General features: G+C 38.6%; 3 protein-coding genes across 3 annotated transcripts; 2 read left to right on the top strand and 1 right to left on the bottom strand.

Moving 5' to 3' along the window:
- Positions 1 to 16,603: 16,603 nt before the first annotated feature.
- On the bottom strand, positions 16,604 to 19,959 carry LOC121248543 (UDP-glycosyltransferase 82A1). Its single transcript, XM_041147026.1, has 2 exons — positions 19,230 to 19,959; positions 16,604 to 17,595 (listed from the first exon to the last, which is right to left on the bottom strand). The coding sequence occupies exons 1-2, from the start codon at positions 19,699 to 19,701 to the stop codon at positions 16,703 to 16,705; spliced, it is 1,365 nt and encodes a 454-aa protein (XP_041002960.1). The 5' UTR covers positions 19,702 to 19,959; the 3' UTR covers positions 16,604 to 16,702.
- A 16,978-nt stretch (positions 19,960 to 36,937) lies between these two features.
- LOC121249825 (twinkle homolog protein, chloroplastic/mitochondrial) lies at positions 36,938 to 65,853 on the top strand. The gene is given in 23 exon segments (XM_041148632.1): positions 36,938 to 37,254; positions 37,645 to 37,821; positions 37,824 to 37,877; positions 38,158 to 38,291; positions 42,995 to 43,050; positions 43,128 to 43,185; positions 43,292 to 43,402; positions 45,573 to 45,656; positions 46,459 to 46,539; positions 47,106 to 47,171; positions 47,256 to 47,372; positions 49,263 to 49,310; positions 49,401 to 49,486; positions 49,582 to 49,642; positions 50,141 to 50,323; positions 51,281 to 51,412; positions 59,916 to 59,977; positions 60,696 to 60,779; positions 61,443 to 61,574; positions 63,793 to 63,889; positions 63,999 to 64,133; positions 64,227 to 64,294; positions 65,440 to 65,853. Coding segments are annotated over 23 exon segments (2,247 nt in total). The 5' UTR covers positions 36,938 to 37,082; the 3' UTR covers positions 65,489 to 65,853.
- A 578-nt stretch (positions 65,854 to 66,431) lies between these two features.
- On the top strand, positions 66,432 to 67,720 carry LOC121249826 (cysteine-rich and transmembrane domain-containing protein WIH2-like). Its single transcript, XM_041148633.1, has 3 exons — positions 66,432 to 66,666; positions 67,195 to 67,333; positions 67,468 to 67,720. The coding sequence occupies exons 1-3, from the start codon at positions 66,642 to 66,644 to the stop codon at positions 67,511 to 67,513; spliced, it is 210 nt and encodes a 69-aa protein (XP_041004567.1). The 5' UTR covers positions 66,432 to 66,641; the 3' UTR covers positions 67,514 to 67,720.
- Positions 67,721 to 72,089: the final 4,369 nt, after the last annotated feature.

Genomic DNA, 72,089 nt, shown 5'->3' with positions numbered 1-72,089 from the left:
CTTCAAGCAACCTTCTTTACTTCCTTGGCACACCCCTTTCCCTACGAGCTGAGCTCGTTTGCAACCTTTTCCTCCTTCGAGGACACTCACCAGGAGGAGACTGCTACTGCGTCTGCTCGAGACGACTCGCCGACCGGGCTACGAATGGCCAAGCTTCCTTCTTTCAAAAATCCGGTCTTCGACGGGAGTGGAGACGAGGAAGACGTTGCCTTCCCTGGATCTGGGCCTCGTGAGGGGGTGCGGAGCTCTTCACCTGCCTCCGGTTCAGGGGGCAGCGAGTCTAGCCCTGTATCATGCCCCTCCAAAACCTACGCGGAGACGAACGTTCCCTGGGATGAGGCGGGCGACTCCATGCATGAGCCGGGATTGCGAGAGGCAGAGCCTGGTCCCTTTGAAACTGGAAGCCCCGAGGAAGGACCTTGCGAGTCTTCCCTTTGAGACGAATAATGATGGAGCGTTGGGGGTGATAATGCCAAGGACCCAGTTCCCGAAGCTTCCCCTGCCTCGGTTTGGATCATGCTGGAGGTTGCTCCCTCAGTCATCGATCTCAGAGATGACGAGGAGTCCCCGGTTTCGACTCTAGTGGCGCCCGAGCCTTGCGATGAGACTTGGGAATCTCTTCCCAATTTTTCTTGGCAATTAGTGACTGCCGGCCCCTCATCCACTTCGGGAGCGGAAGGCTTTTTGACTCTGCCCTCAGGTCTGGATCAAGCCTGGGCCGAGGCTACCGAGCTAGTCAGCCGCATAGTGAGGTCCTTATTCGCCCAGGTATGCTTGTTCTTTGCAAACTTGCTTCATTCCTGGCTACAGTTTATGATGTCTTGTGACTGAGTCCCTTTTTTTTGTGTTTCCTGTCTTCGTAGGCCGCGGACCAACTTGCTGGCTCTATCGGGAGCGAGCTGGGGGAGCTAGAAAAGGCCAACCTGGGGCTCGGTTCCTTGGGTTGCTTCGGTTACTTTATGCTGAAGCAGGTGACCCGGCGGATAAAAGAGCTAAAAATAGAGCGGAGCGATTTGCTTAAGGAGATAATGCTCCTTAAAGACTAGAACTTGGACCTGGAGTTCACTGTCGAAAGGCAGAAGGACAAAAAGAGGAGGTTGAAAGGCCTCATTCACGAGGCTGAGCTGGAACTGTCTCGCGCGGCTTCGAAGAAAAAGGGACTCGAGGAGGAGGCCCGCCTCTCCTCTGAGTGCGCCCTAATCACCCGGGAAGCTGAGCTGAGCGCTTCCTAGGCTCAACTGGGGTCGGTCCGTGAATAGCTGTTGAAGACCTAAGAGGAGACAGAATCCCTCCAGAATGAGGTAGAAGAGTTTTGCCAAGCTCGGGCCTTAGCAGTCGAGCAGTGTTCGAGGTTGCTGTTCAAGACCTTTAGGCATTCTCATGAGCCCGACACTTGAGAGATCAGTTTTGAAGGGCGACGGCTTGAGTCAGCGAGCTAGCGCAGTCCAGGATCTAGAAGAATCTCGACCTTCCGTCGTGCGACCGGGAGATTGCCAACTTGAAGTCTCAGCTGGGGGACGTCGACCGGTTCGCCAAAGAGATCCGGTCCCAGATTGTGAATACTAATGCCATTCGTGACGCCGCCTAGTCCTACGGTTACAACGACGGCTTGAAGAGAATGCAGTAACATCTGCTACAGCATCCCGAGCTGGACCTGCACACCTTATCCTTGGCGTCTCTCCCTCCCGGTCCTGAGGAGTAGGCCTTCATTAGGAATTTCGGGAAGCCCGGGGGTCCCTCAGCCCCTCCATCTTAGCGATTAGGCTTTCCGAGCGCCTCTTGTAATAGTTACATATGTACCTTTTTTTTTTTTTTTTTTTTTTTTTTTTTTTTTTACGGACACAACCCTTGTACTCTGTATATTTTGATAATAAAATTTTGATAATACAAAATACTTTGTGATCCCTTTCTCTTATACTTTTTCCGAATTTCCTTTTTCCTTGTAAGGACTTGACTTAGCTAGGGCGGGGTCTAGTTCCTAGTCCTAGGACACGGAAGGTACCCTGCAGCTTTACTGAGACAAAGGACCAGTCTTCTTGCGAGTATAGGGACTCAGCTTAGTTGGGGAGGGGTCCGGTTACGAATCCTAGGACTCAAAAGGTACCCCGTAGCTTTACCGAGTCAAGGGACTCATCTTCTTACGAGTGTTAGAACTTGACTTATTATCAAGTCAAAGGACCCGTCTTCTTGCGAGTGTAAGGACTCGTCTTTTTATCGAGTCAAGGGACCCATCTTCTTGCGAGTGTAATGACTCGGCTTAGTAAGGGCGGGGTCCGATTCCGAGTCCTGGGACTCGGAAGGTACCTCGCAGCTTTACCGAGTCAAGGGACCCGTCTTCTTGCGAGTGTAAGGACTCGGCTTAGTCAGGGCGGGGTTCGGTTTCGAGTCCTGAGACTCAGAAGGTACCCTACAGCTTTACCGAGTTAAGGGACCCGTCTTCTTGCGAGTGTTAGTACTCGTCTTTTTTGTTTGTACAATAGGAGTTTTGCGAAAGGAACATTTCATCATTCTCATTCATTAGCAATTGCCCGTACATGTTGCCACATATGGGGCGCGGTAAAGTCTCTATACATAGAACTTTTTCAAGTGTTCAGAGTTCCAGGGGTGAGGCAAGTCGCATCCTTCGCTGTCTTTGAGGCGGTAGGAACTAGGTCGGTTACTTGTCATGTCTACGTAAGGCCCTCCCATCGCGCTCCCAACTTCCCTTCTTCTGGGGTGGTTACTCCCGCCTCTCGTAACACCATGTCACCTACTTTAAAGGACCGTGGCCTGACCCGTTTGTTGAAATATTGCTCTGCCTTTCGTTAGTTGTTTGCCGTCCGAATAATCGCTTCCTCCCTTCTCTCTTCTAGGATATCCAAGTTCTCTGCTATCCTTTCATTGTTCGTGACTGGGTCGAAATGCTGGACACGGAAGGTGGGCATCCCGACCTCTATAGGAATCACATCTTCACTCCCGTAAGTGAGAGCAAAGGGTGTTTCGCCGGTGGGGGTTCAGACAGTGGTTCGATATGCCCAAAGCACGCTCGGGAGCACTTCAGCCCATGCTCCTTTGTGTACCCCGATCCTTTTCTTGAGGGTGGAGAGGAGAGTCTTGTTGGTTGCCTCGACCTGTCTGTTGGCCTGGGGGTGACCTGGCGAGGAGTATTTTACCTTAATCTTGAGTTCTGCACACTACTCCCGATAGTGTGCGCAATCGAACTGTTTCTCATTATCCGAGATAAAGCTCTGTGGTATGCCAAATCGACAGACTACTGAATTCCACAAGAACTTCATTATGGCCTGAGAGGTGATGCTTGTGAGTGCTTCCACCTCCACCCATTTGGTGAAGTAGTTGACCGCGACCATAACAAATCTGCCCCCCTCTTGCCACTGGGAAGGGGCCGATCAGGTCCAGACCCCATTGGGCGAGGGGCCACGGGGTTGTGATTGAGGTCAATTCCTCCGCCATACAGTGTGGGACCGGTCCATGCTCTTGGCATTTTTTGCATTTTCTGGCGAATTCCTCAACATCTTTGAGGGCACAAGGCCAGTAATATCCGGCTTAGGTCACTCTTGCAACTAGCGTTCTTCCTCCCGAATGGCTACCATAAATGCCTTCGTGGATTTCGGCCAACACATACTGGGCTTCGTCAGGCAAGATGCACCTAAGGAGCAGCTCGGAGAAACCCCTTTTGTACAATACTCCTTTGAGCAGTATGAATCGGGCTGCTCGGTTCTTGACCTTCCGTGCTTCCTCTGGGTTGCCGGACAGTTGTCTTTCTTGCAAGAATCTTCGGATGTCCGTTGCCCATTCCGGGGGGGGGGGGGGGGCTGGGGTCGTAACAGATACTTCTTTCCCAATGGATGGAGCTTCGACCGTCCTGGTCACGGTGTGCTCCTGCAGTTGGAGTTCCTCCTGCCCAGACGCATCCCTGGCCAGACGGTCTGCTTCCTGATTCTCTGTTCTTGGAACCTCCCGGAGGTTAAAGTAGCAAAAATAATCCCGCTCGTTACAGACAACTAGAGGTATTCCTTCAACCTTTCCCCCTTGGTTGCGAACTACCCTAGGACCTGGTTGACCACGACTTGGGAATCAGCTCTAACTTCTATCTCTTCGGCCCTAAGTAGCCGTGCAACCGTCATTCCGGTCAAGAATGTCTCATATTTGGCTTCATTATTTGTTACCTTGAAGGTCAGCTTGATCGCATAACTGTGTTCCTTTCCCTGCTCGGTGACGATGTGCACTCATGCTCCCCCTCCAGCCCGGTAGGATGAGCCATCAACGTAGACCTGCCAGGGTTTTCCTCATGGAGCGACAGAGACTTCTTCTGGGAAGTTGGTGCACTTGACAACAAAATCCGCCAATATCTGCCCTTTGGTTGCGACCCTGGGTTGGTACTCTATGTCGAACTTGCTAAGCTCGATTGCCCACTTGGCTAGTCGTCCCGACGTGTCTGGTTTTTAGAATACCTATTTGAGGGGGTGGTCGGTAAGTACTTTGATCGGGTGTGCTTGGAAATAAGGCCTTAATCTTCGGGCTGCAACAATAAGGCAGAATACCAGCATTTCCGTTCGGGGATATCTCACTTTTGCGCCTCAGAAGGCTTTGCTCATGTAGTACACGGGACGCTGCCCTCCTTCTGTTTCCCGAACCAATGCTGCCGATGCTGGGTATGGCAACACCGCCAAGTACACTGTCAAGGTCTCTCCTGGTCTTGTCTGACTTAGTAGCGGTGGGTGGCTGACATATGACTTCAGCTTGGTGAATGCTTCCTCGCACGCCTCATCCCATTTCTGCGCCTTCCTCAGTACCTTGAAGAAGGGTAAGCATTGATCGGTGGATCAGGTGATGAACCGGTTCAGGGCCTCCACCCTTCCGGCTAACTTCTGGACTTCATGGACATTACGTGGTGAAGGCATTGTCATCACCGCTTATATTTTTTCGGGATTCACTTCAATCCCTCTTTCTGAGACCATGTATCCCAAAAATTTACTTGTCTCCACCCCAAACGAGCACTTCAGCGGGCTAAGCTTCATCCAGTATTGTCGGAGGATGGAGAATGCTTCTCGCAGAACGGCCAAATGCTTCTCGGTTTCTTTGCTCTTTACCAGCAGGTCGTCTATGTATACTTCCACATTGCGGCCAATTTGTTGTTTAAACATTCAGTTGACTAGCCGTTGGTAGGTGGCCCCTCGTTTTTTAGTCTAAAGGGCATTGCCCGGTAACAGTAGAGCCCTAGGTCGGTGATAAACGTTGTTTTCTCTTCGTCGTTTGGGTTCATCCTGATCTGATTGTATCCAAAATACGCATCCATAAAGCTGAGGAGTGGATGTCCTGCCGTCGAATCCACTATCAGATCGATGCGTAGTAAATGGAAGTTATCTTTTAGGCAGGTCTTGTTTAGGTCGGTGAAGTCTACACACATTCGCCACTTGCCATTAGGCTTTTTCACCAGAACCACATTCGACAGCCATTCCGGGTATTGGACTTCCCGGATAAACCCCACAGCGAGGAGTTGGTCCACTTCTTTTGCTATTGCCCTGTATTTCTCAGTGCTGAAGCTGCGGCGTTTCTGTTTCACTCTCCAGACCATCGAGTTAACACAGAGTCGGTGCTCGATGATGGAGTTGTCAATCCCGTGCATGTCCTCATGGCTCCAAGCAAACACATCTCGATGTTCGACCAGGAGAGATATTAATGCTGCCTTTATACCTGGGCCCATCCTAGTGCCGATTCGGACTTGCCGCCCGGGCTCCTGTTGGTCTACTACTACAAGTTCGAGTGGTTCGTTGGGCGCGGCTTGTCTGAGGGCCTGCTCGTCATGGATTTCCCCGTCCCACTTGGTCAGGACCAGGGGTAACCTAGGCGTGGGGGCCTCATTTGGTGCTTCTATGGCTGCTACGACTCGCTCCTCATGTCTTATCTCCTTGTCGAAGCATTCCCGGGCTAGGACCTGTTCACCGCGAATTTCGCCGACCCTTGAGTAGATGGGGAACTTCACCTTTAGGTGAAAGGTCGACGTCACCGCCTTCAAACTGTTCAAGGTCGGACACCCCAGTATGGCATTGTATGAGGACGGGGCCTTTACAACCAGGAAATCGGTCATGGCGGTGGCGGTCCTGGGTGCCATTCCTGCCAGGATTGAGAGGGTAATGACACCCGCTGGGTGAACGACATCTCTCGTGAAATCCTTGAGTGGCATCGGCGCCGGGCACAACCGATCTGGATCGATGCCCATCTTGATGAAAGCGTCCCAAAACAGGATGTCGGCCGAACTGCCGTTGTCTATCAGGATTCTCCAAGTTCGGAAGTTCACAATCTGCATCGTCACCACCAATGCATCATCGTGCGGGTGGAGAATGCCTTCTGCATCTCTTTCGTCGAAGGTTATCGCGACACTTCCGGTACGTCGTTGTGGTCTGCTTACTCCCTTTACCGCATTGAAGACTTCCTTGTAACGTGTCTTCCAGGCATGCGCCCTTTGGGCAGACGAGGTGACTCCTCCGTTCCCCCCTATGATAGTGCTTATTTCTCTAAGCGGCCTGTCCTCCACGGTAGGGCTTCTTCTCCGGCCATCCCTCACATCCTGTCTTCTCGGGACTTCCCCCTGCCGGAAGCTTGGGCGCCTTTCTTTAGATCGGTTCCTTCCATTCCCCAGCCAACGCGCCCGGTTCTTCTGCTCTTCTTCTTTAATCTTCTTTAGGGTGTAGCAGTCGCGCGTGCTATGTCAGTTGTTCATGTGATACTCACAAAACGGGAGGCCCTCCACCCCACGGGGGCGTTCTCCCTGCTGTTCCACTCGAGCGTTTCCCTCTACTGCCAAGTTCGTGTGGGCGCGGTCCTCGCCTCTCTCCTCCACGGTTATCACGGTTGAGATGCTGCGCCAGTGCCTTTATCCCGGCTCGTTCCATCTCAGCCCATCGAGGGGCCGCCAATGCCTCCAAAGTATCTTCCGCATTAATAAACTCATCTGCCCTGTTCATAAATTCTCTCAATGGGGGTCTTCCGTGCTATCTCGGTCATGAATGGATTCAGCGGCCAGATACCCCCAGCAGTGCTGCTAATGTGATCTTCTAGTCCTGGTCATCAGTGGTCATGCGTTCCCGATTGAACCACGAGAGGTACGACTTCAGATTCTCGCCGTCTTGTTGCTTGACCGTTAGGAGGTAGGCCGCGGGGCGTCTCCTCTTGCGGCTAGCTAGAAACTGTGTCATGAAAAGGTGTGCAAGCTCCTCAAAGCTTCCTATCGTTCCTGACGTCAGCCCCCCGAACCAGTTTCGGGCCGCTCCCTTCAGTGTTAGGGGGAAGGCCCGGCAGGCAACCTCTCTCGGGAAGCTGTGTAAAGTCATATGGGCCTTGAAAGTGTTCAAGTGCTCCAGTGGATCTTTGGACCTGTCATAGGCTTCCATCTGGGGAACTTTGAATTTGGGAGGAAGGGGTATAGCCAAGATTTCTTCACTGTAAGGGAGGTCAGAGCTGATTAGCAGCTGGTCTACCGTTGAAGGGGTGTCCATCTTCTTTTCCATTTCCGCACATTTATCTCCCAACTCTCGAATTTTGAGGTGCATTTCGCGCCTTTCTTCTTCCTCCGCATTGTCCACCGGGATTCTTCGCGAACCCTCTTGCTCGTTGCCACTCGGCTCTGCACCTCCCGCCAGCTCCTCATTCGCAAACTTGAGGGCTGCGTTTTCATGGCGAAGCGTTCCGGCCTCCTTAGTCAGCTTCTTGATGGTCTCCTCCATGCTTGCAAGTTGTGCTTCCATTGTTTCTTCCTCGCGGTCTTCCCTTATCATAGCTTGGGACCGCATCACTGCCGGCATGCGAAGTACACATTGTTATGAAAAACTTATCCCACAGACGGTGCCACTGTTGATGTCATGTTTCGCAACCCGAACAGTTCCACAAGCCCAAGCTTCCGGGTACCTGCAACTAAGAAGAAGATGAGGCTCTCGTGGCCTCCGAGATCGCTATGATGCCTAAGTTAGTGATTGTTCTGTGGAGAAGGGAAAATACAATGCAGAATAAGAATTGCACAAATTGAATCGAGGTTCTCCCGTAAGAAGGTTACCCCCTATTTATACCTGAGCCGGGCCCCCCAGTCGTGGGAGATCCTGGCGTGTCAGATGCCAGGCTTGCCACCACTCATTCGTTGTCGCCTTAGTGGGGCTAGTCTATGGCCTTGCGAGGGATCACACCGTGTCTACTGTCCTATGTCTGTGTGGCCACCACCTCTCTGTCATGCCAGGAGATGTCAGATTTTGGGCGAGCCGTCCTTGGCTTGTGGGACGCTCCACTGTGTGCCGAATTTCCTAACATTGATATGGGTTGGCTCGTGCCTAGGATTTGATACCCTGGGGTCGGGGTATGACGATGCGTTGCTCGCCGAGCCCTGTAACTCGATTTTGCAGACCCCAATCCTCCTGAACCCTGAATGGACAAGTCCGGATAGGCCGGATGGACAGGCCCCGATAGACCGGTCCCGTGCTTACTCGACTTCCCAACGCTCTCGCCCTGGGTCTTCGGCCCCCTACTTGGGCCCAGAGTTCGCGTTTTAGCCTTCCTAGGCCTGGGCCCTTCAGGAATGGCTCTCAGCTTTCTTAGGCATGGGCCCTACGGGAGCGGGCTTTCCCTCACACTAATGTCCTTTGATATGTTAGTAGAGGTCAATATACGTGGGTTTTAGAAAAATCGAAAAAAAAAAATGATGTCCAGAAGAAAAATTATAAAAGAAATTAAAAAAACTGATAATATGGCATGGCCTAGTACGATAGATCTCAGTAGTGAAAAATAAAAATAAACTAAAAAAAGTAAGAAAAACATGAAAATTGAAAAATGCATTTTTTTCCTAAATAAAAATTTGAAGCATAAATGGAATATGAATAGCTTTTTTCAATTAAACAATCAAAAATAAGAAAAAGTAAAACATAAAAAATAATTCTTTATTATATAAATTAATTTTCTAATTCTTATATTTTTTTTATTTAGTTTGAGAACATTTTCTAAAAATTATTAGTTTAGAAATGTTTTTCTATGAGAACAAATTTTTATCTAAAAAATAATATTTTGAATTTAATAGATATCTTTCCTTTCTTGAGAATCTAAATATTAATTTTGTTATTTAAAGGAAAAAAATTGAGATATATTACAATTTATTAGTACTAGTTGGGTGATTACTGAAATTGATAGTTTTGGCTCTATTTGTTATTTGTAACTCAAGTGCTAGTAATTTAAGGAGTTTGTGTATTTCCTTTTAAAAACTAATGATTTCAAAATCAAATTGATTATATAAACAATGTGCTCACGCTCTCTAAATCTACAGTGCTCGTGGATAGAATCCTGAATCACTCACTAAAGTTGATGTTGAGCTGAATTGAGTTGAGTTGAGTTCTTTATGAATAGTAGTGAGTTGAGATAGTGAAGTGAGTTTTGTGAGGTTCATAAGATGAATTTAAATATATTTAGATGTTAAGATGAGTTTAGATGTATTTATGAGAAGTTGAAAAATGTTATAGATCCCATCATTAAAAACCACTGTTCACCTGACATTCTCTTGCGCGCCAAACCTGTAAAGAAAAAAAACCGTCGTACAAGCTGCACTTGCAACCATGAAAAAATGTACATGTGGTTACACTTGCAGCCATCATTTTCAATGCAAATAGTGAGTTACATTTTGTGTGGTCCAACTGATGAAAAAGAAAAGAAAAAGTAAGATGTGTGTTTGTCAATTGTGGGGTCTAGATAAGTTATAAATTGAACTGCACTCATTTGTGGGTAAAATTGTGTTTGGATGTTTAAGGTAGCTTAAAAATAAGCTGAGCTGAGCTGCTCCCTGCATCCAAACAAGGCTTTAGAGTCATCAATTATTGAGTTGTTTCAAGATTTCAACGATATATAAGAACTATTACTACAAATTGTACTACTACACTTTTGATCATGAAATATTGATTAATGGTAGAATTTTGTAAATTGCATGAAAGTAATATACACCAAATTTAGGAGTTGAAGAGTTTTATAAAACATTTTTGATGAAAAGATAAATGTGAATGAAAGATTCCACTGAATTGAATTGGATCCAAATGAAAGAACTAGAAAACCTATGATGTAGAGCTGAATGAGCCTTAACCCTAAACCTTATTTCTTTCCCTTTTTTTTTTTTTTTAATGATAGGGAACATCCACTCCACTACAGAGCCTTTAGGACTCACCTTGCATGGAACCTAAACACTCAAAAAGATTAGCACAACAACCCACCGTCATGACCTCCCACTTAAATCACAGTTTGATCCCAGAAGAAACCGAACCTATGACATGGGATATATGCACACAAATTTGCCCTTATCATTTTGGCTACCCACAGGTGGGTAACCCTAAACCTTATTCTAATGGCAAATCTCGTTTTTTAAGTTTGATAAGCTGCTAATCAATTACCATACACTCAACCCAACAATAAAAATAAAGTCAAAAAATTGAAAGATAATCCTAATAATATAGGTGTATATTCCTTTTCTAATTTGGACATCATTCCATTGTGAGAATAGATGAATGGTTGGATTAACCAATTAATTAGTTGCAGATAGATCATTGCCTGCCTCGCGTAGTATGAATAACTGGTAATAACTATTCATACTCTCGGTTACTGATGGTAATAACAATAACATTCAATATTGTTATTGATGGTTTCTCTGAACAAAAAATCATGAATACCATGAGTAAAATGTCTCTTGTTGTGGCAAATGCTTACGTAAATAACAATATTAGGCAATCTGATATTGTTAAGATTTTAACACAAGGATTTTTCGGTGTTTTAAGAAACTGGTGGGATAAACATCTCACCAATGATGCTAAGGAAACCATTCAGGATATTGTTAAGTGTAATGATGAAGGGTTACCTATTTTTTATGAATCCATTGGATCTGCCCAATCTGATGGAGTAAATACTTTGATTTATACAATTTTAAAGCATTTTATCGGTACACTATCTGATATAACTAGTCGCATCAGCGACCAGTTAAATAATCTTATATGTCACCGATGTCTGATTATAGATGGTACCAAGATGTTTTTATTTCTAAAATAATGCTTTGTGATGACAGTCAGAAGTCTTACTAGAAGGAAAAATTCATTTATGGATTACCTCGCCTGTTCGCTTACAAAGTGAAGGATGAACTTACTATTGCTGGGTCTCTAAATTACGATGCATACACCTATGGTGATATTTGTGCAGTAATTAAGAAACTTGGTATTAGTATGTGCAATGATCAAAGATGCTTCGAGAGCAGATGAGAAATAGTAAGAAATCCAAATACGAAATGGGAACATTTTGTGAACAATTTGGACTTCCTGTTGTAACTCCATCTAGAAGGAAGCACAAGTTTTCTAAACCTCATGTGGTATCAGGAGAAAACCCCATGAAGAATTTTATAAGAAAACTTATAAAAAACCATTTTCTAAGTCATTTTTCAAGAAAAAGAAAAATAAAGATTTTTTTCAAGGAAAATGTTTTATTTGCGGCAATCCAAGACACTTTGCAGATAAATGTCCTACGAAAGCCAAAAAAGATAAGAAATTAAAGAAAAAGTTTAATCAGTTGGATATTGATAACAATGATAAAGAAGAACTATTTCAACTCTTAGAAATAGCTTCGTCTTCATCATCTGATATTCTTGAGTTTAGTTCTAGTGATTCAGAGTATCACTCAGAAACTGGATCACCTGATCCTACTGGTCCTAAACTAGGTTGCAATTGTAATGATACTTGTTGCCAGACAAAGGGTAAGACACTTCATGTCTTAACTAAATCTAAAGAATAAGAAAACCTATTGCTAACCTTGATTTCTCAAATTACAAATCCTGAGGTTAAAGAAGAATATATTCTTAAACTCAAGAAGACTATGGTTTGCCAAGAACCAGAACCTTTTAAGTAAAGGATTAGCTTTCAAGAAACTTTGGAAAGATTTCAAAAAAAAAAAAAACCCAAGAAAATTTCTACTAATGATTTACAACACGAAATTAATCTTGTTAAAAAAGAAATCGTTGAACTTAGATCTGAGGTTAATAACCTTAAGTTTGAAAATGAGATTTTATAACAAGAATTTTTAGTATTTAAAATCGATAAATAACTTGATCAGGATATTCCTTCTGACAAGGAGCAAACAAACGATTCTAGTTCAAGCCAACATGAGTTAGCTGCTGATAATCAGATTTGTTTGATCCATCATATCATTCCTCCAAAATGGTTTTTCAGCGTCACCATTGTGGTTGCCCATGATTTTCAATTTTCTGTTGTTGCTATGATTGATTCCGGATCAGACCTGAATTGCATTCAGGAAGGATTCATTCCCAGCAAATATTTTGAAAAATCTTATGAGAAATTATTTTCGGCAAATGGATCTCAGATGAAAATTACATATGAGCTTAACAACGCTCATGTATGTCAAAATAATGTTTGCTTTAAAATTCCCTCTGTTTTAGTTAGAAATATGTCTAACAAAGTGATTTTAGGCATTCTATTTATCTCTACTTTATATCCATTTTTGACTGAAAAAGATGGTATTACTACCGACCATTTTGGTCAAAAGGTCAAATTTAAATTTGCATCTCATCAAGAGATTGATCAAGATAAATGTTTGAAATCTTTACTTTTTGCAAAAGAAAAGCATCTAAATTTTCTCCAACAGAAAATCAGATATAAAAAGATTTCTGAACAATTATCTTCGCCAATTTTGATTTCAAAAATTGATAATTTTAACAAGCGTTTTGTTTTTTATGTTTGTTCTGATTTACCAAACGCTTTTTGGCATATGAAGAAACACATCGGTTCTCTTTCCTATGTCAAAAATTTTGATGAAAGCACTATTTCTTCTAAAGCCAGACTTTAGAATTCTGCAAAAAGGAAATTGCAGATCTTAAAGATAAGGGTATAATTAGAGATAGTAAGTCCTCTTGGTCTTGTCCAGCTTTTTATGTCTGGAAAAATGCTAAACTAGAAAGAGGTACCCCTCGTCTAGTTATTAATTACAAACCCTTGAACAAAGTCTTACAGTGGATTAGGTACCCTATTCCCAATAAAAATGACTTAATTCATAGATTAAGTGATGTTGTGGTCTTTTCCAAATTTGACCTCAAATCTGGTTTTTGGCAAATCCAGATAGCAGAGTCAGATCGGTATAAGACAGCCTTTGTAACCCCCCTTGGTCATTTCGAATGGAATGTGATGTCATTCGGTCTCAAAAATGCCCATAGTGAGTTTCAAAATATCATGAACGATATTTTCAACTCGTTCATTGCTTTTACCATCGTCTACATAGATGATGTTCTTATTTTTTCTAAATCTATTGATGAATACTGGAAACACTTGAATTCGTTTCTAGACATCATTAGAATCAATGGTCTTGTCGTTTCTGCGAAAAAGATCAAACTGTTCCAAACCAAGATCAGATTCCTTAGTTATGATATTTCTGAAGGTAAAATCAGGCCCATCCAGAGAGCCATTGATTTCGCTGACAAATTCCCTGATGTTATCACTAACAAAAAACAATTGCAAAGATTCCTAGGATCTTTGAATTATATTGCTGATTTCTACAAGGATACGAGTAAACAATGTCGTCCTTTGTTCAAACGATTTCTTTCTAATCCTCCTCCTTGGATAGAAATCCATACAAATTTGGTAAGGAAAATCAAAGCACATGTGAAAACTCTTCCGTGCCTTGGTATTCCTACCTCTGATTCATTTAAAATTGTTGAAACAGATGCCTCTAACATTGGTTATGGTGGCATTCTGAAACAATCTGTTTCACCAGGTTCTTCTGAACAAATTGTTCGTTTCCATTCTGGAACCTGGAATCATGCACAAGAAAAATATAGTACTATTAAAAAAGAAATTTTATCTATAGTACTATGTATTTCTAAATTTCAATCTGATTTGTTAAACAAAAAATTTATATTTCGAATTGATTGCATGAGTGCTAAATTTGTTTTAGAACAAGATGTTGAAAACATTGCATCAAAACAAATTTTTGCACGATGGCAAGGTATTTTAAGTGTTTTTTATTTTGATATTGAATATATAAAAGGCACTAATAATTCTATCCCTGATTTTCTTACCAAAGAGTTCTTGTAGATACCTAACCATAAGCGTGAGCAAGAAAAAAGGAAAAGAGAAACAGAGAGTGAACCCCCCACCTCCAATACCCAGTATAAAATTCATCAAGAATGAGTCTGGATCCACCCCTGTGCCCAGTGCCTCTTCAACAGCACTGGATATTGCCAATAGGTTTACATCTCTTGGTTAAATTGTGCAACCGGTGACTTTTACGTCTACGGTTTCTACATCTTTTGATCCATATGGGAAAGCAGTGGCATCAAAAGATCCTATTTTGATTACTCTTCAGTTTTTCCTCCAAAAAGGAAAATCTGAATATATGAAGAAGCCATTTATAACCTATCTGTTTCATATAGAACCTAAACGTTCTAACCTAACATATCCGTTTAAAATAACATCTTCTTATTTTTCCCATAATTTCCACTGGATACTCGAAGATTTATCTAAAAATCTCCAGTACTATTCCAATATTTTGATTCTCACAAACTCTCTTGTCATAAAGCCTATTTATGATAAGAATGATTCCACCAAATTAATTTATCACAGTGCTTACATCCTCCGAGTCATCACAGAAGCTGAATGGGAAACTAACTCATGGACTCCCAAAAGACTCCTAGAATCTGCATTGTGTTACAATTATTTTGATTATATAACTGCCTGTAGACGTTTCATATTTTTCCAGGTACCTGATATGAGCCATTCATGGTTCATCAATTTTGATACAAGATTCAAAGGAACTTTCTCTTATTGGTTTCTCCAATGGTGGGACCAATTTGGTTTAATTCCAGATAATCTTCCTGAGCAGCTCGCCAGAGCTTTTACATTTTACCGACAAGTTGTTGGTACAAAATTAAACCGGCATTTAGTCATGTTTCCTTATGAGCTCCATTTTTGCAAGAACTACAAACTACCGTAGATCTTCAAATAGACTTATGAGAAAAATGTTAATATAATTGACCGAGCCTACTTCACAAAGTGGTGGGATAGGTTTGGATATGCTGAAAAGGTGATTAACCAGATGATTAAAGATTTCCCTCAAGTCGCCCCTGATCTGCAAGACAAGAAGAAATTTCCAGCAATCAAACCTGGTTTATCTATTCCTGAATATCCCCTAATGATTCAGGCCTCTAATTCACCAACTGCTTCAGCAAGAGGAAAAGCCACTAGCTCATCCTCAAAGAAATCTTCTAAGTCTACCAAAGATAATATTCTCAACAGACTTGATAAAAAATATTTAGTAAAATTGCTTGAGCAACAACTGTCTAAGTCTGCGAGTAATAATTTTGAAGACGATAAGAATTCAGAAGCATTCTTAGAGGTTTCATACAGTAACATATTTGGTCATGACTCTGAAGACATTTCAAAGTTGGAAAATGATTGACTACTACTTGAGTTCAAATAAGACCGACTGTAGTCCTCTTTGAGATATTTGTCACTTTGTGCCTAAAGTAGCCACCCTCAGAGACAGCTGGAAGACACAGAGACGACCGAATACTATTTTGTCATCTTATGCCTAAAAGCAGCCGCCCTAAAAAACAGCTGGAAGACATGATGATGACACCACCTGTGCCCATGCTTAAACAGTTCCTACTGTTCACTCACGGATTAATTTACTGTTTTACTTTAATGATTGTAAACAGGAACTCATTGTGCTATAAAAGGAGAACCTCACCTTTGTGCTAAGGCAGAACTCATACTCGAGAGAAAACTAATCCTCTCCCTCTAAACTTGAGTCTCCTTATTTACCCTGATTTCTGTAAGTGCAAATCTGCACTATCCTGTGCCTATAATTACTTTAAGCTTGTTAATTTTAACAAAACTTATATGTTTATTACAATTATCTTTGCATATTCATACATGCATATGGCCGGTTTAACCTACTGTTTATTTTGTACTTACATAATTTAATTATTGTGCAATTTACTGTGATCTTCCATTCCCTTCCTTCTCTTCTTCTTCTGTCAGCTTCGGCTTTTCCTTCTTTCCGCTGTTTTGGTATATATATATATATATATATCTATATATAGCTAGCTATTAATTAATCAAGGGTTAACTATATTCTTCAAATATTCACAATTAAAATAATACAATTCATATATATATATATATATATATATATTATCTGGTAACTCGTGTTAATTTTTTAGTCGTAGCATAGTAATTAGTATCTAACTAGTTCCAATGAAGAGCACATTAATTAAAAATTAGAACTTTATCGATAGCTCGTTATTATAATATATGCATGGTGATTGATATATGTTGATTCCATATAATATTTGCCAACATTTGATTCCAAGTCCGAAAGTTATTTTATTAATTTTCACTAAATCCGAGCAATGGTACTGATCTCTTAATTATTAAATAATAACCCATGAAAATTAGCTATTATAAGTACTTCAAATCATCATGTACATGAGATTTATAAAAGAAATGATATATAGTTACAATCGTGAGTATGCAAGCGCCGTACAATCACTTTGAAAAGAGTGAATAATACGAGTCCACATGAAAAAAAACTAATTTGTTAATAGTAGATCTCATCCTTTTTGAAAACGACTGCAAGGTATTTGTGCACTCCACGACTTTATGTAGCATTACTGGGTTTATAAATAGGAGTCTGATCATGATGTTATACTCTTGAGATCATCGATGAAGGCTTTAAGATTAGACAATACTCTTGAATTAGCCTCCTCTCCCATTGTTCTCTCGTATAGCCTTCTCAACCTGTTTTTCCATATCTCACTGTCCTGATCCATCACTCTTCTCAAGCCTTCTGCTACATCTTTTTGTCCAAACCCATTGAGTTTCACCCCAATTCCCCATACCTCAACATTGTATTTACAGTTTACGAACTGGTCTCCTGCAACTGGATAGCAAAGAAGGCGCTGCTGGCATTGGATAGCCTCCATTGTTGAGTTCCACCCACAGTGTGTGAGGTAACACCCCACAGCCTTGTGCTGTAATACTTCCATTTGCGGTGCCCATGAAACCACCTTGCCTTGCATGGCCACCCTCTGTAGATACCCTACTGGTAACCCTTCACGCCATGCACACCCTAGCACCCATATGAATGGCCGCCCTGATTCCTCCAACGCCAGTGCTAGATTGTTCACTTTTCCTTCTCCAACGGGGCTAACCCAGCTTCCAAAAGAGATGTATACAACAGAGTCTGGTTTTTGCTTGTCCAGCCAATCCAGACAGCTCTTGTCTTCTTCCCAGAAGCTAGGATTCTTGGAAACTGCATGCTTGCTCAATGGCCCAATGGGGAAAACGAGTGGGGAATGATAATCTTGAGAGTTCTTGACCAACTGGGTTTGTTTTCCATCGATCATGTATTCATCAGGAAAGGAATTCACCAGGAGCCATCTTAGAGTCTTTGATCTGTCCAAGGTTCTTGTCCAGAACTTGAATCTTGCTTTCCTTGCTGCAAGACTTCCAACCAGCCATGGCACATCTTCGGTAGACAGCATTGGTTGATCAGGTAAGCAAGTTGTGCCTAGAAGTTGGGGAATTCCTGCCAGAATATTAAAATAATCTTCATGTGACGAATCATGCACAAAGAACTTTTTCTTAAAAAACACACTTCTTATCTTTAACCAAAAGTACAAAAAGACAAGCATACGTAATTAATTAGATCTAAAAAATTCCCATTAAATAATAATTATATAAAGATATAGAAAGAATCAAGGCATGCATGCGCAACTATAAGTTTGACTGAGTTTTGTTGAGAAGAAAATTAGATCAGTAGAAACTAGAAATTATAAAGTAATAGAGGAATAAAATTATTAATTAGATACGCCTCTATGTAGACGTATCTATGTATATATTTTTTTTTATAAGAAGGCATTTAATGGATTTTTTAAAATTCTGAAAATCAAATAATGCAGTTGATTCGCTGAGTATAATATGTTTATAAACGTGGAGAGGATTAAATGAAAGAGAAAGTCAAGTACTGGATCGCAGAAAATATTAATTAATACAAAGGGACCATTATTATTTATTTCCAAACCTAGATCCGCCCATGGAAATATACTGTAAAACCACCTAAGTACCGTAGGGAATTAAAATCATCGGAATACTTTACCACTCGTTTGGTTATACAAATGAGACGAGATAAAAATTAAAAGTTGAATAAAATAGTAATAAAATATAATTTTTATTTTAAAATTTAAAAAAATTAAATTATTTATTATATCTTGTGTGAGAATTTAAAAAAATTATAATAATTAGATAAGATAAGATAAGATGAAATGATTTGTGTAACCAAATTAGGCTAGTAAAGTAGCCAAAGTTGCCTAACTCCTTGTATCATGGTTCTTATCGGCAAATAATTATTACAATGGACATAACGAGGGAAAGAAAGGGACAACATGAAGAGATATACAGAGCACTCTTGTGGATGTAAACTGAATAGGATAAAAAGTCGGAATAAGTCATAAAGATATTTCTTCGTGACATGCCATTATCGTCATATTCCTCTTTTGCATCGTGTTGTGTTTCTCCTCAATATATTTTGGAAAAAGTTAATTTTGTATCTATATATGCACAAATAAGAAAATATATAATTTTTGAAATGATATTTGTAATTTATATATATATATATATATATATATATATATACACACACACACAAGGGGTAGAAGGTTTCGAATCCAAATTTTCTATTTGGAGAATTAGGTGATTAATTATATGTCATAAGATTATCAGACTCTGGACTGTAGTCTTAATTATTAGATGTATATAGGGATTATGCATAAATTACATATTCAAAATTGTATCTGGCAATATTACCATTTATCCCGTTCTGATCATTGTAATGAATTTGTTAAGTACTTTGGCGATTGTCAACCGTTGTAAGAAACGAAATATCTACTGATATGAGAGAGATATATATGCATCAAATAAATTGGCAAAAACGAGAGACGGCATCCTATAACTAACCCAAAAAAATAAAAAAAATGTTCTTTAATGTTTTATTCACAAGAACCATGCACAAATATTTTAAAGCAGTATTCTCAAGTCTCTACAGTTGACTCGGCATGAATTTCGATTTGTTTTTCCCCCCAAGCAAAATAATAAATGCATTAATTTAACCAAGGAAAAAAGAAAAAAAAATGGCATGAATGCCATTTTGTTTGTGTGACTAACCTGCATCAGAAATAAGACCTGTCCGGACCAAGTCTGGTATGGCTGCAATCAATCGGTATGTGGCAAGCATTGCCGGCCAAAACCCGGCAGCAGGGACCCTGCACCGGTTGGCTACTTCAATGGCCCACGACGCCAACAGGTCAACAACCATACACACAACGCCACCATCCTCATCAAGCTTTCGAACCATGGCTTCCAAATGAACAGGCATGTTTTTCTCCATAGCCATCTCAATGGCAAAGAAGTCTCGCGGCGTGGCCTTGTCCAGCCCATCAGGTATTGGCATGCTCAGAGTCTGGTCCTTAGATTCTATTAACCTCGACACAATCTGATGGTGAATGTACTCTGGGGTGACCATGATGGTGTCAAATCCACGGTTATGGAAGGCAGAGGCTAACTTGAGCATGGGAGTAACATGTCCCTGTGCTGGGTACGGAACCAATATAATCTTTGGCCTCTTTGTGCACTTCATATTACCCTGATCTGCCTTATTCTCCTCCCCCTTGATCTGAAAACGGAGTCGGAGGCTGCTATCTATGGTTTTTTGTGCATTCAAGCTACCCCAATATATAGAAGATCATCAGCCGGGGAGAGGGAGAAAGAGAGTCAACTAAGCACGTGCTTCTAGATGTGTATTATAAGCTGCAACTCCGTGGCCTCTCCTCCTTCATGCCACTATATAATAAGGGGTCAAAAAAGAAGTTGAAGTAATTTTGTTGCTTTGGCTGCCTCAATACACCAAAGGAACAGTTTTTTGGTGGATAGAACTAAACCCACGTCGCTCACCGTTAGTATATATCTAATTCAATTAAGATCATGGTCTTTCATTTTTTTTTATTAAATGATAGTATTCATGCATGTAGCCTATCAAGATAAATATAAAAGATTAAATTAATAAGATAAGTACCGATAATTTTATACGGTATAAGACAGAAGTTTAAGTTTAATTCTGTACTTTATCTTATTTAATTAAATATTTCACATATCATATCAATTTACTGAGAAGAGTGTTAACACAAATATCGATCATCTGTTAGAAAGTATAAATATTTTACTCATATCTAATATTCAAATCAGGCACTGCAAATTAACTTGCAAGTTAGGCCGATGGGCACCCATAATTGATCCGGCCCCTTCTATAATTGAGGCAAATAGTTGTTTTTCAACACGTGATGAAATCTCATGATAAATGCAAGCTAGCGACTTTCTGCCCACCTGATCTGTCCAATTAATATTGATCTGCGTGGAGTATTATCTGCGTAGTTTATTCATGACCGTGGCATGAGGGCTTTATCATTATTTTATTTGTATTTTGTGCATTTTTTTGGTGCTGTGGATGCAATTGGAAGCTTCCTACTGTTTTCTTTTTTAAATTAACAACATTAACGACAAGAAAAGAAAAGAAAAAAAAGACTATTATTTCTACTTTGCAAGAGACGATGTGGAAAGGTATTTATAATAGATATTGAATGGTATTATTATATATAATATAAGAACCAAATCGTGTTAGTGCTCTAATTAAGTTGTCATCTGCAAGTGATATCAGCTAGGGATGTCGGCAATACTTATGTATAAGAAGATCGATACGGAATATTATTTTTTTTCTTTTAGATTTATGTGTATACATCCAACTTGTTTTGAAATAGATCTCATTCTAAAATTTTTATCTCATTTTCAAATATAATTTAAATATAAAATTTTTAAATTAATCATTACAATTTTATCAAATTTTTAAACAAAAAATATAAAATAATTCAATTTTTTTAAATCACCAAACAAAAATAATATTATAAAATTATATTCTAACAATATTTTAATTTTAAAATATTTTTTATTCAATTTTTTTTCTCTCATTTTTCAAAATTTAAAAAATATTTAACTCAAACTATCTCACTTAATCATTATTCACAAACTATCTTATTATTATGTACAAAATTCTTATGTTATCTCACTTTCTAAATCAGCTCTGCATCAATTAAATATTATACCTAATTGCCAGTATATAAGTAAATAAATAAATCCCACACCTATATCTGAGTTAATGTAATGAGAAAAAGAAAATATTAATCTCTTATCATAATGCCCGGAATCTTCTTCGATGTCAACCCTTAATTTATATACATTATACACAAAAGATCATGAGATTACATCTTAAGGAACATGCTTTGATCAGAACATCTTTCATGATTCTGTACCCTATGTAACAGTGCCAATTAGATACATACCTTATTAATAAATTAAGTTAATACGTACCCTATATATGTTACTGTTTTGAAGTTTAATGTTCTAGGCGTTATAATTGTACAAAAAAAAATTATTATAATTACATAAAAATTTTATAAAAATAAATTTATAAATTAACGTAGTTTGATTTTTAATATTAAATTGACGTTAGGTTTGGCGCATGATGTCTTGCACGAGTTTCATGCCCCTCGCTTTGCCACGTTGCTCCTTCTACGTCGGCAATGCTATTGTTCTTTCTTTTTTGTTTTGTTTTGTTCTTTTTTAACATATGCTATTGCTCTTCTTCTTTTTGGGATAAGATTGCGATATTTTTGTTGCTGCTTGTGTACTGTTTGTTTCCGAAGATCTTTTCTTGAATAAGAAAAAAAGAAAGGATAATATCGTGAGTTCAATTGCCAGATGAAAATGAAACTACACTTGGAGGAAGCAGTGAACGTACACGTGCTTTTTAGAAGCCGTCTGTATTCCAAATTCATATTATCTTATTATTATATTTTTTTAAAATTTATATATAAAATATAACAAATAATTTAATTTTTTTAAAATTTTAAAATAAAAATATTATTAAAATAATATTTTATCTAATTCATTTAAAATCACTTCAATTCGTTTAAAATCGAATTGCGTGAGCAGCTATAGCCTTTAGGATGTTGAGTTTCTGGTGCGCCTCCAAAACTTGAACTCTCACCTACTCACCGATATTATTAATAAGAAATGGGGTTAGGTGCAAATCGAAGGATTGAAAAAGTGGGCCTGAAAGAGTCGTCATTGCAATGGCCCGGAAAGGCATTGTTTCAATACGTTGCGTTTAAATAGAGCGATTAAAATAATAAAGTATATGTTAGTATATGATATAAGAGTAAGAGATAATAAATAAATTTTTTCTATTATATAATATTTTCATTTTTTGATTGCGGTAGAGATGTGGAAATCAGCGTTGTCGAAATATAAGTTGCGCATCTATTTTCCTCGATCGTGGAGATGGAGGGTTTAAAGAATTAATTGACATTGTTTTAAGGAGAACAGAAAAATTGTACATGATGTGGAATTGCTCCATCATCAATTTCAGGCCTAGTTTAGTTTGATAGATGAGATGAGATTTGTAATACCTACTCTTTATAATTAAGAAAGATGGTACTATTTTTTTAAGAAAATCATGAGATCTAGAGTGCTACTATTAAACCTAATTTAAAAATTTATTTATTTATTTATATTCTAAATGAAGCACAAAGTACAAAATTTTTTTATAATAAATATAGTTGTTTTATATTAAAATACTAAAATTATAAATGAGAATGTGCAGAAATTAACATTTATTAAAGTTTCCCAAAGTCTGTGTCATAAAAATTATAACTTAAAATACTTGTACATGATCCAGACCACTGTCACATCTCCATGGACTAAGTGCTGTTCTACAACTCTATTTTCATAAATATTTTGACCTAAGGTGGTTTAAAAACATAAAACAACTAAAATGAATCGATGACTCAGTAAAAAACTCATCATAACTTAAAGATACTCAACATAAGATTTTTCATAAAATACTTCATGGTGAGAACTTAAAATCATGATTTTTCATAGTATGCTATGACATGTGTTAACGTCATGTTTTGCATATCTTTGGGTCAAGTTTCAACAACTCAAATATTTGAAAACAGGCCCTGCACAAGGTAGAAAAGACTGCGACTTTGAGAGGGCAGCCTAGGGGTTGGGTAACCTCTGATGCCAAAGTTAATAAATATTCTTGGAACGTAGCAAATAAGTAAGTGAGTCTAGGGATCAGCGAGACTATTCTCGTACCTAGAATCTGCTATTTATACTACAGGTCTGAGGAATAGATCGTGCCTGCTTTCATGAAGTCCGTATTCCCCATACTGTTCTTTTTGTCAGAGTCATTAAATGCAGCATGGCTCTGCGGCGACGTCATTAATGTGACGTGTTGTCTAGGTGGCGGAACCATTAATTGAAGTTCTCCAACCTCTTCTTCTTAGATTGCCTTTGTGATACCCCGACTCCCGCGTACGAAAATTCGGGAATCGTGATATCGGGATGATGACAACACGGGTCACACATCCCAAAGAAAAATGCTAAAGTGTGTGCAATATGCAAAAGTGCACAACAAAAGTTAATTAAAAGTTCACCAACTAAGTACCAGAAATTTAAATACAAATATCCAAAATAAAATGTCTTTAAAAAGTTATACAGTTATCCTAAAATATATTACAAAGGAAAAATACATAAACGAGTGATAAAACGAATCTCGATACACGAGAGCAATTCCAGATCACTCCTCTAGCGAAGCCAAAGCCTAAAGCTCGTCGTCCTCATCTGCATCAAAATCTGCGATATCATAAAACGGTACCACAGTGTATCGAATACCGTGAGATTATGAATCTCAGCAAGTAATCAACCAAGCAACCCAAGAAATAGAAATGCATTAATACAACCAACACACATGAGTACATAATGAAACACAAATATGATCCCAAAAAACCTCATGTTTCCTGCAAATAATTATTTTTCAACGCACGCCAAAAATCACATTTGACCAAAAACATGCCATGAATAATATCTGTCATTTTTTCAGAAAATGCGCTCATAACCATTACATCATAAACCGACAACATAAACATTTATCGGACACTTAGGCTGGAATCACAGGCGGGACTATACCACATCCCTGTTTACCACCATCCCTACAGTTCATTTCTCACACAAGAAGTACTTATCAGAGCACTATAGGCGGTAATCACAGACATGATTCTACCATCATCCCTACCGCATACACCGTAAGAAGGAATCAAAGCCGGGACTATACCACCATCCCTACTGCGTGTACCGTAGGCGGGACTATACCACCATCCCTACTTACCACCGTCCCTACCGTCTCTTTTCATTTCTCTCAAACCAGTCATTCCAATCATTTATAAATATATTCAAAATCATTTCTCACATGAAAATCTAATTTTTAAATATACACATGAACATATATGCAATTATGTGAAAACTCAGTTTTCAATTACAAACATGAACATGCATGTAAATATGCAGTGTACATGATACAACACATTATCCAACAACTGAAAAACCACAACATAGTCCAATAACACAAACAACTCTATCCTTCTATTCATCAAACCCCCTTACTCTTCAGACTCAATCCAGCACAACCAACCAGATCACAATAAAAATGAGTTAGTGCAAAAATACATTTAAATCACAAAAGTTCCTTGGTAAAATACTTACAACGCTTTATTATAATTTTTGGAGGATCACGAAGGTGCAAGAAGTGGCAGCACAACAACGTAACAGTGCAAAATGCATTGTGGCCGTGAGTCTCAAAATGCTAGTTTTTGAACGAGGACAAACGAAGACTTGAGATTGCTAGGAAATGGCTTAGGGATATCGATGAAGGTGGTGGTGGTGGTGGTTGGCCATGGGTGGCGGCATGGGAGGTGTTTGGAGGCCAAAATGTTCAAAAAGAAAATGTGGATGGTGGAGCTTCACCGGTAGCGGATCGAAGTTGAGGATGGGTGGATTAGGCTGCTATGAGGTCAAGGATAATGTGGTGAAGAGATGGTGGCCAGAGGTGGCGCGACAGCGGCGCTAGAGCAAATGGTGGCCGCGGCTTCAAACCGTGCGTGGGTTAATGGTTGCGTGGGAGGGGCTGGGAATGAAAGGGTGGTCGCCGGCAGATGAGGAAGAGAATGGGAGGGCGGTGAGGCACATGGCGGCGCACGACGGCAGTGGCTGGAGGATGACGAAACGGACGGGGAAGAGAGGGGCTGCGCGCGAGAAAGAAGAGAGAGAGAGGAGAGAAGAAAATGAGGGAAAAAAGAAAAGAAAAAGAGGAAAAAGAAAAAGAAAAAGTAAGGGAAAGAAATGAGGTTCAATCCTCACATTTTGGGTCACAAAAATGATCCAACAAAAAATATTTCAAAACAGCAAGTTAAATAAAATAATTTAAACGTAGTGATTAAATAAAAATAAAATAATTAAATCCAACAATAAACTAATTTAAAATAACGAGCAATTTAAATAATGAACAATAATTATTAACAAGAAAACACATTGAATTAACAATTAAAAATCTCAAAATAATATCACATAAATCATCTAAAATTTAAAATAAGAAAACTCATAATCTTAATAAATGTAATAATTTACTTAGTTAAAATACACGTAAATACGGGGTATCACAGCCTTACCTCTGGTCAGTTCATGTCTTTTTTGTTAGTAGATCAACGGTTCCTCGTATACCATGCATGTTGTGCGGGCGAGCACTCGAGGACTGGACACTACTTAAGGGGCCCACAGATCGACGAGTCTCATCCCTACAGCACCATCCCTCCTACATGTTATGTACAGAGCTTTCTAGTGGGCTGAGTTAATGGCTTTCTCCTTCGGGCCTGGCTTGATAGGGCCTCTTGGGCCTTGTGGGGAAAATCCATTTACAACATGTATGACTTATCTTGGCTTATTTGACTTATATGAATGGCTCACACACTTAATCCTGTGTGCAAGGTTATGCACCAATCTTACATCCCGCGGCCACAAGGGGAGCTGCTAATAGTATTCTAGCATACCATGGTGAACCATGGTTAACTCTGTGGCTTACACATCCACCCATAAATTGTACTAGTATCATGCATCTGAATGATCATCTGATTAACTGTTCAGAATTTATCTTACACTTGATCTTATGAAAACTTATGTGTCTTATGCAGCGTAAGATGCATGAGATGCATACATACATTAATATAATATGTGGAATGAAATATGATGAATGATGTATCTGCAAATATCATGATATGCGTGGTACATAAACACTGACTTCCAAAGAACTGACTTTAATAATAATAATATATAACTAGTTAATGTATGTTAATCCTAACTTATGATCAAGTTACTTATCTTGTAGTGTTGTTTCCTAAAATTTTCGACACGAAGTCAATCACGGTGCGATGGAGGGACGACGATGGTTGTGATTATGAGGGAGGAAGAGATGATGGTGGCTTGCTGTGATTCATGGTGGGGGAGATGAGGCTACGACTTACGACTTGCTGAAGGTAAAAATAGAGCTAAAAAATAAAAAAGTCTTGGCTTTAAGATGTAGGTGCACGTCCAGTAGATCAACAGTTCCTTGTATATCATGCCCACTGTGCGGGCGGGCACTCGAGGACTGGACACTACTCGAGGGGTCCTTAGATTGAGGAGTCACATCCCTGTAGCACTATCTCTCCTACAGGTTATGTACATAGGAGACTCCTAGTGGGCTGTGTTAATGGCTTTCTGCTCTAGGCCAGGCTTGATAAGGCCTCTTGGGACTTGTGGAAAAAATTCATTTACAGTTATCCTGTTAATTTTCACCAGACAAGTACGGTGAGAATTTATCATGATTTGATTCCGCCTTCTTACTAAGGCCGAGAACTCTATTTAGGTTTTCTGAGGTCTGGGAGGCTTCTGCGGACTGGCATTTTTTACTGCATTCCTATCTTCCATGATGGGCTCACTTTTTCATGACATCTTTTTAATCTCATTAATGAAGGGGTGTCAGGCAATTTTTTATGTTTGCACCGCTTCGTAAATCACATTCCCGGAATCCGAAACAACGAGTATCCTTGTTGCCACAGTGCATAAGAATCTAACCGTCACCTTCTTTTTATAAAACGTGAGAGTGGGACCTGGTTTTCGCCCATTGCATTGTGATTGTCCCCGCTATTCTAGTTTTCTAGGCTTTTCTTCTCTCCTCTTCTTCGCTACTTCGTGCTCTGGCAGTGATGGCTTTTGAAAAATCTGTTCAACCCAACGTTTCCAGCGAGGGCTTTGCTGATACTGCGCTATTTTTTATAGGTAGGGGATGGCGCTCAACTACCAACAAACCGACGTTGGCCTCCCTAGCCCTCACCTACCAAGTACCAGAATCTGCTTCCTTCGAAGAACCTGGCCCAGATGAAGGCGTCGTTGATGTAGAGGGTCATTCCACTAGGGTGGCCCTATATCCTTCCATGTTTTCATGCGGCTTGAGACTGTCATCCCTCGCCCTGTTCGTGACCTTCTAGATCGCCTTGGCTTGACCCCTTGCCAACTGCACCTGAATGCCTAGAGATTATTAATGTGCTACAGCATTATCTAGCGGCGGGCTTTACTGGGATCCTTCCCGACCGACGCGGACCTTACTAGTCATGAGTTTTTTCTTTCTCATAAGGTGCTATGTCTAAAGGGGAATGTGTGCAGTTTCAAGGCATCCTACTCTCTGGTCACCTTAGAGTCGCGATACTGCAAAGTGAAAGATTGATCTCCCAAATTCTTCGTATCTGACCGTGGATGGGAGTTCCTGGTAGACAAGGTGAATTGCTTAGAGTCCCCAATATGGACATACTGGGGAAAAGTCCTGAAAGACAAGGTTGTGCGTCCGGCAGCCACCCCTTACGAAGCGAAGCGCATTGCGATTGTGCGAGAATGGGTGCAAAACCATCCCAACATTATTTTTTCCGAGATCTTCCTTTTCGAGGAAAGTTTGATGAGCTCTCTGTCTCCCCCGGTACACCTTTCCTCTGATGATAGGTCGGTTGCTCTATGGCCCCAAGTTGCTCCATTTCGAAAGTGTTCCTCGGACCTTCCTCTGCCGGACAAGGGGAATAAAGTTCGTTGGGAGAGTGTTCAGGCCAAGGATAGGCCTCTTCTCGGGGTACGAGACCCTTTAATGAGGGGAGAGGCTACCTTGGAGGCCAGCCATCCCATTACTGTAGCGGTTCTGATCTCAGTTGTTGCGAGCAAGCTGGCGAGCAGTTTTCCTGTGGTGCCTCTACTGGTGGTGACTGTTGAGGCGCATGAAGGCGAGGTCGAGATGGACATCCTCCTCCAAAGTATTTTTGCATCTACCATTCCTGATGAGGGACAACATTCTTTTGCATAGATCTCTCCTCCTTCTTCTTCTCGTTCGGCCATTGAGAGTCATTCTCTTGAGGTGACTGATGAAATGGGGGAGGCTACTTCTAGCAATTGCGAGGAGACAGGGGATTATACAGGAGGTAAGTCCTCTCCAAACTTTGCAATTCTCGGGGGTTCAAACTTCAAAGGTCCTGCTGGGGATTCTTTCGTCCAGGTCGCACTCCCAGAGAGGGGGAGTTCCTTTCTGCATATTTCCATCGACGATGGTCCTAGGAGTCTACTCATCGACCCACTGGTCCAGGTGGAGTCTCTCAAAGGTGGTGGTTTTGTAGGTGAAATAGCCGGCAAGGGTTCACATGATGAACCGCTCACTCGGGCCGTGTATCCAGTAGGGGACAACTCTCGTCCAGATGTTGCGATTGACCCCTGCCCAAGGGGGTTTGAGCGGGGGCCCACCTGCTCCCCTGAAGTTTCTACGGGATTGCCTGAATTTGCAGGCCTTGCGGAGGCCCTTCCTTCTCTATCCCGGCTGGCCATGAAGGGGAGCCGAGAGGAAGCCATTAGTCGGGTTGTTGAGTACTTGTCGGGTTTTTTCCATGAGTTCGACCTCTTTTTTCCAAACCTTTTACTTTTTTTTTCAAGGCGACTTATCCCGAGCATGGGAGGAGAAGGACCGGTTGGAGTAGTTGAACTAAAGCCTTTAGGAGGCCACATTCTCCTTACAAGGGCAACTGAGGCAATTCCCAAAACTTCGCGATGAGGTGTAGGGACATGGGGTTGTTGAAGGTTGCAGATCAATGCAGGCATTCCTTTTGGAGAGTCCGGAGTTGCATTCAAGATCGTTCACCAAGTATTTTCAGCGGCTTGCACTTGCCAAACTTCCCATCGATAAGGTAGCCTTTCAAACCAGCCGTGATCTGGGAAGGAAAGCGATGTTGGATGCTTTCCTTGGTCCAGTCACCCCAGTGCCAGCATTAGTGGAGTTAGCCAACCTTGCGCCTGCTGTCGTTGAGATCGATGCTCATGGAGTTAAGGCTTATAGATTTTATTTGTTTCGTTATACTATCTCTCTCTCTCTTTTTTACACATGTATCCGCATTTTGTCGCCTAACAGCTTGTATATATATACATATTGACTAGTGCACATATCTTGTTTGTCATATCTCACTTTTGCCTCTTTTTCCTTTCTTCTTTTTTGTTTTTGTGTGGCCGGCCTGGGGGACCATGGTGAAGGGGTCCGTAGAGCTCCTACCTACCCTGCTGGCCAGTCATGCTACTCTTGTTTATCGTCTATAGATAGTCGTTCTCAGAATATGATCATCATCTTAATTGTTATTTGGGCAGCCGTGCTCAGCCGTGCCTTTGGAGTATCTCGACCCACCTCGCTGACTGTCCGGTTTAACCTTTTGTTTGTGTCTCTAATACTGGCTTCATTCATTTTTTTTTGGCTCTCTGTACAAGTCTCTAGGTTCCTACTAATTCTTTTTGGACGGGTCCAGGAGGAATTCTTCTTATTTCCTTTGACCTTATGCCCTGTGAAGTTCCCAGCCTGCTTGGTCACATACTGAGTGACCGCTCGCATTTCTCATACGTGACAACATAATGTCAGTTGCACTTCTGCATTAAATGGCCCCCTTCGATTTCTGAGTCATGGCTCCATTTCTCATAGCCATTAATTTTGCACATCGTATCAGTAGATATGCCCCGCAACAGTTACGATAAGCAAGGGACTATGTTGTTTCTCTAGGGGACACGTGGTGATATGTGGAGTTATGATGCCTCGGGAGGCCAAACATCAACCACACCTAAATAAGGACCTTTCTCCACGTTAGGAAATCCATTATACTCACTATGTATTTTCTTTTTTATTTTGTGACTTTTGCTTTACTTCTTGAGTTCTCAGTTCCTTTGCTTTCATTCCGAAGTTTCTTTGCATTTTCTTCTACCTTTCACAGCTCTGACGAAATCTTTACACCCTAGTGGGTGACAGGTCCTTTGGTGGCGTTCAAGCTGCTACTGATTGTGGCAGTTTGTGCGCTAGAGGGTGGAACCGCCAATCCTTCATTGTTGCATTCCTGGACCCCTTGTTCTCGTTCATACCCTTTTGCTTATTGTTTCTTACTCGTTCTTGCCCTTTTGCTTATGGGGCTCGACTTTGAAGCCATTCTCCATAACTCGCTGCTTGCATGGAACTCGTTGCCTGCTTGGTTGTAGTGGTAAATGACTTGGTTGCTGTAGTGAATGGCTCGATTGCCGTGGTGTCGTGGTGATCGTCGCTGTCTAAAACACACATAGTTGCAGACCCTAAACTCATTTTGGTTTCCTTGGGTCTGAGAACAGTGAGGTATTTTGGATTTTTTAGATTATCACTGGTCATTTTACAGTCTAGGTCTAGGGTCAGGCACTGTAACTTGTTTTGTTGAATATATAAGCTTCACGGTATAACTTGCTCCTTGTAGTCTTGCATAATTAACAAAAATGATTTTGTATATCTGCATTTTTCTCTCTGTATTTCTTCTTTCTGTCTTTTTTTTTGTGTTCTTTTGTTTGCATTGTCTCACGCTTATTGCCCTCCATTGTATGCCGTTGTTGCTTTTGCTTGTATTTTTTTAATCTCTGTATTTGGAGATATTTCTTACTTCAGGCAGTCATAAGACTTAAAACTTGCACTCCATCGGAGAGAGGTTAAGCTTCCTCAAGTTAGCCCGCCTATTTTGATTCCCCAATGAGATAATTTTTTAGGGCCGCCGCTGGGGCAATCCTCTCTTTCGCTGTGATAGGAGTCGGGGTAAGTTCTTCGGGCAGCCTCGAAGTCAGGACCCGCTCTTCTCTGCGGGAAGGATAAGACTGCCTTTAGGCCTACTTTTCCTTGCTGGGTCCCAAGGGAAGGTAAGTCGTTCGGGTAGTCTATTACTGGACTCGCTTCCGCTTGTTGACATCACATGGAAAGGTAGCATTTTGGGTCAGGCTGGTGCTAGACCCACTCTTCACTCGTAATGGAGATCGGGGTAAGTTTTCGAGTCGCCGCAAAGGCCAAACTCGCTATCCTTCGCGAGGGGGACAAGGTAACATGTTAGCCTTACCTTTCCCATTGTATCCCGTGAAGAAGTAAGTTATTCGGGCAGTTTGTCACTATACCCGCTCCCGCCTGTTGGCACTTACAAGGAATGTATAGTTTCTAATTTAGGGTAGTTGAGGACTAATCCACACTCTGTCATAGGAGGGACAAGGCAACATTAAGGCCTACCTTTCCCTGTGGTATCCCATGGGGAGATAAGTTCAGACAGCGAGTTGGCTGACTGCTTTTCACCGTGATAGAAGCTGGGGTAAGTTATTCGGGCCGCCTTGAAGGCAAAACCTGCTCTCATCTGCGAGAGGGATAATGAGGCCTTTAGGCTGACTCTTACCCGTTGGGTCCCGCATAGAGGTAAGTTGTTTGGGCAGTCTGTTACTGGACTCGCTCCCTCTCATTGACATTACATAAAAGGTAAGTGTTCGATCAGGCTGGTGCTGATCACACTCTTCATTGCGGCGAAGGTCGAGGTAATTTATTCGGGAGGGCCGTGAAGCCGATCTCGCTCTCCTCTACGGGAGGGATAAGGCGACCCTTGAGCCAACCTTTCCCTATAGTGTCTCGCAGGAAGGTGATTTTGGACAGTTTGTGATTAGACCTACACCCGCCCGTTGACATCTGCAAGGAAGGTAGATTTTTATCTTTGGGACGCCAAAGGCTAACCCGCACTCCATCGCAGGAGGGATAAGGTAGCCTTTAGGCCTGCATTTCCCTATGGTGTTCCGTGGGGAGGTAATCTGTTAATGATCATGTTGCCGTAGATTTCGATAGCAGCACTTTTTATTCTTGGCGCCTTACTGGTAATATGAAAGCGTAGAGCAAATGTTTTGCATTGTCTTGAAAAGTCACATTTTTATTAAATAAAAAAGAAAGTACAAGTTAGATGACAAGGTATTACAAAATTAAGGGACATAAAATCCCGGTTTGGGGATCGTCGTCCATCTTTCTCTTCAGAGCCGTGCACCATCCCTTCCTCCCTCGAAATTGGTAGGGCGAGTTGTAGACAGAGGTCTGCCGTAGTTTCTTCGGTGGTGCCCAGCCTATTCTGTTCTGTTGGTACTGTCCGAGGCCAGTCCTTCATCTTTCTGCTTTAGCTCCTGGACGTAGCATTCCCTAGCTGATACCTACTTTCCTAGGACTTCCCCTATTCCGTGGGGAGTTAGAAACTTCATTTTGAGGTGGTAGGTTGATGTGACGGCCCTTAAGCTGTTAAGGGTGGGCTTCCCGAAGATAGCATTATATGCCGACGAAGTCATCACTTCCAGGAAGTCGACAATCACAGAGGCTACTCCTCACAAGGAGAAACAGTTTTTGGTATTGTGTGAGGTGGACTGCTGGTATGTGCAGTTACGACGCATTGTTCCTCGGTCATTTTCCTTTTGTATGGCGAACGTTGGCCAGTCTTACCGTGGTCCAGATCCCTTTGACGGGACTTCCTCTCGCCGGTTCTCCTGGGAGCCCTTGTTCCCTTTTCATAGGGCTTGGCCTTGGTTGGGGCCTTCTCCTTCCTCTCTGCGTGCTCCACTTCCTTCCTTTGCGGCTCCGTCAACGCTTGAAGAGTGTCTTCCGCGTTGCTGAAGTTGTTTGCCTGGTCTATGAATACTCGTAATGTCGCAGGAGTCCATCTGACTAGCTCTGCCATAAACTGAGAGTGCGACTAGACGCCTCCCAAGAGCGCCGCCAAGGTTATCTTCTCTTCTTGGTCAACGGTAGTCATGTGCTCTTTGTTGAACTGGGTTAAGTAGGATTTCAAGCTTTCGTCCTCTGTTTGTTTGATAGTGAGGAGGTACGCAGCCGGACACCGCCCCTTCGACCGGATATGAATTGGGTTAGGAATAACCTAACTAGCTCGTCGAAACTGTCCATCGATCCAGGTGCCAGTGACCCGAATCTTACACGTGCTGACCCCTTCAGGGTCATCAGAAATGCCCTACAAGCTATTTTCCCAGGGAAACCATATAGCGTCATGTGAGCCCTGAAGGTTTCCAGGTACTCGAAGGGGTCCCTTCCTCCGTCATACATCTCCATAGCAGGAACTATAAACTTCGGTGGCAAAGGAACCACGATTACTTCTTCAGTATAAGGTAGACCCTGAGCAACTGGTCTACCGTTGACGACATACCCACTTTCCTTGTATTTTCCTTTGAGGTTGCGGAGCTTGTCTTACATGTTTTTCTACTCCTCATCCTTATTGAGTCCTGCGTGCGATCCTACGTGCTTAGTGTCACTGGATCTTGCCCTGCCGGCTTGCTCCCGTTGAGGTTTTTTGAGTTCCACGTTCTCTTTGCAGAGTGTCTCCACTTCGTCAGTTAGTTTCGTCACCCACTCCTCCATGGTTTTCAACCTTGCTTCCATGGCGTCTCCCATATCTCTCCTGAGTTGTTCAGAACGGGTTGTCGCAGGCATGAGAATAATACACAATATCTATTACGATCCCATAGATGACACCATTGTTAACATCATATTTTGCACAACTTTGGACCAAGCTCTAACAACTCAGATATTCAAAAACGGGTCTTGCACAAGGTAGAAAAGACTAAGGCTTTGAGGGAGCGACCTTGGGGCCGGGTAACCTCTGATGCCAAAGTTAGTAAATATTCTTGGGAGGTAGCAAATAAGTAAGTAAGTTTAGGGATCAGAGAGAGTATTCTCGTACCTAGAATATGCTATTTTATACTATAGGTCTGAGGAGCAAATCGTGTTTGCTTTCATGAAGTCTGTGTTCCTCGTACTGTTCCTTTTGTCAGTGTTTTTAAATGCGTTGTGGCTCTGCGACGACGTCATTAATGTGACATGTTGTTCGAGTGACAGAACCATTAATGCGGCGTGGTTCTCCAACCTTCTCTTCTCAAGCTGCCTTCCCTCTAGTCCGTTCATGCCTTCTCTGTCAGTAGATCAACAACTCCCCATACATCATGCCTACTGTGCGGGTAGGCATTCGAGGACTGGACACTACTTAAGGGGTCCTCATATTGATGAGTCCCATCCCTGCAGCACTATCCTTCCTACATGTTATGTACAAAGGAGCCTCTTAGAGGGCTGGGTTAATGGCTTTTTGCTTTGGGCCGAGCTTGATAGGGCCTCTTAAGCCTTTTGGGGAAAATTTCCTTACAACATGCATGACTTATCTTGGCTTATTTGATTGGCCCACACACTTAACACTGTGTGCATGATTATGCACCAATCCCACATCCGGCGGCTACAAGGGGAGTCACTAATAGTATTCTAGCATACTATAGTGGATCACGCTTAACTCTATGACTTATACATCCACTCATAAATCGTATTGGTACCATGCATCTGAATAACCATCTGATTAACTGTTCTGAACTTATCTTACACTTGATCTTATGAAAGCTTACGTGTCTTATGCAGCGTAAGATGCATGAGATGCATAATATATACATAAATATAATATGTTGAATGAAATATGATGAATGACGTACCTACAAATATCATGACATGCGCGGTACATAAACACTGGCTTCCAAAGAATTAGCTTTAATAATAATATATATAACTAGTTAATATATGCTAATACTAATTTATGATCAAGCTACTTATTTTATAGTATTACTTCCTAAAATTTTCAACACAAAGTTGATCATGGTGCGATGGAGGGACGATGATGGTTGTAATTATGAGGGAGGAAGAGACAATGGTGGCTTGCCGTGATTCATGCTGGGGGGATGAGGCTACAACCTGCTGAAGGTAAAAAGAGAGCTAAAAATAAAAAAAGTTTAGGCTTTAAGATGTAGGTGCACGTAAAATGTATGAGACTCTATTTATAGGATGGTATTGGTTAGGTTTTGGAATTTTAAGGTGAAGAGGATTCTAAAGTTGTAATCTTAGTGTGTTTGAAAATAAAAACATACTCTTAGTTCATTTAATGTAGGATTGAGAGTGACTGAAACTGGGTAGGAAACTTTAATTAGTGATGATTTTAAATTGAAATAAATTTTTAATTGTCGATCTTTAAATTTTAAAAGGAGTCTAATTTGTTCAATAAATATTAGATGAGATTTAACCTAGTTGTTAAATTTAATTAAAACTTCTGATCAACCACAATAATTTATAGATTGTGGATTTATCCAATATGACCAATTAAATATAATTTAGACTCAATAAAATTATCAATATTTCGACCTTAAAATTATTGGGTCAGATTGTTACAAGATCATCCCATCTCATATAATCATTACAAGTTTCTCGAACTTTTACACAAAATATAATAAATAATTCAGTTTTTTCAAATTTCAAAACAAAAATAATATTACGAAATAATGTTATAAGTTCTAACTAGGGCTGTGCAAACCCTCCGCCCACTTCAATTTCGTTCGACCTCCGCTTCGATTCCGACTCTGACAAAGTTGGAGTGGTTAGAATTCGAAGTTGGAGTTTGGAGCTTCACGGAGCTCCGAACTCTAACTCCGAACTCCAACTTAAAAAAAAAATCTAAATGTAAAATGACGTCGTTTTACATATGAATTTTAAAAAAATAACTAAACAATACTGTTTCACTTAATGTGGAACGACGTCGTTTCTTCACACGTTGGTCCAAAATGCAGGACTCCCCATCTTCCTTCTTCCCTTCACTCTCTTTCCCTTATTCTGATTCTCTGAATCTTCTCTATTCCTTCTCTAAGTCTCTATTGCTCTGTTTTCGTTTGTCATTATGATCTTGTCGTCGTTTGCGCCGTTCAGCCTTTGGTACACCATATCTCGTAAGTGTAGTCTAAGACTCTGAACCCTAAATTAATTAATTTTCACAATTTTTATTTTTTGCCATGATGTTGGGTTGCCTGGAATTATTTGATGCTTTATATTATAATAGTTGTTTTGGGTCTAGTTGTTGGCTGTTTGGTTGCTTGTAAATGTAAAATGGAAAGTAAAGAAGGTGTTTGTGAAAATGAAATTGTGAATTGTGAAATGTTGTTACTCCGATTGGAGCTCCGACTCCGAGCTTCGAACTCCGATTAGAGTCGGAGTCGGATGGTGTTTTGACCTCTGACCGCAGTCGGAGTCAGAGGTCGGCGGTGGACGTTCCAATTTCATCGGAGTCGGAGCTCATCCCTAGTTCTAACAATATTTTATTTAAATTTTAACTTTTATCTCATCTCATATTATATATGTAACCAAACGAGACCTTCAAGGTTATTATAAAAAATTTGAACTGCTCCATAATTAGTTTTAAAGGTTTCTATTTCCATGCATATTAAACTAATACAAAAATAATTTATTTAAAATAGTTTAGGTAGAGTAGTGATGAAAAAGAAATGGCCTGATTCAAAACTAAATTATTCTTAAATATTTTAAAATTATTTTTCTATTATTTATTATTATTTATAAATGACTTCACTATTACTTACTTATGACCTGAAATAGTACAAACGAAAAATTTATAAATTTTAAGGGAAAAAATAATTACCAATGCGGACCAACCGTTGAAAAACAAAAAACACAAAGGAAAAAAAGGGTTCAAATTTTAAATCCCAAGACCAATGCAGACCGACTGTTGAAAAACCAAAAACCCTGGCTACTCCACGCCTCCGCTCGAGGATGAAGTAAGAAGGCGGGGGACTCACTCTGTAGAAGTTGGAAGTCTGGTCAGGACGCAAGAACCCTAAAGAATAGGCAAAATAATGCCACTAATTCAGCAGTGTCTGTATCGTCCTCTCCAGTGTACTCCCTTCTTATCCTCTTCCTCCTCCTCCTTTTCTTCTACTACTTCACCCAGGAGATTAGGCCGTGCTTGGTCCCGCTCTCTCTCTTATGCCACCACTCTTTCCTTTTTCAAGGTTCCTCCTCCACCAGGTACGTACTTCGTTCGCCTCACCAGCTGCTAGCAGACACTCGAAAACGCTATTTCAGTATATTGTGTATCCTCAACCCCAATCCATCCCTCCATAGTATAGCTTTTTGTTTATCTCATATTTTGCATCTCAACCTTTTTTTTTTTTTTTTTTTTCATTTTTCTTTCTTGGCAATTTTTTTTTCCTTTGTTTGTATGTAGATAATAAACAAATGAAAAAGAAAATAAAATGGAAATTTTCTTCTGATGTATTATGCCATGTTGCTTCTATAAGTTCTATGGACTATATGTTTGTGTTCTGTTTATGGGATTGTGGGAGTAGTTCTCATTTGTGAATAATTCAAGATTGATTAAATTCGAATTAAAATGATTTTACATTTACACCTATACAGGGCTTCAAAAGGGGGGTCACACCAAAGGCCAGGGTTGGGTGATGGGCTCCAAGAACTTGTTCAAGTTCACTTCTTTCGAAATCCCATCAGTCCCTTCTTCGCACGGACGCCTCTTTCACATCCGCAGACTCCTCTTCTCTGTCCATTCTTCGAAACCCTTTTCTAACATTCAACCTTTCCCCTTAACACTAATGGGTTTTCTTCTATCTCTCATGCCAATATACCGCCTCCAGGTATTTCCCACTTAAAACGCATACAATGTCATTATGGATTATATTTATTGGAGCGCTTGTGGATACCGTCAGTATTTGTTCGGATTGTTAGAGAACTAAGGTTGTTTGTCAGAGCTCATATAAGTGCTATGTTCTGTGTTTGAGTATTGTAGATTTTATTGTTGTTGGAGAAGTTGATTAGAGGACCAATATTGGTGTGGGTATATGTCAGTGGGAACATTTGGTTTTATATGAAGGCTTGTAGAGGGCACCTTTATTTGACTTGTTTTCCTTTCTGAAGTTTATATGGAGAACCCAACAGAAAATGGACTTGATTCGGCACAATTGAAGATTCTGAAGCAGAAACTGGAGGAGCTGGGCATGGACAGTGAAATATGTGTACCTGGGCAATACAACCACTTGCTTTGTCCAATGGTAATTTTAGTTTTGCTTCCATAATAATTTTTTTACTTATCAGAAAATAATTTTTTTGTCCTTTCTAGTAATTGGGTTCTTAAGCATTTCAAGGGTCCATTTGGTCTTACTAAACATATAAAACATGTCATTTCTTGTACCAATTTTGTTTGTTTTTTCAAATTTCTTAAGTATGTAAATGGAGTATGTACTTTGATGTTGTAATATGATCCAAAATATCGGCAACGTAGCTGTAGAAAGCCAGTTGCAGAAAATAATTGAGTTGAATTATGGGAGAGAACCTATGTGGCAATACTTGAAGTGAAAATGAGGTTCTATATGGGAAACCATTTGATATGCCAGCTGTGATGCCTTTGCTTAGTAGAATTTCGCATTTAGACTAATGATTTTCTTGATTCTTTTAACTTTGGTTAAAACAAGTATCTAACATGGAAGTAAATCAAAGAAATTGTAGGAGAAGTGTAGCTGGATTTGTTCGGTTAACTTGTCTTTCACTTGTCATACGCCGGTACCCACTGTTGACTCCTGTGAGTTAGAATTAGCAGATTTAATTAGATTACGATTCTGATACATAAGTGTGATACCTCATATGATATGGATAAGGGTAGGTGGTGTATGGGATCCCACATTGCTTGGGAATGAAAAGTTCTTACTCTCTATAAGGTTTCTATAGGGCTCCAATTGCATCATTGACTAATTCTTTTGGAGTATAAGCTATGTGGTTTGGGTCTTCCATTGGAGCTTTACAAATGGTATCAGAGACTATCTTAACCAGAAATGTGGGACTTGAACCGTACCACCTACAATGGATAGGCTCGACGAGGAAGTCGGGAATTTAAGGGGGGTAGATTGTGATACCCCATATGGTATGGATAAGGGTAGGTGGTGTATGAGATCCCACATTGCTTGGGAATGAGAAGTTCTTACTTTCTATAAGGTTCCGATGGGGTTCCAATTGTATCATTGACTAGTTCTTTTGGAGTATAGGCCATGTGGTTTGGGCCTTCCATTGGGGCGTTACAATAAGGAAGACACATTGGGTGCACTACCAGCATGTACAACCTGGCAATGCGACATGCCCATAACATATGGTTTCGTCATCATATCATAACATAGGCTGTTACGTATCTTATCATTCATACTTCATTATAATCATACTTGCATACTTGTTATATACTGTCATATCATAGATTTCAAGTGTAATCGTGCCTTATCATATCATAGATTTAAAATGAAATCGCATTCTTTTATAAAATTTCATGATACATGTTTCTTCACTTAAAATCATGATTTTTCATAAATCTTTCGATGCATAACTCTTTTCATAAAATCATGGCTTTTCATAAATATTTTGATGCACAACTCACATAAAATAATGACTTATCATAAGTATTTTGATGCATAACTCTCACATAAAAACATGACTTTTCATAAATATTTTAATGCACAAATCTTCACATAAAATCATGCATGGCTTTTCATAAAATATCTTAATGCATGTGTCATGCAACTAATGTGAAATTTATGCATAAAATCATGGCATTTATAAATTAATCATGACTTGGGTACATAAAAAGGGCTTTCAATGGAGGCTTACATATATAATACTTTTATAAAAGATATGTAGTTTACCGTACATATGTGTAAGTATATGATTATGTTACTTATTAAAAAAAAAAAGGGTATGATTATGCCACTTACCTCGTAGTGTTAATCCAGTATTTTTAGGGCGGAGCTGATTACCTATAAAATACACATAACTTACGTAAATTTCTAATTTATCATGTACTTCGTAAATAAAACTTGGGATATTGAAATAATTATATTTCCCTAAAGCCTAAAATCCTCAAAATCGTAAAATATCGTCATCCCCAAACACTTTATTTTCATATAATGTCTCCAAATAATTACATGATTAAATCCTAAAATCATATTAATTCCATAATATTGACATTAAAGCCATAAATCTACAACTTTAATTTTCGGTTTCGTTAATTACCTTAAAAATAGTCTAACCTTTTTTTTTTGAGTAACTCTCATAAATTGACATTCCCCATTTAATCCAGAAAACATAAATCTAAGCCCATTTAACATTGTATAATCCATAACCCAATTATTTTAGGCTGTAATACTCGCTGCATGATCTGAATTTGCACTTACATAACTCACACATATTTACTTAACCATCTGTGACTAAAAGAATGGGCCATATAAGTAATTTGGCTTAAAGGTCTTCAACGATCTATATGATACCGAGAGGCTTAAGAGAGAGTATAATGCCCCGGTCCTAGATGGGTCGGAGAGTTACTTCCTATCACTTAAACTCACATTTCAACAATATATTTATAGACTCTAAATTCTCATGTCATATAAAAATTATTGTCTCAAACCAACCACCTCAATATATTCAACCTCCCAAAATACCAAGTCATCAGAACACTGCAAAATTACTTAATAAAATTCGTCAATACTTATAGAAACCTTCTATGCTTAATCTACTATGCTTAAAATCATCTCACCCATGCTTCACAATCTTGATTCTCAGCTAAAATATTCAAATTATTTAAAAAAAATCTTGTGGAGATAAGAGGTGAGTTATCAACAACTTAGTAAACATAAAACATATATTAGTATGTAAACATGAGCATTTATAGAATTCAAAATACAGAACAAAATATTTTTACTTTCAGAATGCAAAAATCATAACATGTTATCAGAAATATGAGAGTGAAACTTCAGAAATATTCTTATTTAAAAGTATCATTTGGCATAGCATAACTGAACATCATCATTATCATATCAGAGCATCATATCAGAACAAAAGTCATGTTTATCCCCTGTGGTAGGGTTGTGCATCTGTGGATAGCCAAACAGAATATAAATCACTCTCACCAAATGGTGTGCACTCAAACAAAGACCACTACTATAACCCTTGGCAGAGCCATATACCACTATTATCACTCGTGTCAGGTCTAATACCACTACTTTCACCCGTGGCAGGGCTGTATACCACTACTATTACCCGTGACAGGGTTGTATACCACTATTATCACGCATGGCAGGGGCTGTAACGGAACAAAACAGAAACAAAATCAAATAAAGAATCAGAAAGTCATGCCAAAAGTTTCTCAGATGCCACATCGAATCAAAACAGAGTACCGAACAAATTCATATCATCTTCACAATATCAAAAGCAGATTTGAAGCATTTTCTCTTAATCAATGCAAAAATTTTCAGATCTCATATTTGCTCTTTTTACAAAGTTCAAAAACATAATGCCAAAAATAAGCTCATGTCTATACCATTCATGACAAAAAAAAAACTTTTTTCTTATACAAAGTTTTCTGAGTAATACAGAACACATGACTGAGGTTGTTTTCACATTTCTTTTCAAAACATATCATGTACATTTTTCATAAAATCAACTTCAGTCCATTCATTTAATGCAAAGTCTAGCACATGAACCTTCCGCTTATCAGGAGTTTTTAGTTTTTCAAAAATTTTCTGCAACAGTGCCGAACAAATATTAATCGTCACCTATAAAATAGTCACGTAACTTTCGTAAATTTTCAGTTGAGCATATATTTCGATACTTAAACCTGAAATACTAAATAAATTTATTTTTCCTAAAATTCTAAAATTCTCACAATCGTAAAATATTGTCACTTTCCAAATTCATCAACATCCACTTGATTTCTCCATATAATTCCTTAAACTCTAAGGCCTAGTTTGTTTTCGCAGATAAGATGAGATGAGTTGAGATTAAAGTTAAAAGTTGAATAAATATTGTTAGAATATATTTTTTTAATATTATTTTTGTTTTGAAATTTGAAAAAATTGAATTGTTTATTTTATTTAGTGTGAGAATTTGAGAAAGTTGTAATGGTTAGAAGAGATGAGTTGAGATGAGTTGTAAAACGAGGCCTAAATGATTTTCTGTAAAATAAAATTGTATGGCTAACATATTTACTCAATTAACACTAGGCCCACGTGAAAAGACACCTCCAGCTTAATATTTACTTTACATATTTATAATAAAATCTATTACAATAAACATCAAAACTTCGTTTAATAGAATAGACTTAATCCTATCTAAAGCATTCAAAATCAAATTAAACACTTACTACTGAAATTCATTTATAAAAATTCTGATACTAAATTATATAATAATAAGTAATATACTTTAAAACCCTAACTATCTTCTGTAATAATATTTATACTTAAAACAAATCCTTCACAAAGTAAATTTAAAAAAACCAAGCCCAACGTATGACCAGTGGTGTTTTGGGAATTGACCATAAGTATGTATGGGTTCTTTGGGAAGGCTGGAACGTAAAAGGCAACTCGTAGACACCCAAACTAAACCGTGTAACAGATAAGAGTCCACACTCATCGAGAGGGAAGGAGAGACGCGGGTGCACAAGCCCTCGGCAAGGAGTTTCTCGCAAGTGTACCTCGGAAAATCCCCTAGTTTGGTGGCCCCTAGAGATTTTTTGCGCTCAAGGGGATTTGAACCTTGAAAAATCATATTATGTTGCAGAAATTTTGGGCCTTGAGTATATTTTTCTATGACAAAATGGTTCAATTCCAACTTAGATATGCATTTGAGCATGCCTTTTCTTTTGAGTGTGAAAAGGTTTTGTTCAGTTTTTCTTTTCTAGTACTAATTTGTATTTATTTGTTGGTTAATTCTGGTATGTTAGTGCAATGGTGGGGGCTCAGAGGAAAGGAGCTTATCTCTTTTTGTTACAAACGATGGGTATGCTTCTTGGCTTTTTTAAGTTTATTCTTAGCCAACTGCAAGTATTTTTATGTTGCACATATTTGAGTGTTCAGGGGTGCTGCTTTATGGATGTGTTTCCGTGCAAAATGTGGATGGAAAGGCAGTACAAGAGTAAGATAGTTTCTTATCTCTTTGGGGTTCGTATCTGTCCCTGGATGTAATTTTGAAAATATCTAAAAATGAAGGTCACTGGCTAGTGTTATCCCCTTGGTTGCAGGCAATTGCAGATGGCGGGCCATTTTCTGGATCTTTGAACCAGTTAACCAGACTTAAGAATAAAAGAGAAATCACAGTGGAGAATCTGCAATTAGAACCACTTTGTAATGAGGTTGTTAAGCTTAACCTTTTTCTAGCTTAACTTTTTTCTACCACTTTCCCCTATGTGAGATTGAAGTCACTTTAGATGGTTTGGGCTGTTGCTGTTATGTATCCCTAATAATTTGCTTACCTCTCTCTCCATACAATAATGCATTTGTTCATTGGTAAATACATAACAGAAGTAGTCTCATCTAAAGGCACAATTTTGTCATTTTATTCCTGATTGTATGGAAAGAATTTAGTTTGTGGATCATTTTCAGGTTTACTGATGTGGACCGAATGATGCTTCTGATTGTCGCTTTTTACAAATGCATATTAGGGCTCGTTTGGGGAGTGAGATGAGATGAGGATTTTGTGAATAGTAGTAAGTAAGATAGTTTGTGAATAGTAGTTAGATGGTTTGAGTTGAGTATTTTTTGGGTTTTGGGAAAGGAGAGAGAAAAAATTGAATAAAAAATATTATAAAGTTAAAATATTGTTAGAATATAGTTTTATAATATTATTTTTGTTTAGGGATTTGAAAAAGTAGAATTGTTTTTTATTTTTTGTTTGAAAGTTTGGGAAAGTTGTAATGATTAGTTTGAGAAAGTTGTAATAATTAGTTTGAAAATGTTTATATTTGAATTATGTTTGGGAAGGAGATGGGATGGGATGAGAATTTTGGGATGAGATTTATTTCCAAACAAGCCCTAATTCCATGTTTCTGAACCAAAACAGTAGCATGGTGTCCTCATTCAGTTGCATCTTTGCATACATATATATTATTATTCGTTGACTTTAACAGTCTCTCTAGTATTTTTTTTAATAAAAGGGGTGGGGGGTTTTGAACCCAGGTTTTCCATTTGGAGAACTGGATCATATGCCATTAGGCCATCAGGCTCTTGGCAATAGTCTCTCTAGTTAGGCATATCTGATGTATACTGCTAGTGTACTAAGCCTTTTTGATTATCCATAAATATTATCTTACTTATAAAAAGAAGACATTAGCAGGTGCCTGGGTCTCTCTTGAAACTAGTATTTTGGGACGATGACCAAGGATGTAAAATCTTGTTTTATGTATTCTACAAATCAGAAGAAAAAACTCTAGAAGCTTTCATTTCTGTGGTAGTGGCAGAGAAATTTTAAGTGTTTAGGCATCGAGTAGCATACTGTATGTGTTTCTTCTTCAAGACAATTTTTGGTCAGTTTTTGATACTGTATAATGTAGATGCTGCTCAGTGTTTTTTTAATAAGCAAGATTTATTAATGAGCAAAAAAGCGCAATCTAAGTACACAGGTCATAGCCCAGTTAGAAAGAAAAGAAACATTAATAAAGTGGCAAAAACTGTAGCTGGAAGAGCATATGTATGATGAAATCCAATGATAAAGTGTTCTTAAAAGAAATTCTTGAGCTCCTTCACAGTCTTCTCACAATTCTCGGAGCTTTGGTCGTTTATTTCTCTGTATGCACCATATTAGGCAGATTATGGTCATTTTTGACAAAGCTTGACTTTATCGACTGTCAAACCGACCTTTCCAGGAAAGGTCCATCACCCATTATGGTGTGTCCTAGTCCGATTTAAAAGGGCTAAATACAGGTTGCCATGAAGCACTAAGAATGTCAAAGTGTAGTAACAATTGATCTGTGGTTTCCCCATTAGTGTTCTTTATAGATGAATATGACTAATATTGTTGACACGCTGACATATTTTCTTAAAGAACCTTCTCTGATAAATTGTCAAAGATGGTTTTGGCCTTCAACTTTTACTGATAAAAAAATTGTCAAAGATGGTTTCCATGATTCTTCCGACTAATTATTTGGCGGTATGGCTTATTGATAACTAAGTGCTTGCAATCAGGGAATTTTTTTTTTTTTTTTTGTGTGATTTAAGTAATGCCACTATACCTTTTTCTTCAAAACCTAATGTGACTAACTTTCCTGATGGTATTGTGAAATGGATATGTTACCCAATGATTCTTAGGGAATAATGTAACTAGTATGGTCAACATGCTGTCATGGCAGAATGTTGCAGACCCATTTAATTTTATTCTGAACAAGGCCACTTCTTTGCATTTTTCCAGATTATTTTCTAGGTGAATTGTGGTTGAAGAACAATTGAGAATTGATAACAGGGGATAGATTTATCCTATTTTGTTTGCTGTAGCTTGTACTGAATATAATATTATTTTTATTATTGCAGCTAGTTGCTTATTTTGCCGAGCGGTTAATATCATGGAAAACACTGCAGAGAAATGCAGTAATGCAGAAGAGATCTGGTGATCAGGTGCACAGTGCTTCTGAACAAACCAAAAGAAAACTGATGCCAGTTTATTATATTGCTGACATCAGTTTTTACTTATAAAAAAATGATGACTTCAGTCGTGTCTAGATTAGAGCGAGATTTTAATGTGGTAATATAATGATTTCTATAATGAGTCCATAGAAGTCTCACTTATCAAAAAGAGGGAAAAAACTTGAGCATTGGAGCATGAAGGCATGACTACCATTTAGTGTTCTGTACTTTATACCTATCTTTTTTAATAAAGTTTGATACCTTTACGTATAAAAAAATGATATCCATCTTTTGTAACGAATTTATTCCATTCGGTGAATTCTTTTCACAATAGCTATCTTATCGAAATCAAAAACAAAAACATCAGCAATGTTTAATAAGTCCATATTTGTCTATGGGTGAGAATAAAGGGGTTGCGTGGTTATTTGTTTTTTGGATCAGTCATCTGGATTCATTTCTGTAGTATCCAACTACCCAGTAACATACATCAAACTGATAGTTTTCTTAACATCGAGTTAATTAGAACTGATAGTTGTGGTTAAAAAAAGATGAAGGTGGAAAGAACTGAGAATGAGTTCAACTGTACATTTGAAAGAAAATGGCACTTTTTTTCTTATCAATTCAGAAGTAGGAAAAGTGAGTTTAGGTTTTTGTTTCCCCCCCCCCCCCCCCCCCCCCCCCGTGTGAAACTGAAAACTTGAAAGCTCAGTTCTATATAACAAAACTGGCAAAATCTAGCCTAACTTTGGCAACAATTCTGTTTTTCTGATTGCTTCTGTAATGTTACTGGCAGATTGCAATTGCATTTACTTATCGGCGAAATGGAAAGCTTGTTAGTTGCAAGTATCGAGACATTAACAAGAAGTTTTGGCAGGTTTGAGCATAACGATTACTCTAGCTATCTAAACAAGTGATAAACATGCAATGTTTGATATGCTGAGTGAGAAACAGGAAAATAAAAAGGAAAAGAGAAAGGAAGGCATGGTTTATATTGTACCATAGAATCTATTATTATAAAAGTATTTTAGATTGATGGGCAAAACCTCCCACACTTGAAGTTCTTTTGAGGAAATTATATTAGCTTAGAAACCTGCGGGTTGGATGATGGAAGCTTCTGATCGGTGCCCAATATGTGAGTGGAAGTTATCCTTTGACTATGGTGGTCTAATCAGGAGTCTTTTGTGGAAAAAACTCCAGAGAGTAATTGAAGGTTAGCTTCTGTTCCTTCGGTGTGTGATCTTGTAGTTCAGAAAGAAAAAGGTGTGGCCTTGTAACACGTTGCAGTTGAGACTTCTACTTTCTCCTAACATGGGCTTGAGTTTTTTGTTAATTCTCTCTTACCCATTATGATTACTTTCTTGGTACGTCATAACATGTTTCTGCCTTCAATACTTGAAATTGAACTGAATCAATTGTCTTATAGATCTGCTTTTATTTCAGGAAGTAGACACTGAAAAGATCTTTTATGGGCTTGATGACATTAAGGGCAAAAGTGATATCATCATTGTATGGCTTCCATTCTTCTATAATATTAAATGACGTCAACATCATTTTATCCTATAATTATTATATTTCACTTAATTATTATAGGTTGAAGGTGAAATGGACAAGCTTGCAATGGAAGAAGCTGGGTTTCGAAATTGTGTGAGTGTCCCAGATGGTGCCCCTCCATCTGTTTCTACAAAGGAGTTGCCACCTGAAGAACAGGTCTTTTTCTCTTCTTAAAATTCTGAATTACCTGCCCTGGCACGGTCTGTGCCAAGGAAAACAAAAGAACAAAAGAAGCAAATTAGCCATTTAAAAGTCATTACCGATAAAACAAATCTGAATTATCTGAGCTGGATCAATGCTATTACTTTTTATGAACGCTAATCTAGTTATATTTTTGTTAAAACTTGGCTTTTGACTGTGTCCAAAAATGTTGGATATACCCCCATAAAATGACGTCTCTTTCAACAGGAAGGATGTGCTCACATTGAGAGAATTCTAACATAATGGGTGGAAACAGACTCTGAGACCTGTACATGTCTACTGTTTGAGTAAATACACCAATCTCTCTTGAGGTTTGACTGTTTGAGAAGTATCATAGACTTAGCTCTTTAGAAATGATGCTCTGCTCCCTAATAATATTTTTTCATAATTTAACAATATATGAGCGGTCCTAAGGGTGTATTTATTATATGGTTAAAAAACTTCAGGGGGCAGAGTGACGTTTCTGAAAATAGGAGCCCAAGCCTTGAGGGAGGTTGGTAGAATTTATTGTTATCAATATAATTTCCCGTACCATGAGCCTCAGTTTGCTGCTTGTGTTCTTGTATGAACGAGATTGTTATAGTATAAGCTTCACTCAGATGGAGAGATAGGCCTTACTTTATTTACGTTCCCAATTAGTTTCTACTATATATATGTGTATATATTTGTGTTGCACTCTTGGTACTGGATGTTTGTAATATAAGCTCATGTTTAAATCTTTATCTAGCTACTTTCCATGCTGCACTCCTTGTGAGAATTGAACCCAGGATGTTTGAATATGCACAGCTCATCCCTAGTCTGCCTTTTGACCACTAGATTGCACCTTGACAGGTCCTTACAAAAATTTTAGCGAATGGAAAATTTTAGAAAGAGGCATATTGTAGTATTCAAGTGGTGTTGTATGTAAATGCAAAATGGGGAAAGCATTGGTCATTTTCTACCACATTGTGAGTTGGATAGGCGCTTGTGTGTTCAGCACTTTTGGATTTGAGTGGGTTGTGCCCTAGAGGATGGAGTTGTTGAATCCTTGTGGAAGTCTTAGGCCTTGTTTCAATAGTGAAATAGTTTGAGTTAAGATGTTTTATGGGGTTTTGGGAAAGGAGAGAGAAAAAGTTGAATAAACATATTATAAAGTTAAAATATTGTTAAGAGTATAATTTTTTAATATTATTTAATACTTCTTATGTACTTGGGCTATGTTTATTTGTGATAATAAAATTCTTATTAATTATAAATATTTTTGCTTCGGGAAACTTCTGTGGGTGCGGTGCATGGGACCGAGGTTTACTCTGCAGGGGTGGGTCTGAAGGACCCTGCCTTGGAGAGGTTCCCTAACATAAAAAAAAAATTATTTTTGCTTTGGGATTTGAAAAAAATTGAATTGTTTTTTGTGTTTTGTTTAGAAGTTTGGGAAAGTTGTAATGATTAGATAAAAAAATTGAAGATTTGAATTTGAAAAGTGTTGTGTTTGTGGTGTTTGGATGTTGAGATGTGATGAGATGAGAGCATCTTGCAATCCAAACTGGGCCTTAGAAATTCATATGTTTGGAGGATGACCCCTTTGTGCTTAATGTGGTGTGTCTAGCAAGAATGTGATACCCGAACTTTTGAAAATCATGAGAGACGGCGACAGAGTTAAAACCCATAAATTTCAACAATCTCTATGCTTGGATGGCTGCTCATGACAGCTTCTAATTATCTAGCCTGCTAGACTTCAAGCTGGGTGTATCCCTTTGTATATTTCCTGTGTACTTGGATTGTGTCATTGTGCACTTTTAATAGAATTTGCATTACTTATTAAAAAATATTTATCTAATGCTTTTGCTTTGCATTTTTGTAAACTAGGATACAAAGTATCAGTATTTGTGGAACTGCAAAGAGTACTTGCAGGAGGTTGGTTGATATAGGTCTGCTGCTTTTAAGTTTTAATTAGAACTTGGAATTGTAGAAAGCTTTATTTTTATATTTTATTGGCATCGATAGGCATCACGTATTATACTTGCCACTGATGGGGATCTACCTGGTCAAGCTTTAGCTGAAGAGCTTGCACGCCGCCTTGGAAGGGAAAGGTCTACATGATGTCTCCTGATTATTGTATACTATTAATCTGAAACAATCTTTAGAAGGCTTATTAAGAATACCTTTTTTGGACCATGCGATGCAGATGCTGGCGAGTCACATGGCCAAAGAAAAATGAAATAGAGCATTTCAAAGATGCAAATGAGGTCAGTTATTTATGTCTGCATATATTTACATCATTACGTCTCCTTGAGGACAGACTGAAGGCCTTATTCTGAACCAGATATGCTTACTATAATAAGATTGAGTTAATTTGGAAGATAAAGTTTTCTAAAGCCAGCAAGTTTCTTCTTGTAGTATTATGTATATCTAACCATATGAAGCTGGTGACATGTTTCTGTGGTCTCCCTTGTTTGTAAATCTGTTATCCTTGCATCAATAAGATGCTGATATAATATATATCATGCTGATGAGCAATAAATATCTTCACACAATAAGCATTGCCTATTCATCATGTGGTATGATCATTGGGACTTCCACACATTCTTGTCTTATCATATTGATAGGCCCTCACATGGAAATTTTATTCTGAAAAGCCATTTAAGTTGTAACCGGGTCATTTGCTTTGAGATTATTGGACTAACCCTTATCTCTAATAATCAGGCTCACTAAACTTATCTTATCTCTTGCAATTATGTGCACAGGTTCTCATGTATTTGGGTTCTGATGTACTGAAGGAAGTCATTGAGAATGCTGAATTATACCCTATACGTGGATTGTTCAACTTTAATAACTACTTTGATGAAATTGATGCGTATTATCACAGAACTCATGGACATGAGTTTGGTCTCTCAACTGGGTGGAGGGCTTTGAATGGGTTATATAATGTAAGTACAAACCTGCATTATAATTTATTTAGTCTACAGGTATTTTGTGGCGTTAAGTTATATAACTCTATTTTAGACAGTAAACTTTTCTGACTAAGTTCTTCTCTGGTGACACCATTGTTAAGCCTAACATGAGTCTTATGTTTTGGTTCTCCACATACAAGATTTAGAGCTATTTGGGAATGGTTTCAATTTGTTCTGCCTTCAAAAAGTAGGGAATTGCAAGTGGATACATTGATTTTTTACATGCTTGGTAATTGGTTTCAAAGCCGTTTGGAAAAAAAGAAGGGAGAAATGTGTTTGGATGCATAACGTGAAATAGAAGTCTTATTCAAAAAAGGCCTGGTTCATCATTCATAGTGATATTCTATATTCTGCCTATGCGGGGCTATATTTTATAACTGGAAAAGTAATTGAAATTAGATTTGTACTTTTTAATTCAAAGGAATATTCTGATATACTGTTTTAAGTGCAATAAGAATTTTGTTCATTGTAGTTAGTGTGTAAGCTGAAAACTTTATTTGTATAACTTCATATGGTGCCAGTTATAATTTTCAAACTGGCCCAAGTCTCTAAACTGATTGGTCTAGTGATTTTGTAAGTGGTTTTCTATAGTTATAATTGAAAGAGATCAGTCTAGTATGGTCTGTATTATAACAAATAAATGGATCAGGATTATGATTTTTGAAGATATATATTTTTTTGTTGGTAAATGAGAACTTTATTAATGAGAAGATATAGATTTTACAATAATAACAAATGAATTCATATCTAAATATAAACAATCACAAACTCTCCAAATTCCTAGTAGTCAGTATGTTCTAACCATGCTCAAAACTCTCCATATTACTAATAATATCTTCTAACCAGCAGAAATGCACGTGTGGTTATGTTGGAGCGTAGTGGTGTGAAAACATTCTGCTCTTGTTCGGCTGTTCTAAACGTTATTTTAATCAGGTTGTGGCAGGAGAGTTGACTATAGTAACTGGGGTTCCCAATTCAGGCAAGAGTGAGTGGATTGATGCTCTCATGTGCAATCTTAATGAAAGTTTTGGTTGGAAATTTGCACTTTGCTCTATGGAGAACAAGGTAAGTCAATTTATGGTCAAATTTGATTTCGAATATATTTTTTATATGGGGCTATTATGATATTTGTGTACGTTTGCATCAATCTGTGGAAACTCGTCCGTACTGGGATTGTACTCATACATCTTCTTGTTAAATTTCTCAAACCTGTACCTGGTACGTCTTGTTAAAACTCTTCAGGTCAAATCTCTCTCTCTCTCTCATGACTGAGACGTCTTCCTATTTCTGGTGCTTCTCGCCAGAAATAATCCATTAATCCATCCAATTTTTTTGTTTTCTCCTTCTCTTTTTAAATTTTCTTTCCATTTCTTTTTTCCTTCTATCTTTTTCTGGGATTGGAGTTTTTTAGCAAGTTGGGTAATGCGGCCAGATTATGGGTAGAAGCAAAGTTGTTTGCTTTTAGCAGGAAAGGTGGAAATCTCTTTTGTATTTATGAAAGTAGGACGTTGACGAAGTTTCTTTACCTTAGTAGAGGGATGGTGAGTTGGATGGCTCAGGTAGTGGAGTGTTTGAGGTGTACTGGCAATGTGGAGTTTTATCAGGAAAAAAGGGAGGGTGAACGAAGTTTTTAGGTTTAGTGTTGCTCCAACTCATATGGCAGATTTCTGAAATTGGTTGAGTATGGGACTGGGGCCGGGAAGGGTATCATCATTATTCCAGAAGGTTGGAAAGGGAGTGGATAGGCTGGTTTTGTGGATAAAATGCGATAAATGGTTAGCATTCTATCCTTTGTTTCTGGTTGTGATAATAGAATAGTGGTAAAAAGTGATCATGCTATCTTGGGTCTGAACATGTTCATAGAGACTCTTCATGTAGAGGAGTCCTCTTCTCGTGAAGGTTCATACATGTCAGTGTTGCTAAAGTCGGCGACAAGTTCATCTGGTCTGAGATAGAATGGAGGAGATGCTGTCATTCGGAAGAATGGCCCATGATGGAAGGAAATAAGGGTGAAGTAAGAAGGCTAGGTGAATTTTGGTCTTTTGAGGTGTTGCTGACAGTCGGAGAAGTCGAGGGGTCACGTGTGTTGCACGGGCTGAAGTTCTTGGGTGGAAATAGAGGTTCAAGATTATGCTGAAGAAGGTGGACACGGGTAAGAGACTTTTAATGGGCTTGGTTCAGGTTTTAATGATAAGAGGGGTAAGAGTGGGGATAGTGGGCTCTTTCCTTTGGGCTGGATGACATAAAAAAAAGGTGGAGTTGGGTGAGATAATGGTAATAAGATCAGGCCTGATGTGTGGCGGGTTAAAAAACAAGCTGGGCCTTTGCAACCCACTAAGCCGAAACGGTGAAACATGTCGTGGCTTAGCCCAAGACGATGGGTGCTCCGGTGTCCTTGCCGTCGACACAGAAAGAGTTGATAGACTCTGGCAACTCCTTTGAGGGTACTTCAACGCTGGAGTTTTCTTCGGTGAATGGGTTTTCGTCAGAAGAGGTGAGGAATCCTATTTTTTTTTGGCTTGAAATGATGATTCTCGTGGTATGGAACATAGGGAGGGGTCAGTTCCTGCCTCATCTTCGTATCAACAACTTCTATGGTAGAGGGAAGTTTGTTGTGGTGGAGGTTGCTGATGAAGGTGAACGTAATGAGGGGTTGAGGGAGTTTATTCCTGGGTTTGTCAAGAAGAATGATTCAAGGGTATTGTGCAATCAGTTTAGTGATATTGATTTGCAGTTAGTTATCGATGATGGGGAGCGATCTGTTTTCTCTTCCCAAGATTTAGGTGAGTTGGTAGCGTCGGATGAAGATCCTGATCCTTTTTGTTCTATTCCTTCTAGTTTAGAATGGGCTAATATTTCTTCTAATTGGGTGATGAGAAAGGTTGATGAAATTAAGGATTGTGGGGGGATCTCTTGGGATGGATTTTTTTTTTTTTTTTTTGATAAGTAAAAATATTATATATAAATCAATAGGAGTAACAAGTACACTGGACGTATACTAGAAAACACCTAGCCCATACAAGAGAGCCCCTAATGATCCAAAAATCTCATGAAACCTACCCAAAATACACCAAGCCCGAATTAGATACACCTCCCCAACCCCAACCCCTTGTTTCCATAAAACTAATCCTCTGCCTGAGCATCCCACAACGAGATCGTCTTCACAATGCCCTCCCTTTATTCTTCTCTTGACTTGAGCTACCTCCCTTAGCATTGTAGTTGATTGAACATAGAAGACGCTTTAACTCCATGCTTTTCTTAAAATGTGATTTGGTTTTAAGCGCGTGACTCGCCTCAATCGCAGTGAGTAGAGCTTTAAATTGATCTTCATATTGTCCCTGCTCTCCATATGAAAGCCCTAGGATTTGCTGAAGTCCGTTAACTTTATTCAGAACCCATTCTGATGGTGAACCCGCTATATCGTTTAACGAAGGGATAGAAACTAAGGGAACGACATTATCTCCAGCCACCGTACCCAACTGCACTCACGATTCCAAACCTTCCCCCACATGAGGCACCAACGACAAACTGCTAGTGTCCATTGTTTCTGCCACCATTACAGGTTCCTCCCCTCCACCAACATTGCTTGACTTTGCACCACCCCCCAACGATTTTTGTCGTGTCGCTTTGTCTGGCCCTACTGTTCCCTCCGTAACACAGGAAGGGTAAGCATGGATTAGGTTTGACTGGCCCTACCTTTTGTAACCTTGTTTGCATCTTCCAAAAGAGGTTTGACTGTTTCTTCCAAAATATTCGAGACCCTGGAGGGTCCCCCATCTTCAACTAAGGATGAACCTTGGACAGAAGTACCAACCCCATTTGCATATGGTAATTGAGGTCCTACAGCTCCCTTAGGAGGCATAGTGACACTGGCATGGACAAAGATGCCAGCGTCCAATGACCTTGTCTATGACGGCGTTGAAACGCCCTTTGCCGGCACACTTGTGGCCTTCAAACCCTAAGGATCTACCCCCGACCCTCCCTCATCCATGCTCGGCCCACCGCCAAAACCCACGACTAAGTCCAGCCCTTTGTCCACTTTAATCATCAAATCTCTCACATACTCCATAACTTCCTTCAATTGAGCTTTGACATTCCACAAGACCCCCTCCACCTCTCCCAATGTCACCTGACAGCCTTTGTCTCCTACAAGTGCCTTACTCTTTCCTTCTGCTGCTGAGCTGTTCTCGACCGGACTACCCGCCAATGACCTCAACACCGCAGCGTACGAAACTGTTAGGGACCCCAGTCTTGTCCCTAACACTAAGGTCCACTAGCTTGCCTTGGTGAAGATGACGACTGAGTGACCTTGCCAACTTGCTTGGCCTTCCACAAAATGATGGTGTTTGAGTGATGGAATGATGATGTACTTGGGTAGGCTAAGTGTTTAGGCTAAGGCAAATCAATGTGGGTGGCTAGACTTGTTCTTGAGTGAAGTGCTAAGATGATGGAGGCTAGGGTTGAATGGATGAAATGAGGTTATGGTTCGGGTTGGAAGCAACTAGGGTTGCCGTGGACTATGGTGGAAGTAGGGTAGGCGTGGTCTTGGAAGATTGGCGTAGGATTATGGGTGTGTGATGCAATGGAAATGGCCTAAGGTTTACCCTTGATGTTTGGGTCACTTGGATGTTGATTTGGGTAAGTATGGTGTAGTGTAGCTAGGGTTTTGTGGGGTGGCTAAGATGGATTTTGAGATTAGCAAGAGATGGCTTAGGGTTTGAGCTTAGGATGATGCTAGGGTTTGGGAATGAGATGGAAGAGTGAGGCTAGGGGTTGGCTTAGGAATGGATATGGTAAGTTTGAAAGATGGAAGGAATCTTTGAGTGAAGAGGAAAATTTGAATTTGAATTAAGATGACAAGTCAATAGTTGACTTAGAGTGATTGTAGGAAGAGTGATTTAAGGAATTGAAGAGGATTTGCAATTCCTTAAATTAAGGGATTGGATTTGGGATTTGAATTTGAAATTGAATTGGAGGAAGTCAAGACTCCTAAAAGGAAAGAACCACCTTAGGGAGCCTTGAGGGATTTTAGGAATTGGATGAGTGATTGGGGGGATTGAGTGATTCTAGGGGAGTTCCTAGAATTATGGGATTGGATTGGATTGAGTCAACTTTCCTTGAATTAAGGAAGTTGCCAAAGAGGACTCTTGATGGATGGCTAGGTCAATGGATGATGGAGTTGGCGCCACTTGGGTTTAGGGTTTGGTGTTGGGAAAATGATGATGGGCGGCTAGGGCTTGTGTTTAGGGTTTTGGACTTAGGGTAAGGATGTGGTCGGCTAGGGTTTATGGTGGATGGCTTAGGATGGCTGAATATGGTAAAGTGTTTGGGTCAACTAGGGTTCCTAAATTATAGGAACACTAGTTTGGCAAGTGGAGTGGGCGGCTAGGTCAAGTCCAAATAAGACAAGTAGTTAGCCGAATTGGACTTTGCACCAAGGGGGGAAGTGTGTTTCGGCTAGGCTAGGGTTTGAAGAGGCAAATCAAATATGGAAAGTGACAAACAATGTGTTGGTCGACTTTGGTGGCTTGGATGGATTGGAAGAGCAAAAAATATGAAGAACACCAAGAACAAATGAAGAACACTCAAGAACACTTTGAAGAACACTCAAGAGCAAAATCAATAATACTTAACTACTTGAATGAACTAAAGAACAAACAAGATAATTCAATACTTGATTCACGAATTGCACAAGAATTGAATAAACCTCATATATTGATAAACACAACTTGGATTCACGAATTGCACCAAGTTGCAAGAACAAGATAGATAGATTGAACCACACATATTCACAAATTGCAAGGTGTGATCTTCTCTTTGGGATTCACGAATTGCACCCAAAAAGCCCAAGTGCTTTAACCAATGTTTTGAATACCGTACCGGACACCGTACCGGTCAAGGCACTGGAACGAAATATTTCGGTACCGGTACCGTTTCGGGATAGCGTTTCGGGATAGTCGATCTATAAATAAATTATATATATAAATATATATAAAAATTATATTCTAAAATAATAGTCTATATATAAATAAATTATATACAAATACATATATATATAAATTATAAATAGTTTAGTCTGAATTGAGGGTTAAAAAATAAGTTTGTAGTTTGAAAAAACGAAAAAAAAAAAAAAAAAACACAGGCCGAAATATCGGCCGGTACCGGCCGAAATATAGGCCGGTACAGGCCGAAATTTAGGCCGGTACGGAACAGGTATAGTACCTGTACCGGCCGGACGGCCGAAACGAAAAATTTCGGCCGTACCGGCCGGTACGGTACGAAATTTAAAACTGTGGCTTTAACACCAAAAGATGATCTCAAGAACAAAATAGCCTACCCACTAGGGAATTTACCAAAATATATCAATGCAAAGACTAAGGGTCCTATTTATAGGGATTACAAGTTGGAAACCTCCAATAGGTCCATTGGAAAATAAATAATTAAATAAAAATTAATAATAAAAAATAACATAGTTGGTATGGGCCAAGTTGACCCATGGCATGCATGAGCCCATGGGTGGGCTAGGCTGGCTGTTGGCATGTGGCTGACAGGGCCCTGGGCTGGTCTGGGCGCTGGCATGGCTGGCATGGCCCAGGCAGGGGCCTGGCCGCTGGGCGTGCTGGGGCACGCGCGCGCGCTGGCTGTGCGCGTGGGACGCTGGCGAGGCGTGCGTGCGAGGCGCAGGCGAGGCGTGCGCACGCGCGGCATGCGTGCTGGGCGCGCTGTGCGCTCTGGCCATGCTGAATGGGCTGGTTTGGTCACCAACCTCCTTGGGCATCCTGGGCATGTCAAGGCAGGCCCCATGGCATGCCCGTGGGGTTGTTTTGGGGCTGTCCAACCTTGTCTTGACTTGGCTAGTGGCTTGACCATAGGCCACCAAACATGGGTTCCTACCAGAAACACCTTTGACTGAGGACGGCCTTCCCACTATTTTTCCAAACTCCCCAGTAACACTTCGAATGGACTGCAGAAAGCCTTTCCATCCAATGCCATTAACGCCCTCCGGAATCATCAACAATCCTTTCCTCCTTCCGTTCCAGAATTCTGAGAGTTGCAGAAAGCTACCCCTTGTGTTAGCATGATGTTGAATGATAAAAGCTCTATTACCCATCCTTAACTCTCTGAAGAAACCTTCATGACAGATAAGTTCTAAACAATCCTCAATCCCCTTAGCTACCCACGAAGCTGTCATCCCCCCTAGACACATGAACTTAGCTATCCTTTTTCTACGTTCAGAAATACAAAAATTATTTCTTCCCACTTTCGTAAAAGCAAAAGCTTTTGATTCCACTTTCAACCACTTCTCGCCTTCCAACTGAGACGAGTCCACATTGCGCGTCATCATTATCAAATCCCTCTGTGTCCACTACTCCCTACTGCTCCAACTTCATCTTCTTAAAGTAAAAGAACAGAGCTTCATCCAGGTCAGTTTTTGCGAACAAACCTGGTTGCCAGAGAGGGGGTTAAAGCCGGACGTCCCTTGGCGGAGTCGCTGGGGTCCGTTGACCTTATCTGTGCTTTTTTGGGGATTATGGTCATACTCTGTACTTTTCCCTCCTCAAGTGGTCAGATTCTGTACTTAAGTTGCTAAATGTGACCTTGTAGTTTGTACAAGGGTTCTCCACTTGGGTAAACAATTGAGAAGCATTGATTAAAGATCCTTGGGTTCTCCCCCTGATTTCTGTGGGCGGTTTGGGTATCTGAAATTTGCTTTTGTTCAATCAGGATCTACTTGGGAAATGCTTGTGGTGATAATAATTGTAGAGGGATATATGGAAAGCTGTAGAAAAGTATTGGAAAAGGTTGGGTGGTCTTCACTTGATACATAAGATTTGACGTTGGCAATGGTACTATGATCAAATTTTGGCATGATCTATGATATGGTGAAACTTGACTTGAGAGAGCTCTCTAGGAAGCTTTTCCAGAAGTATATAGGATTGTGAGGATACAGGAGGCTTTGGTGACTGATTTAATGGTACTCTCCAATGGCTATTCTCAATGGAATATCCATATTTCAGAGTGGCCCAAGATTGGGAAGTTGATGCCTTCACATGTTTTTTCAATCTATTTTACTCTGAAAATTAGGGTTGAAGGTGTAGACAAGCTTCTTTGGAGTCCATTTGAGAAAGGGAGGTTCGCTATTTGTTCTTTCTACCTAGCTCTAACTATTCAGGACGCTAATTTCTTTCCTTGGAAGAATATATGGAAGAGTAAGGCACCACTAAAAGTAGGGGTGGCAATATGTGACAATATTCGTGAACCTTACACAAACACGACACAAAATTAGCTGGTTTAGATTTATGTTAAAGGGTTCATGTCAAAACGGGTTGACCCGTTAAGACATGATTTATAAATGGGTCAACCCGCTTAACCCAAAATCAACCCGTTTTGACCTGTTTATATTTTATTTCAAATTTACAATTTTATTATTGTTGGATTGTAATATTGGTCTTTTTCAGTATGCTTATGTTTTTATTGTTGAGATTGTAATTCTGGATCTATGCTCATATTTGTTACTGTAGTGTTTGTAATATTTGTCTTATTATGTGTTAAAATTTGAAAACTATTGATATTTTTTGTTAGTAAGTATTCTTATTTTTTTAAAGATATTGTGCCTAATAATAAATACAGATTCTAATTTTTATGTGAAATTATGTTAATCAAGTCAAATGGATAATTATGTATTTTAGTTCAACCCATTTACATGAAACGAGTTTAAATGAGTCGTGTTGTATCAAACTATTTCTAATTAATTATTAAACGGGTCAAAACGGGTGACATGACACAACTCGTTATCTAAATGGATCGGGTTAGAGTTTGAAAGTTTGACACGTTTAGTTTAATGGGTCGGGTTCGGGTTGACCTATATAGTTGAATGTTCATGACTTGACACGACACGAACATGATCTGAAAACACGAATTGCCACCCCTAACTAAAAGCAGCTTTCTTTGTTTGGACAGCTTATTTAGGGAGGATTCTCACCATGGATAATTTGAGGAAACACGTTATTGTTATGGGTTGGTTTTGTATGCGCCAAAAGGGAGGGAAAACAGTACACCATGTCTTACTCCATTGTGAGATTGCTAGTGCTCTGTGTTATGATTTCTGTAGGGATAGCATGGGCTACGCCTAGAAAGGTAGTAGATGTCCTTGCTATTTGAAGAGGTTTAAAAGGCAATAGACAAATTAGCAAGTGTAGAAGGTGGCTTCTATTTACCTACCGTGGTGTAGCTAGAAGGAAAAAAAAAAATATACATTTCAAAGATTGTGAAGGCAAATTGGATGAACTCAAAACATTCTTCTACAGAACTTTGTTACTTTCATTGATCACAATAGATTTTAATGGACTGATCTTCTGTAATTTCCTTATAGTTCCATCTAGGTGTTTCTCTTCGTTATGACCCGTGTACTTGGATTATGCCTATTGTCGTCAATAATGTTTATATTTACCCGTTAAAAAAGTTTACATTTGCTTATAAAAAACTACTAATAGTTGTCCCATCATTGCACTTTGGTCCTCTTTATATTCTTTTTCATCTCAATCCCTCACCATTTATTGGTTTATAGGTTCGGGAACATGCAAGGAAACTTTTGGAGAAACACATAAAGAAGCCCTTCTTTAATGCAAGGTGAGTCTGGGTTAATATCATTTTTTATTGCTTGCAAAGATGAGGCCTATAGACCAATTGCTGTATTGGTACTAGTAAGATTCCCCTTGAAATTCATATACTTCCCAGTGAACCTGTAACCTTCTCAGACCAGAGGAAAAAAATTATTTTCTTTTTCTGTGCACATCTTGCAATCTGTCAACTCAGGATGCACATGAATTAAATGGGAATTTTATCCCCCCCCTTTTTTTTCGTTTCATACATTTTTGTTACTTTGGGGTGGTATTAGTTGAGCAGTGGATTGTGGTTGATTAGTTCTTTGTTTTCATTGCTTTCATCGAAGTCACCCTACGTTTTTGTTTTTTCCTTTCGGACTTTTAAGTTACTTTGGGGTAATACTAGTTGAGCAGGTGGTCCTGGTAGATTAGTTATTTGTTTTTCTGTCTTTCCCTGATTATGGGGAAGGCACAGTGATATGTGATGGTCCGTGTTTGTAAGTTTGTTTGGTCTTTAGACTTGGGTAACTCTGTTAATATTTAACTAACTGGCTTGTATTTTGCCTATCAAAAATCGAAAGTAACTGGCTTCTACTTTACATCTGATTGTGACGGTAGATTTTACTGAAAATGATATATCTATTGTCAGAAAGACTTGATTTGTCTATATGTGACTTTTTTAGTTAAATATATTGCATACCTCATTCATTAACTTTGTATTTTTTTTTCTTGGCTAACTGAAGTTATGGTGGATCTGTTGAACGTATGACTGTTGAAGAGTTAGAGCAAGGGAAGCAATGGTTGAGCAACACATTTTATCTCATAAGGTAACTGGAAATTCCATAACAACGTTCCAGCAGTAGGGGAATGAAAAAATACAAAGCTTGTCTCTCCCAGGAGTCATTATCAGTTTGCCATTGTGGTATTGATGTCAAGATGTTCAGTCGACTTGAAAGCTGCTTTGCATGGGGCAGTTATGCTAAAAACTGTTGTATATAGGGTCTAAAAATTAATAGTTTCTCTGGAGGGAGAAACTTTCTGCCTGAAGGGGGCATCGGCTGTCAACATAATTTGGAACAGGAGAAACAACATATAAAGAAACATGACCTGCTAGGTTTGGGTGGGCTAGTCTTTCGAGATTTCTCTCTGTGACTATCCTGACGCTACCAAGTTTAAATCCTCCTTAATCACTCTTTGATTCATGCAGAATATGTTTCACATTTTCACTTGCATTCTGATCCTCTAGAAAGCCTGTTATAAGACATGCATGATTGAATGGCCTACTATTTTTCAAAAAATAAAAACTTTTTACCTAACAAAGTCCCCCTTGAGCATACAAAAGCAGTCATAAAAAAGGTCCCCCTTGAGCAAAACCTTTGATGCTTTTGTATGCTGAGGTCTGTAACTGTATTGCCTATGAGGTTATGACTATGTTTATACTTTATTACCTACGATAATTTGTGTTGGCTGTTTTATGGGCTGTGCTACAGGTGTGAGAATGATTCCCTTCCAAGTATTACCTGGGTTCTTGATCTTGCAAAAGCAGCAGTTTTGAGACATGGAGTGCGTGGCCTTGTAATTGATCCCTACAACGAGCTTGATCATCAGCGTCCTACAAGCCAGTGAGTCTTTTCACTCTTTTTATTTTTTATTTTTGTATTTAATTTAGGGCTTTCTGTGGTCTTGTTATATGTTGATGTCTCCAGTTAGTAAATGTGAACCATGCAAAATCCTAGTCGAAAATGTGTGGCTACATGTGAATTGTTGTCCATTATTTCGGGAAATCATTGCCAGTTTAAACGTGTGATCATTAATAGAATCAATCTGTTGAATGATAAACATTGTGGTCGCCTAATATTTAATTATGCAGCGACTCAAAGAAAGTCAAAGTCATATATGTGCATATAGTATAAAAGACTAGTCAATATTACAATTGGAGCTCTTGGAATCATTGTAAAGAGCAATAACTTCTCCCTACATGGGATCCCATTCACCATTCTCCTATATACTCAATTCGGGGGTATTACAATATCCTCCCCTTAAACCCTAACGTTCTCGCTAGACCATTCCATTATATGTGGCACAACTCAAGTCTCACACTTATGGTTAGGGGTTGTCTTTGATACCATTTGTATCGACCCAAGGAAAGCTCAAGCCACATATAGGGTTATACAAAGCACTAGTCAATGCTACAATTGGAGTTATTGGAATATCATAAAAGCCCATCGAAAGCTGACACATGGCATAGAGATGTCACGTGGCAATTCTCCCATTCATTTACTAGCACGAGAGGGACTAAAATGTAAGTTTCTTAAAATCGAGGGATGTAATGTTTGAAAGTCGAAAACTGGCGTAGCTTTTTGCTAGTAAGTGAAAACTTGGATTGATTTTGCCTTTAATCCTATTGTTTTTGTGAAAGATCATGAGGTTTAAACTATTAAACTATGGGCCCGAAACCCTTATGTAGAAATGGAAAAAGAGAATAATATCATGAAAACTCAGCCCATTCTATAGAAGCTGCTAAAGGAACAAAGCATTGAAAAACAAAGTTTCAAGTTCCTTCATAATTCGCTCACGATTCTAAAAATTTCTATCATTCTTTTCCTTCTAAATACTCCACACCAGACAGATAGGGACCATTTTCCATGTTACAATTTATGGACTGCCATATAACCTTTCCAATTGGCCAAGAGGTCTATTATCGTCCTGGTATCATGGACCTGAATGTAGGTGTCAGTAATTAATAATGATTTTCTCCTGGTCAACCCCTACGAGTTGGCTCAAGTGGTAAAGGTCTTGGTTTTGAAGGTATGCTCCCCCGAGGTTTAAGATTCTGACCCTTAGGTGCAAACAATTTCTACGGCTCACATGCCCTTGGAAAAAAGCTGATGATTTACTTGATCCATGTGATGTGGGTGCATTACACTGGTTTGGGGTTTAATCAGGTAAAAGACATGTTGCGTTACAGTCCCCAGAATTCTTCATCATTCTGTTATCAAGCAGAGGTTAAACAGGTCATGAGCCATCCATGAAGCAATCAAACCAAGCTTGAAGAAAGACAGTTTTGCTTTACTAAAGTTTCAAGTCTAAATGGTCACTGAGCTGAGCTTAACAGCTCCAAACATTGCATCTGCAGAGATGAAGGGAAACCCTTTGTTTCATTGGCTTTGGTGTAATTATAAATGACTTAAATTTTTGGCTTGACAGAGGAAGAAACTTAGGGTCCTAAAGAAGTAACTTGGGGATCGTACTTCTTTAGAAGATACCTCGAATTGTTTATGGGTCTCACTCTTCCCAGTTTACAGGATGAAATCTTTATCTCCTATGATACTTTCTCCCATATACCTATGCCCAAAGGAAAATGCTATACTACACTCATATCCTATTGTGCTGATGTGACACTATCCATAACCCTTGGATCAATTCTTTTAAGAAAAAAAATTCAATGTTTAATGGGCAATGCCACTCCAGCACAATAGGATAAGAGTGAGAAGACAGTAGTGTACAGCATATCTCATACCCAAAAGTATGATGCTTTGACTCCAACGTTTTGGCCAAGTTCTCATCTGCCATATTTGCATGGGCAACCAATGTGGTAACAAGTGAAATGGTTCTTTAGCATCTTCAGAATGGTGGTTGTTTTCTCTCGGCTGGTGTTGCTGTTCTTTGTAGCTAGTGTGTTGTTTAGGAGAAGAAACAGGAGTGGTCCCCTTTAAGAGTATTAAGTGAACATAAAGTCTGTAGTGATATTTCTCCTCACACTTGCTATTCTGCCTGAACATTTCATGTGTTGGATGCCTGTATTTAAAGTTTATTACCATTACAAAATCTTTATTATAGGACTGAGACTGAGTATGTCAGTCAGATGCTTACCAAAGTCAAACGTTTTGCTCAACACCATGCCTGTCATGTTTGGTTCGTGGCACATCCTAGACAGGTTGGTCACGATGACCTTTGGTTTGCTCCAGAGTATCTTTTTTTTTTATATGTAAGTTTGCTCCAGAGTATCTATCTCTTTTGTTCTAATTTCTCCCCTTGGTTCACAGTTGCACCATTGGGTTGGGGGTCCGCCTAATATGTATGATATAAGTGGAAGTGCACACTTCATAAACAAATGTGACAATGGGATCGTAGTTCATCGTAATCGAGATCCAGAGGCTGGACCTATTGATCAAGTACAAGTGAGTGATACTTTTGTGGTCATTGTGATTGTTGTTATTTTTGTTGTTATAGATGGAAATACGTATGTGAACTTTTTTGAGCTGTATTTGCAGATTTGTGTTCGGAAGGTTCGGAATAAGGTTGCTGGAACGATAGGTGACGCCTTCTTGTGTTATAATAGGTATGCTTTTAAAATCTACTCTTTAGTCTCGTGGATGGAGTTGCCAATGAACCAAGCTATTTGATAAACAGTTTGAACTCGATTCTTGTAACTCAATTAAAGTTATGATTGTTTATTAAATGCAAAGCTGGTTTATTTATTTATCAACAAGCTTGGTTTGGCATAGATAATTTTATATGAGGTTAATTTCATTTTTAAACTACCACCATTTTTTTCAAATTATACCACTAATTACCAAAGCCAACAATTTTGTATCTCAAGCTACCAATTTCTGTCAATTCGGTTTTCTTTTCTTTTCTTTTTTCAATTTTGATCATTTTAGTTTTTAGTTTTTTTTATTATTCTTTTCGTTTTATTATTCTTAAATTTAGTGAAGGCATTTAAAACAATTCATTTGAAAAGTAGTTTTGGGTCCTATAATATCTAACGGTTTAATTGGATGTAGAGTCCAAATTGAAATAAATTAGTAGCTTGAGGTACCAAAATGTTGGTTTTGATAGTTTAGAGTGTAATTTTAAATCGGGTGGTAGTTTTGGGGTGAAAAATGAAATTTCCGAATTTCATTTCTAAGTAGGCTTGTTCTTCCATAAAATATTCTGCTTTTTCCCGTGCTTATTGATAATCCATGATCAACTTGACAACTTCCTTTCCCACAGGGAATTTGAATCCCCACTGCCTCCCTTGAGAAAGAGAGTTTTTTTCAAATGAATGATTTGAAGACCTAGCTTGAGTACGCACAATCATTAATATTTAAAAGGATGATTGTGGATCTGGTTTTAATTTGAGAAAAGGATAGTTGCTTTTTAAGTGTCTTCAATTGTAGAATTGTGGAACTTGTTCTTTTGAGATAGTCAATCCTTTTTGTGGGGAAAAACTTGGATATGTAGCTTCTGAAACGTGTGCATCAATCTTGTTTACAAATTCATGTAGTGAATGATCCTTTTTTTTATGTACTCAATGATCTTGAACAACAAAGAGACAATCTGTCTGCAAGTTCTCGTGCATAATCCTTATTGACGCTTGGGGACAATCACACATTTATATTTCCTTGTAATATCGTGCCCTCAATTCTATATGCTCTCCCAAGTATTTATGTTATATGATGATTTAGTGTTAATGGTGGCAACATTCCTGTGCTTGTTTAGGGTAACTGGTGAATTCATGGATATTGATGAACCATCTGGCAAGAGATAGACAATGCTATGATTGATAAGAAAATGGATGTACAGCAGTATCTACCCAGGCAGTGGCCCTCAAAACAGGAGGTGGTTTTCTAATGCCATTTTCCCACTGCATCAGGCTGTGGGTGCTTCCCCGCCGTGCACAACTATGGTGGTAAGAGGGACCAAAGTATTTTAGCTTTGACAGTTGATCGGACATTGATGACTTGGTGTAACCTTACACTTGAGGGCAGTTGCAATTTCTGTCAATAGAAGCTTCCTTTTTTCGGAGATGTATGGACTTAAATGGTCTATTTTGCCATGTGATTTATTAAACTTACATATATTATCTGGTTATATTCAAGATTTAGGAATGAAATTTTCTCTCTTTTTTTCTCATGAATCAGTCATATTGTACCGTCTCTGTTATAGTGTGAAAGAACAGAAGCATGCTTTTAGTTTTAACCCCCAAAAGCTTTTTGGACAAGGCCTTATACTTTACATATTATCAAGATTGTTCGGAAAATGGGTTTTATTTTTATTTTTTTATTCAATCAATGAAGTATTAGTTAAACAAATCTCTTTGAGAATATCGACGACTTGCATCAAAGATACAGATACCATATGTCACTATGAACACCCCATCTTCTTGGCCCGAAAACCGGAAAGAAGCTGAGGAAGGATCTTTCTTCTTCGTTAATTAATGTTGCATTTCGAACGCGCTTGCGTAAGAAATACGTATCGAAAAGAAAAGTTCAAATCCAAAAGGTTTTCTTTTCTTTCTATTTTTAAGTTTCGTGACTTGTAACGATGAAAAACGTAACAGAAAAATAAAGAGAAAATGGGGGGTGGGGCAGGTGTTGATACCGAGCTGGTTACCGACAAGGACCGGCCACTGACCACACGTAAGCAAGACAAATAAATACATACAAATAACCATCTGTCTGCTTCGTTGTCATTTTTCTGATTCTCTTCGTGATCTTCGCCAGTGACGGCGGTCATATGTATTCATACCCACGCGGTGTCGCCGTCTTCCCAGAAGCAACCACTTCACCCTATCCCTATCTATATAAACCCTTTGATCATCCCTCCAATCTACTCCATCTTTCCGGCCTTCCCATCTTTTTCTTACGCATACACACATCTTTCGTTTGTTTTTGCGATCTTAATCTTTTATTTGCTCAAAGATGAATACTTCAAGTGAGCCTGCAGGTAATTAGTGAATACCATGTTTTAAGTTCTTCTTGTTTGTGTTGATGATGTTGGATGTGTCATGTGTGTGTGCATGTCTTAGATCTATCTCCTGGGATTTTCTAGCACCGTTTGATATATTATAATATATGTCTACACCTGTAAATAAGTGCATGGAGTAGGTTTGATTTTGTTAGAAGATAAACCTATATATGGTTACTGTTTAGATGAGATCATATGATCAACCACTAATTCAAACACGTGAATTAATTTCCACTTGAAACTTAAATAATTAACTCCCTATGTTTCAATATATGTCTGTATACATTTACTTCAATAAGACAATAATTTCCTCCTTGGTAATGAGTCTAATACCATATATTGACATCAAATATATAATATACTTATATACAATTATGATCTTGTTATGGGTCTCCTTGCAGTACCCAATATCACTTGCTTCATTCGTTTTTTCCATTAATATAAATTAATTTTCCTATTAATTAATTGGTCAATCTTCTGTTCCATATCCTCCACCTCCATCTACAGCTGCACAAGGTCCTTATGCTGCACAAGGTCCTTATGTGGTACCACCACCGGCTGGTTATCCTACAAAAGATGACTCTCAGAATCGTCCTCACGGCCCTGTGGAAACCAAGTCAAGGGGTGAAGGGTTCTGGAAGGGATGGTAAGCAGTACTTTTATATCTGATCTCTTATCTATTTCTAATTTATTTGTTCATCTTTTTGTTATTATTATTATTGATTTATATTTTTGGATAAATGAGTGACATTACGATATATCAATCTGTTTACTGCGCAGTTGTGCTGCCTTGTGTTGCTGTTGTGTACTGGATGCATGCTTCTGATGATCAGAATCGAGAGCTAGCAATATTAATTCTAGAAACCATTGTTGTTTTATTTGTTCTTTTTTTGTTTTTCAATACGGAACTTGGATTATTCTTGTGTGAAGAAGGGACCATGGGATTGGATAATTGTCATGTTCTTGTCTTGACAGAGTTATCCTTGCACTGTAATTATCACGAGTGATTTCCTTTTAGTGTTGTATTTTTTTCCAAATATTGTTATTTTGATAATAATGCAATAGATATATTGTAAAATGATTCCATTTTTTCTCTCTCTCTCTCTTCTGGTGAAGTTAAACGTACAGCGCGTACATGATCATATCATGATGAGTTTAAAGGGGCGCCTCATCTTATATATATGAAAACATCGGACCCAACAGTCTATAAAACAAACTGATTGCATTGGGTTAGAACTTAGGTGCTTGAATGAAAAGGAGCACGTTTTATTCACTCTGCAGATAAAATGGTGTACATAGATAGATTCTACACATGAGGTCCAAGCTGGAAAACATGTCTAACCTGAATATTTCGATCGACAAATCGACCAGTCATGTCTACTTGTTGCGTCTTCTACCTTAAAGGGGTGTAAATTGTAATATTACAAAAGGACTTTGAAGAGATCACTCGATCGTCTTAATATTACTTTTGTCTAAATACGCTAATTATCTACCTTACATTAATGTTTTCAAATTTGCTAATAAACAGACTTTCAAGTCAAACTCATGGAAAACACATGGGCGTCTTTTTTATTTATTTATTTATTTATTTATTTTTGGACACCACACGATCGAGAGGGTACTGATCATCATCTAGCAGATATTTCTTTTGGGTGTGACCACTTGAAGAAAGTGGAGCCACATTTTGAGCGGCATGTATCATGTGGATGGGGCTGTTGCAGTATATATTAACTAATCTAATGAATTTTTGGTGAGGATAGATATGAGGACAGATCATTGATCTTATCTCTTCGCAGTCACCAAAGGGTTTTTATTATTCTGGGTATTTAATGATGGAGTAATGCATGGACCTTGATAATGAGTATTTTTTCGCTGAAAACAACAGCACTTCATTTTTTATTCAACGAGGCATCCAAACTTCAAAGAATGAAATTAAATAGTATAAAGCTTGATGCGACTTTCAAAATCTTATCTGAACACCAAAATATCCACCAAAATATATATATATATATATATATATATATATATCTGAGCACCAAAATAAGTTTTAATAACACAATTGACATGATTATAATAGGAATTAGTTGGAAGATAGACGGAGTGAAGTCCCTTAAGTTTTGTGGGATCAGGACATCTTTAGAGAGAATTACAAAGTAACAAATCCGTTTTGAATTGCATTCTCTCTCTCTCTCTCTCTCTCTCTCTCTCAAGAAGATGGGTAAAAGTTGCTCTCGCTGCTACTTGGCCATCTGAGTCGTACCGTTAGATTTGACAGTTCCACGTGACACTGCCGTGTCATATTAAAAAAATCATATATATAATTTTTTATTACTATCAGTATTAATTTGTTATCATGATAGTAAGCATTTATAGAATTAGGGTTGAGTATCGATTCAATAGAAGTCGGTATGCCCTAATACCGACTCCGACTCTGACTCTAACTCCGACCCTTATAGATTCTACTTCATCAAGTTGGAGTCGAAATCAGAGTGGAGTCGGATCTACAACCACCTAACACCAAATCACAAATCTTAAAAAACAAGATTCACAACACCCAATCACAGATCACAACCAGCAACCATGAACCACCCAATCACCGAAATCATCCGAAAAAATAAAACCAAAATGCATATGTAATATCGGATTAAAAGCAAAAAAAAAAAAAAAAAAAAAAAAAACCCAAAAAAATTGACACATATCGAGACTCAAGAGACATGGATCAAGAGGCACATGGTCTTCTTGATGCCTGCACAGCAGAGGAAGAGATTGAGAGGTGAGCAACGGGCGAAGGGTGATGGGTGACAAGCTGGAGGCTAGGGTTTTTTTCAAGGAAAGTTAGAAACTGAGGGAATAAGGATTCATAAGGGTTGGAGTCAGAGGGATTGGAGCTTGGAGGTTAGGGTTTCTTTTCCGAAACGACGAGGGATGAGGGGGGGTTAAGATAACATATTAAGATAATAAAAAAAAAACGACGACATTTTGCTGGGGAAGAAGAAAGGCTAAAAAATTCATCCAAAATGGCACCGTTTTATAGTAAAAAGACATCATTTCGGCTTAATTTGGGCTGGGTTTCGCCTTTTGGGCTGGTCTGCTTTGATTTTTGGCCTTGTTGAGTTTCTAAACCCAATGTTTTCCCTATGTTTTCAGTGTTTTTGGCTTTTTTCCCCTTAAATCCTAAACTAAATCCTATTTTTTAAAACACTAAATTTTATTTTTATTTTAATCTTTGTTTTAGGTTTTTAAGTTTCTAACCCTAAGTATTTTTATTTATGGTTTTTATAATTGTTAGTATTGATTATTATTATATATTAATTCTATGTTATCATATTATAATTTAACATTTTATCATACTATGGTGTCTAATTATATGTCATCAACTTATCATTTTATTTATGGTTTTTATATATAAATTTTTCAATCACTCAATTTAATTGTTAGTATTGATTAATAACAATTAATGTTTAGATCGACTAATACTATATTTTCTAAAATTTAAATAGTATTATTATACTAGTGTTGTTATACATTGGTATTGCATACTGTAACTCTATAATCTAATTATACATTATTATAAATAGACTTGTACTATAGGGTTTAAGTACATTGTTAGTACTTATACTTGTACTATAGTATTGATGGTAGACAATTACATATTGTTATACTAATAGTATACATGTTATTAACTTGTTATACTTGTACTATACTAGACTACTAGTGTCTAACTTATGGATAATGATAGACTTACTACCCTCCTACCACCCTTTACTACTACTTTTTTTTTTTTTTAATTTTTAATTTTTACTTAATGGTTAAGAAAGTGAGTATTAGTGAAGTTGTATATTTTTTTAATTTTTTCTTAGTTATTAATGATGTTGAAAAAAATACTTAAAAGAAAATAATAAAAATTTCAAATAAACTATGGGGTAGCAAACGAGTGGTAGGAAGGTAGTAAGTTTATCATTATCCCTAACTTATTCCTATTATAGTCTATAGACTTGTACCATAGTGATTAACTACATATTATTATATTAGTTTTTAACTTATTTCTAACTTAATGATATACTAGACTCAGTATTATATGTTATTATACTAGTATTATTATATATTAGTATACATGTTAATATATTATTATACATTAATATTACATGTTATTATACATTGTTAGTACTGATTATTAATGATTACTATTTAACTAATGTCTAATTACATGTTATTATACATTAGTATTACATGTCTAATACTACATATTATTATATTAGTTTTTAACTTATTTCTAACTTAATGATATACTAGACTCAGTATTATATGTTATTATACTAGTATTATTATATATTAGTATACATGTTAATATATTATTATACATTAATATTACATGTTATTATACATTGTTAGTACTGATTATTAATGATTACTATTTAACTAATGTCTAATTACATGTTATTATACATTAGTATTACATGTAATTAGACATTAGTGCTTCTGTGCTTATACATTAGTATTACATGTTATTATAGATTGATGACTATACATTACTATTACATATTATTATACTTTAGTATTACATATTATTATACATTAATGTTTATACATTAGTGTTACATGTTATTATACATTAATTATTATACATTACTAGTACATTTTATTAAACTATCGTTGTTATATATTAGTATTACATGTTATTATAAATTTATACATTTGTGTTTATACATAATACATTAGTACTATTAAATGTTATTATACATTAGTTATTGTATATTAGTATTACATGTTATTATACATTAGTGTTACATGGTAGTAATAGTATGTTGTTTATATATACTAAATTATTATTAGTCAATTTAGTCAATTTATACTATAGTATAATTGTATTATTTTAGGTATATTTGTTCATATTAGTATTTAACTAACTATATAAGTTATAGTTATATAAAAAATATATAATTAATATATAAAAGTACATATATTTTTATAAAAATATGTACAATATTGTAGTCGAAGAAGACTCAGGGCAGAGTCAAATTTTCGGATTTTTGCTTAGCCCTATATAGAATGATGGACAACGTTAGGATGTGCACCCTAAATATGCACACCAATGCAAATGGTTTTTTTTTTTTTCCTTTCTTTTAAGCATTTTTTAAACATTCTTAATCATTAAGAAAAAATGACAAATATACAAAAACTAATAGTTACTTTCTTAATCATTAAGAAAAAATTAAAAAAATTAAAATATATGAGTGGGTATATTTGGTGAGCATATTTGTGAGTCATACTATTATTTTCCTAGAATTATTCATTGACTATAAATAATTATCAAATCCCTTAATAAAACCAAAAATATATCATTCTCATTACTAAACAATAATGAAGCTAAAAGTTTCAATCAATCTCCAACTAGGCATGCT

This window comes from Juglans microcarpa x Juglans regia, chromosome 2D, assembly GCF_004785595.1.
Source record: "Juglans microcarpa x Juglans regia isolate MS1-56 chromosome 2D, Jm3101_v1.0, whole genome shotgun sequence".
In the NCBI taxonomy this organism is placed as follows: Eukaryota; Viridiplantae; Streptophyta; class Magnoliopsida; order Fagales; family Juglandaceae; genus Juglans; species Juglans microcarpa x Juglans regia.
The sequence above is the reverse complement of the archived record's forward strand: the minus strand, read 5'-3'. Positions and strand labels throughout refer to the sequence as shown.

Coding starts and splice junctions, on each gene's coding strand:
- LOC121248543 (XM_041147026.1), bottom strand. CDS start 19,701: ATGAAGTGCACAAAGAGGCCAAAGATTATATTGGTTCCGTACCCAGCA. Junction 17,596..19,229: donor AGGTCTTATTTCTGATGCAG/GTTAGTCACACA, acceptor ATATTCTGGCAG/GAATTCCCCAACTTCTAGGC.
- LOC121249826 (XM_041148633.1), top strand. CDS start 66,642: ATGAATACTTCAAGTGAGCCTGCAG. Junction 66,667..67,194: donor TACTTCAAGTGAGCCTGCAG/GTAATTAGTGAA, acceptor CTCCATCTACAG/CTGCACAAGGTCCTTATGCT. Junction 67,334..67,467: donor GAAGGGTTCTGGAAGGGATG/GTAAGCAGTACT, acceptor TTTACTGCGCAG/TTGTGCTGCCTTGTGTTGCT.